The sequence below is a fragment of the Bos taurus genome, chromosome 12 (genome assembly GCF_002263795.3).
Source record: "Bos taurus isolate L1 Dominette 01449 registration number 42190680 breed Hereford chromosome 12, ARS-UCD2.0, whole genome shotgun sequence".
NCBI lineage: Eukaryota > Metazoa > Chordata > Mammalia > Artiodactyla > Bovidae > Bos > Bos taurus.
The window spans coordinates 11,036,312-11,097,259 of NC_037339.1; the positions used below are offsets into that span (position 1 = coordinate 11,036,312).

General features: G+C 45.3%; 1 protein-coding gene across 2 annotated transcripts; it reads left to right on the plus strand.

The window, feature by feature from the left end:
- Window positions 1–15,299: 15,299 nt before the first annotated feature.
- On the plus strand, window positions 15,300–58,604 carry CNMD (chondromodulin). Of its 2 annotated transcripts, none has more exons than XM_005213543.5 (7): window positions 15,300–15,491; window positions 15,936–16,076; window positions 21,682–21,822; window positions 33,793–33,906; window positions 38,735–38,888; window positions 44,476–44,645; window positions 49,971–58,604. In XM_005213543.5, the coding sequence occupies exons 1-7, from the start codon at window positions 15,339–15,341 to the stop codon at window positions 50,181–50,183; spliced, it is 1,086 nt and encodes a 361-aa protein (XP_005213600.1). In that variant the 5' UTR covers window positions 15,300–15,338; the 3' UTR covers window positions 50,184–58,604. The 2 variants fall into 2 exon arrangements, with proteins under 2 accessions (XP_005213600.1, NP_776694.1); NM_174269.2 differs by having other exon boundaries at window positions 15,383–15,491; window positions 49,968–50,567.
- Window positions 58,605–60,948: the final 2,344 nt, after the last annotated feature.

Consider the following 60,948-nt stretch of genomic DNA (forward strand, 5'->3'; position numbering starts at 1 on the left):
GTGGAACAGCGTCCTCTTGAAACCACACAAACAGCCTGACAGACGGCACACAAATGCCCCAAACAGAGCAAACGCCCACACATCCCACCCGCCGAATGATCATGTTTTCACTCCCCTTGCTTCCTGCTCATCCCCGCCGTGTGTAAACATGATTTTTCAGGCTGTAACGAGATATATGTGCAATTTGCTATTCCGCTTTGCGTGCTTAACATTATATCACGAGCATTTTCTGTTGCTACACAATCTGCCTGCTTCTGACTTGTAGAGACTGCATGATAATCCATCAAACTGACACAACATAATTTACGTAACTACTCACTCTTCGGCTGTTGCTAGGTTTTCTTTATTATTAATTACTCCACAATGATCATTTTCATTTTTATTGACTTTTATTGACTTTTCCTTCTTTCGGATTCTTTCCTTGAAGTCAAAAATCGGTTAGGCTCTTTAAAAAATAAAGTCAATGCGAATGGATTCTGGGTTGACTCTTGTGACATATGACAGGTGAAAATCCTTAGAATTCACATCGGGTGTGGTTGTTTAGCCATGTATTACTTAGTATGAAGGTGTCTAATCACTTGCGTCATAGATGAATAAAATTCTGCTCACAACGAGCTTACTCTCTAAAGGAAAGTAAAAGGGGAGTTTTTTTTGTTTTTTTTTTTAAGAGTAAAACAATTTTCAACTCTTCCCACCCCCAAAGAAAGGTTTTTAAAATTTCTGTTATCTTTCCTTTTTTACTTCTGTCGCATATATGTCTTAAAGCTTTCAAGCACAGTTTTTTAAGCAGGAGGATGGGGTCACTGGATCTGCTATTCAAGCAGATCACTTTGTCCCCAACATGAGTGGAGGCCTGCACAGGGTAAAAGAATAGCAGGGGTCCAGTTAGGAAGCCTAGCAATAGTCCTGGGGGGGCAGGGTGAGGCTTTGAGGTAGGTATGACAGGTGTGATGGGGTGTTCAGGAGGCCAAGGCAGGTGACGCTTAGAATGGTCAGGGCTTGGAGGTCAATCAGGTATGCAGGGTGGACAAGTGAACCAGTTGCCAGATTTTCGGAGGTTTTCAGAAGCATGCTCCTGCCTCAGCTTAGGTATAGGAAAGACATACACCAGCCAACTTGAAGTTGTTTAAGATACCCCCAAATCTGAGTTCACCGGCCAAAAATGCCGCCACAGGAGAATCACTCATTTGAGTTGATACCCTTCTCATCAGCCTTCAGTTACGAGGCGACCTGCTCTTGGGTGAAATGACACACTATGACATTATCCACAATGCGGGTCTGGGAAAGGTGCTGGGCTAAGCGCGTCTGAGAGTGGAGTCTTAGTCCTCACTGTGTGGTCACGGACAGTCACTGGCTCCTGCCAAGCCTCAGTTTATCTTTCTGTAAAATGGGGATAACAGTCACTGTGCTGCCTGTTTCACAAGTTGGTTTTGAACATCATGAGAGATCACACGTGTGAACTCTCTCTGTAAACTCTGATATCCAACACAGATGTGGGAGGGTGGAGGGCGGGAAGGGGAGGCAGGAAGCTGACTGTGTCACCAGCTGATGCTGAAGGGCAGAAGCAGAGCTTTCAGTGAGTGAGATATGGGACAGAAGATGCTGACGGGTGTCCCTGGAGGGTTGTCTGAAGAGTGTGTTGAGGCTGCCACGATGAAACACCACCATCAGGGTGGCTTAGATAACACACATTTATTTCTCATAGTTCTGGAGGCTGGAAAGTCCAAAAGCAAGTTGCTGGCAGATTCCATTCCTGAAGACCCTCTTCCTGCCTTGCAGATGACCTTCTCGCTGCGTCCTCACAAGGTGGAGAGTGAGCTCTATTGTCTCTTCCTCTTCTTGTAGAGTCACTAATCCCATTGTGGGGCCCACCCAATCCGGACCTAATTACTGGGTTATCCAAAAAGTTCGTTCAGGTTATTGTAAGATGTCATAGGAAAACCCAAACGAACTTTTAACCGACCCAGCTGCTTTCAAATTGTGGTGCTGGAGAAGACTCTTGAGAGTCCCTTGGATTGCAAGGAGATCAAACCAATCAATTCTAAAGGAAATCAATCCTGAATATCCACTGGAAGGACTGATGCTGAAGTTGAAACTCCAATACTTTGGCCACCTGATGCAAAGAACTGACTCATTTGAAAAGATCCTGATGCTGGGAAAGATTGAAGGTGGGAGGAGAAGGGGGCAAAAGAAGATGAGATGGTTGGATGGTATCATTGACTCAGTGGACATGAGTTCAAGCAGGCTGCAGTAGACAGTGAAGGAAACAGAAGCCTGGTGTGCTGCCATCCATGGGGTTGCAGAATCAGACACAACTAAGTGACTGAACAGCAACAACATACTTTCCAAAGGCCCTGCTTCCAAGTACCATCCCATGGGGACCAGAACTTCAACATATGAATTGGGCGAGGCGGAGCACACAACATTCAATTCATGGCAGAGCACTGGAGAAGGGAGCACTAAGAGAGACAGAGCTGAATGGGAGGCTGATGGGTCTCTGAGCATCTGGAACAAGGGGATGCCTGAGAACAGCATATAAGGCTGGAATCCTGGCTCTGTCACTTTCTAAAGCTGGGCAACTCAGACAGGTTGCTAACTTTGCCACACCTCAGCTGCCTCCTCTAAAATGAGCACTCAACCATTCAGCCACCAGATTTTATTGAGCAGCTACTGTATGCCAGGAACTATTGTAGGTATGAAGGATTAAAACGTAAACAGGAGAGGCCTGGGAAAGCATAAACCCCCAAGGGATGGTAACAGTGTCCCATGGGGTTACTCTGAAGGGTCCTAGGTGTAATCTGCACGGCATGGTGATTTTGCAGAATAAGTGCGCTAGAATTGTTAGCTGTTATTATCTCATCTGTTTCGCCATTTTTCCTTGGATAGGTCCTGTTAAGGTGCTGTTTTAATGTTAATAGAACAAGTGAATAGCAATCAGGGGCAGTGCCCAGAGGGGCATTCATGCGTCGCATCTGTTTGTATTTGCTGCTGTGGACTGGACTTCCAGGGTCACCCCTACGCCGCTCATCTCCCTGGACAGCCAGTATCCATGCAGTGTGACCATTCTCTGGGCTCCCTTCTCCAGCGAGTCCAGAAGGGCATTGCTTATTTAGGGAATGACATGTTCCCAGTTATTAATACATTCCAAATATTAAAATTTCAGTCGAAGCACTGGGAAAATCATGGCAGGCTCATAATTTAGGGAGGCCAGGTGGCTAATGAATGCTTGGTGCCCAGGAATATCTTAATTCCTCTGCCCCTCTCTCCCAATTAACAAAAGCGCTGATGATCTCAGGGCTGTTTCTGGCCATCTGGGATAAATCAGCCCGCTGGCAGCTGCCCAAATGATGTATTTTAAGGGCACGGGCCATGTGGCTCTCTATTGCAAAGCAATTGGGGTCACCGTGTTTGCATATGGATTAACTTGCTGTGCAGGGATCCTACCCTCTTACTGCACCTGCTGTGGGCTGACCCGCAATAGCCGTTCAGCAATGATAAAAAGGAGATAGACCTTACAATCCTTCAGGATGCCCCCATCTTCATTGCTCTCCATTCCTGTTTTTATTACTTTCCACAAAGAGACTTCAATTGGCTCTATCTATTTTCACAGTCCTCATTCTTAGAAGGAATTTCCCACAATTCATATGAAGACGTATCTGGATGAGTATGGCAGGAGGACCATAAAAACCCATATGGATGGGACTTGAAAGTCACCAAGTTACTTACCAAAATCACTAAGGTCTATTTTCCTTAGTGATGCCAAGGCAAGGTGTGTTAAAGTCATTTTAAAGAAACTATTAATTGGATGAGCCATTCTCTGGGGGGAAACCCAGGGCAAATCACAGTGAATGGGCTCAGGTGGTAATTGCTCTGTTGTGAAGAGTGTCTAGAAGTTCCTGAGTTTTCTGTCTCCATTGCCCTGAGCAATTATGTTCAACACGGAGATGACAGACTTATTCCCTATTCAACCATCATCAATAAGCATTTACCAATGACCTACCATGTTCGACACACAACACTGAACACTGGAAGGGTCCAGAGATGTACAAGACAGTCCCCAGCAACACGAGGTCACACAACTTAGATGCCAATTGCTCCCTGCTCCTTGTGATCCATGATCATAGGTCCTGAACTTTTTAGGCTGCTTTTAATACTTCATTTTCTATATCATTATCCCCATAAATCACTGAAGCAGTACAATAGTCAGTGTCCAAACTACATTTCTCAGACTACCTTGGTATCTCAGACTACCTTGCCTATAGCAAGGTAAAAAATTCTATAAAACCACGAGTTCTGGTTTTTAGCTAAATATAATGTTCACTGAACACACATGTAGCTCCTGCTGTAAGGTCGGTGACCATTCATAATTCTACAAAGGCAATTAGCGAGGAGCATGAACCTTCCCAGCAAGATTTTCTAAGGTATAACTGGCCCTTGAACAGCTTCTCCCTTCATTAATTAATTAACTATGCACCTATCCAATGAATGACAGTGAGTAAGACACAATCCTGACCTCTGAGAAGCTGACATGACTGTCTGGTGGGGAAAATAGACAAATAACGAGACAAAGAGGCAATGGGAGAAATGGCCAGAACCTTGGATGTGCTTGGAGGGATGTTGGACTTGACTCTGGGCACTGAGACCCACTGTGGGTCTTGAGCAGAGGTGGAGGAGATGTGAGTTGCACTTTAGAAAAGCTGATGTAGCTACAGGGCAAAGAGCTTGAAGGGGGCAAGGCTGGAGGGAGGCAGGCAGACACGGAGGACATTCCTACTCTATCCCAGGGCTTACTGCCACATAAAGCTCCACTGAGGGAGATTTCAGTTCTTGAGAGTGGAAAAGTGAGGCTGAGCCAACGAGCCAAGAAATAGCCGCCTAGAGAGGCAGAGCGACAGACAGCTCCGGTACCTACACACGGTGCTCAGCGTGTCTTCTGGACACGCTGGTATTCAGATGAGGAGAGGGAGGCGGCTTAGGGGTGAGTAGTCAAAAATAATTTGAAAATTAACCTATGTACATGGACCAGTGAAAATTCAAAAGACTCAAAATTGACTAAAGGGAAGTTCACCCTGCTTTGCTGATCCCGAAAGGCAGATAATAAACCCACACCTCGTATTTAGCATTGGAATGCAACTTCTTTTTTTTTTTTTTTCTGGAGTGTATCTGCCATCAATGCATTTTTTTAAAAATTTTGTCAATATAAAAATATTCCCCGCACTAACTCCAGACTGGCTGGACAGCAGGAAGAGGGAGAGGAAAAGCAGACAGAGCCCATGAGCCAGTCCTTGAGCACAGGGAAGGGACTGGAACAGTGTTCCCAGAATTCACCGCCCATGACAACTGTGACCCTCTCAGCCCCCCTCAGTGGACCTCAGTGTTGTCACTAGAAAATTCTAGAGAGGTGCCAGCTGCCTGAATAGAGTGACTGTGCTTTAGTGACACCATGGAATTCCTTTTTTCCCAGTTTTATTGAGAAATAATTTACACACATCAGTGTATGAGTTTAAGGCAAACAGCATGGTGGTTTGGCTTAAATATACTGTGAAGTGATTGTCACAATAGGTTCAGCCAACATCCATCTTCTTGTATGGATCCAATAAAAAGAAAAGAAAAAAAGGAAAAGCATTTTCTCCTTGTGATGAGAATTCTTAGGCTATATTTGTTTTTATTTGTTGTTCTTTAGTCTCTCAGTCGTGTCTGTTTTGCAACCCCATGGACTATATAACCCACCAGTCTCCTCTGTGCGTGGGATTTCCCAGGTGAGAATACTAAAGTGGGTTTCCCTTCCCTACTCCAGGGGAATCTCCCAACCCAGGGATCTAACCCATGTTTCCTGCAAGTCTCCTGCATTGCAGGCATATTCTTTACTGCTGAACTACCAAGGAAGCCCCTGTTAATATTGGGTTGACCAAAAAGTTCATTCAGGTTTTCCATGGGGTCACAAAGAGTTGGACACAACTTAGCGATTGAACAAGAACCACCACCACCATCATCTCTTGCTTGGACCACAAAAGAGCCTCCTAAAATATCTACGTCTTTTATTCTTGCTCCCCCTCCAGTTTAGACATTCTAGCCCACAGAGGTCAAAATGATGTTTCTATTACCTTTTACTTTTTTATTTCTATGACTCTATACGGAGAAGGAAATGGCAACCCACTCCAATGTTCTTGCCTGGAGAATCCCAGGGACGGGGGAGCCTGGTGGGCTGCTGTCTATGGGGTCGCACAGAGTTGGACACGACTGAAGCGACAGCAGCAGCAGCTATACGGAAAAACATAGACTTATAGAAGGTCACCAAGCCAGGGGCTTCAACAGTTCGTGAAGCGTGAACTTCCAGATGTTCAAGCTGGTTTTAGAAAAGGCAGAGGAACCAGAGATCAAATTGCCAACATCCTCTGGATCATCGAAAAAGCAAGAGAGTTCCAGAAAAACATCTGTTTCTGCTTTATTGGCAATGCCAAAGCCTTTGGCTGTGTGGATCACAATAAACTGTGGAAAATTCTTCAAGAGATGGGAATACCAGACCACCTGACCTGCCTCTTGAGAAATGTGTATGCAGGTCAGGAAGCAACAGTTAGAACTGGACATGGAACAACAGACTGGTTCCAAATCAGGAAAGGAGTACATCAAGGCTGTATATTGTCACCCTGCTTATTTAATTTATATGCAGAATACATCATGAGAAACGCTGGGCTGGAAAAAGCACAGGCTGGAATCAAGACTGCCGGGAGAAATATCAATAACCTCAGATATTCAGACGACACCACCCTTATGGCAGAAAATGAAGAACTAAAGAGCCTCTTGATGAAAGTGAAAGAGGAGAGTGGAAAAGTTGGCTTAAAACTCAGCATTCAGAAAACAAAGATCATGGCATCTGGTCCCATCACTTCATGGCAAATAGATGGGGAAACAGTGACAGACTTTATTTTGGGGGGCTCCAAAATCACTGCAGATGGTGAGTGCAGCCATGAAATTAAAAGACACTCCTTGGAAGGAAAGTTATGACCAATCTAGACAGCATATTAAAAAGCAGAGACATTACTTTGCCAGTAGTCATGTATGGATGTGAGAGTTGGATTATAAAGAAAGCTGAGCACTGAAGAATTGATGCTTTTGAACTGTGGTGTTGGAGAAGACTCTTGAGAGTCCCTTGAACTGCAAGGAGAGCCAACCAGTCCACCCTAAAGGAGATCAGTCCTGAGTGTTCATTGGAAGGACTGATGTTGAAGTTGAAACTCCAATACTTTGGCCACCTGATGTGAAGAGTTGACTCATTGGAAAAGACCCTGATGCTGGGAAAGATTGAAAGCAGGAGGAGAAGGGGATGACAGATGATGAAATGGTTGTATGGCATCACCGACTCAATGAACATGGGTTTCAGTAAACTCAAAATGGACAGGGAGGCCTGGCATGCTGCAGTCCATGGTGTCGCAAAGAGTCGGACACGACTGAGCGACTGAACTGAACTGAACCAATAGAAGGTCACAAATTGAGAAGTTTTTTGACTTTGCTTTCATCTTAAAGATGGGAAAAAAGAGCACCAAAGAAATGAAAAACCTTACTGGAAGTCACACAGCAAGTATATGGCAAGTCTAGGAAAGAAAAGAGGCTTTTGAATTTCAAGTGGAGCCCTGTGCCATAGTCAGCTAAAGTATTTCCCTATATATACCCCAAGGCCTAGGCTACTGGGAAAAGGTGTCTGAAAACATACAAAATGATACTAACAGAAAATATTCAGGTAAAAATATGTATCATCCGTTTGTGTGGGTTGTAATAAAAATGATGCTTTTAAAATGCAAACCTGATTATGCCATTCTGCTGTTTCAAACCCCTTGGGACCTCCCAATACCGAGGAGAAAAAATCCAAACCTTGACACGGTCTTGTCTGAGATGACTGGCTCTCTGCACCCTCGCCTCCTACCATTCTTTCTCTCACTCTCCAAAGTCCAGCCTCTCTTCTTTCAAATGCCAAACTGTTCAGTGCTGGCAGGCCTGCTAACTGTCTCTCCACACATCCCACACCCCGCCCCGTCCCCTCCTGGGGACTGGCTGCTCTTCCTTCAGTCCTCACCCTAAGCGCACCTCCCCGAGGACTGCCCCCCACTTGGGGTACCTATGCTTTTTCCTTTCATTGTTTTATTTTTATTGGAGTATAGATTTATTCTCTATATTTATCTATCCGTATTAACAATCATGAATTCAGACTGATGTTTCTAATTACAATTCATTGCTACGTGGTTTATTTTAGCCTTCCCTTTTTTTTGTCTATAGACTTACTCTATATAGTCAAAATGCTGTTTTACAAAGGTTAGTTTTTTTTTTCTTTTTGCTCTTCTCATTGGGTGAGTTCCTTTATATTATCTTCCAGCTCACTTTTGTAATTCTGTATGAATTTTAAGGGCTTCCCAAGTAGCTTGGTGATAAAGAATCAGCCTGCCAAGCAGGAGACCCAGGGTTTGATCCCTGGGTCGAGAAGATCCCCTGGAGAAGTAAATGGCAACCCACTCCAGTACTCTTGCCTGGGAAATCCTAAGGACAAAGGAGCCTGGCGGGCTATAGTCCCTAGGGTTACTAAAGAGCCAGACACGACTTAGCAACTAAACAACAGCAATGAATTTTCAGATTGTTTTATATCTGTGAAACATTTTATAGATATTAAATTGGAATTTTTATAGGGATTGCATTAAACCTGTAGAAGGAGTACAGTTGATTTAAAATGTTGTGTTACTTTCTGCTGTACAGCGGAGCGTATCAGTTATATATATATATATATATACACACACTCACATATACATACACACACACACTCTTTTTTAGATTCTTTCCCATACAGGTCACTACAGAGTACTGAGAAGAGTTCCCTGTGCTATATAGTAAGTCCTTGCTGCTGCTACTGCTAAGTCGCTTCAGTCGTGTCCGACTCTGTGCGACCCCATAGACGGCAGCCCACCAGGCTCCCCCGTCCCTGGGATTCTCCAGGCAAGAACACTGGAGTGGGTTGCCATTTCCTTCTCCAATGCATGAAAGTGAAAAGTGAAAGGGAAGTCGCTCAGTCGTGTCCGACTCTTAGCGACCCCATGGACTGCAGCCCACCAGGCCCCTCCGTCCATGGGATTTTCCAGGCAAGAGTACTGGAGTGGGGTGCCATTGCCTTCTCCAAGTAAGTCCTTATTAGTTATCACTTATATACATAGTAGTGTGTTTATGTCAATTCCAATGTCCCAGTTTAATCCCTTACGTTTCCCCCCAGTACCCATAAGTTTGTTTTCTACATCTGTGACTGTATTTCTGTTTTGTAAATAAGTTCATTTGCGTCCTTCTTTAGGCTCTGTACATAAGCGATGTCGCATGGTATCTTGTCTTCTCTGACTGACTCACTAAGTGTGACAATCTCTGAGTCCGCCCCTGTTGCTGCAAATGACGTTGTTTCATTCTTTTTTGTGGCTGAGTGATATCCCTTGTATATATGTGCCACATCTTTATCCATTCCTCTGTCAATGGATACTTAGGTTACTTCCATGTCCTGGCTCTTGTGAATAGTGTTGCAACGAATCCTCTTTACTGTTGATCAGCAATGTGGGGACACCATTATTTTGTGATTGCTTGCTCTAAGATTGTCTTTTCCACCCCACCATAAACAGGGTGGCATCTGCTTTGCTCAGTGCCAAGTCCCCAGACCTGGTAGAGTGCCTGGCACGAGGGCAGAGTTGGGTCCTGACACCCAGGAATGAGCCCAGGGATTAGAGGCAGGAGGTGGGTGGGCAGAGGGGAGTGAGCCTGTGAAATGGGGACCCCACCATCCCCTTCACCCCAGACCTTCTGCTAGGCTGCTGCTTCTACTGTCTCTTCATCACTCTGGACCGTCATCGTATAAACGTGTAACCTAACAACTGTTGGAAACATGCCACTTTGGGAGAATGTGCTCAGAGAATGCAAGCGGTCTCCTTGCCCACTCTTCCCCCCGTCTTTTGAGCTCCGAGCAGCTACGTTCGGGGCTGCCCCTGGAACAAGCATCATCTGTTGTGTGAAGGAGGCGGAGTCCTGCACCCCACCCCACTTCCCACCCTCTCCTTCAGCTTTCAAATGTCTCTCCAACCTGGGAGGGCTGGGAGGATGTCCTTGACCCTCCAGTTCCCTTGGTCTAGCCTCCTTACTTTCTTCTCCCCCTTAAATCCAAAGTTCTTAAAAGACCCTTAAATCCAAAGTTCTTAAAAGAATTGTCTCCATTTGCAACATTCACTTCCTGCCTATTCACTGTTATTGTTTTATTCACTCATTTTTTTGACAAATTTAGATTTTATTTTATTTTTATTTATTATTTTAATTAATTTATTTATTTTAATTGGAGGCTAATTACTTTACAATATTGTGGTGGTTTTTGTCATATGTTGACATGAATCTGCCCCGGGTGTACATGTGTTCCCTATCCTGAACCCCCTCCCACTTCCCTTCCCATCCCATCCCTCAGGGTCATCCCAGTGTACCAGCCCCGAGCACCCTGTCTCATGCATCGAACCTGGACTGGTGATCTGTTTCACATATGGTAATATACATGTTTCAGTGCTATTCTCCCAAATCATCCCACCCTCGCCTTCTCCCACAGAGTCCAAAAGCCTGTTCTTTACATCTGTGTTTCTTTTGCTGTCTCACATATAGGGTCATCATTACCATCTTTCTAAATTCCATATATATGCATTAGTATACTGTATTGGTGGTTTTTTTCTGACTTACTTCACTGTGTATAATAGGGTCCAGTTTCATCCACCTCATTAGAACTGATTCAAATGTATTCTTTTTAGTGGCTGAGTAATACTCCATTGCATATATGTACCACAGCTTTCTTATCTATTCGTCTGCTGATGGACATCTAGGTTGCTTCCATGTCCTGGCTATTATCAACAGTGCTGCGATGAACATTGGGGTACATGTGTCTCTTTCAATTCTGGTTTCCTCGGTGCATATGCCCAGCAGTGGGATTGCTGGGTCATAAGGCAGTTCTATTTCCAGTTTTTTAAGGAATCTCCACACTGTTCTCCATAGTGGCTGTACTAGTTTGCATTCCCACCAACAGTGTAAGAGGGTTCCCTTTTCTCTGCACCCTCTCCAGCATTTATTGTTTGCAAACTTTTGGATTGCAGCCATTCTGACTGGCGTATGCACCCATCTTTTGACCTGTCAGTCTGTGTTCACAGCACAGAACCCAGAGTGCTCCAAAAGGCATGGAGTGGAGCGTCTTTCTCCAGTGGGTGTCCCCACGCCCGTGTCTCCCCCCAGAGGCAACCCCTGCCGTCGGCCTCTGTGAGTCTTTCCAGAGGGCATACGCACTCACATATTCTTTTTATTTGTTTTGGCGCACTGGGTTGTCATTGCTGCGTGCGGGCTTCCTCTGGTTGCAGGGAGCGGGGGCTACGCTCCAGCTGTGGTGCTCAGGAGTCTCACTGCAGTGGCTTCTCTGGTTGTGGAGTGTGAACTGTAGAGGGCAGGCTTCCAGAGTTGTGGCACACCCACTCAGTTGCCCTGCAGCGTGTGGGATCTTCTCACGGCAGGGATCAAACCCATGGCCCCAGCATTGGCAGGTGAATTCTTAACCACTGGACCACCATGCAAGTCCTGCATACATATGTTCTTGTTTATTTATTTATTCATTGGCCATACCATGACGCTTGTGGGATTTCAGTTTACCAACTAGGGATTGAACCAGGGCCCTTGGCAGTGAAAGTGCAGGGTCCTAGCCACTGAGTCAGTTCAGTTACCCCATGGACTGCAGCACGCCAGGCCTCCCTGTCCATCAGCAACTCCCAGAGTTTACTCAAACTCATGACCATTGAGTCTATGATGCCATCCAACCATCTCATCCTCTGTCGTTTCCTTCTCCTCCTGCCTTCAATCCTTTCCAGCATCAGAGTTTTTCCAGTGAGTCAGTTCTTTGCATCAGGTGGCCAAAGTATTGGAGCCTCAGCTTCAGCATCAGTCCTTCCAATGAACATTCAGGACTCATTTCCTTCAGGATGGACTGGTTGGATCTCCTTGCAGTCCAAGGGACTCTCAAGAGTCTTCTCCAGCACCACAGTTCAAAAGCATCAATTCTTCAGCACTCTTCCAACTCTCACATCCACACATGATTACTAGAAAAACCATAACTTTAACTGGACAGACTTTGTCAGCAAAGTAATGTCTCTGCTTTTTAATATGCCACTGAACCACCAGAGAACTCCCCTGTTTGTATTTTTTATACAAATTTGGCCACTTTGGCAACCAGATGCAAAGAACCAACTCCTCGGAAAAGACCATGACGCTGGGAAAGATTGAGGGCAGAAGGAGAAGGGGACGACAGAGAATGAGATGGTTGGATGGCACCACCAACTCAATGGACATGAGTTTGAGTAAGCTCCGGGAGTTGCTGATGGACAGGGATGCTTGGCGTGCTGCAGTCCATGGGGTCACAAAGAGTTGGACACGACTGAGCAACTGAACAACAAATACAAGTGGAGGCATTTAGATACGTTTTCTACCCATTGCCTTTTTCACTAAAAATATCTAAGGTGTGTGTTCTTACATCAGTATATTCAAAGCTGCTTCATCCTTTCAAATTGTTGCCAAGATCCGTCTATGAGGATGTGCAGTGAATTCTCTGCTGCGGACACTGAAACCGTTTCTAGGCCTTTGTTCTAACAGACACGCTGCAAGGAGCAGCCTTGCATAGAGAGGATTTTTCCAGCCTTGTGAGCCCATCTGCAGGGTAAATCCACAGAAATGAAATTACACTTTGCATTTTGGAATCCAGTTTTCTCCATAAAATTTGCACCAATTCAACCACCCACAGCAACGTGGGCCTCATTTCCCCTCATGCTCTCCAATAGACTGTTCTAACAAGGGTGTTTATTTTCACCAGCCAGATAGGTGAAAAGGAATACTTGAAATTTGCATTTCTTTTTATAAGTGCTGTCAAGCATTTTTCTTATGTTGAAGAGTCATTTGAATTTCCCCTTCTGTAGAGCCTCTGTTCCCATCCTTTGCACACTTTTTCCATCCTGGTATTTTAATGATTCCTAGGAACTCTCCTGGTCTGCGGTATGAGCTGCAAATACTTTTAGTCACAATGATGCTTTGCAGCATGTGTTCTGTGCCCAATAAATGGAGCAAACGGAACTGCAGTCTTATTGGCTCCTGCGCCCTTCTCACTGAGGAGTCCAAAGGCCTTTCTGTGTATTCTTTCCTTCTCCCATGACGTCAGCATCTGATACTGCGGATCCGTCCTTCCTGAACTCGCCTTTTCTTCCTGCATCACTACTTCATCTTGGGTCTCCTCCCACTTCTCTGGTTGTGACTTCTCTTATTCCTTCCGAAACGCCCATTACAAGTGCCCTGGGGAGAGGAGGTCTTGAACTCAGCAGCAGTGCCCCCGGGGGCTGAGCCTCTGCAGGCTGCAAGGGGGTTTTCCAGCACCTTCCACCTCATGGAAGATGCAGCCAGTGGCGCCTTGTCTGAATCCAAGGCAGGCTCAGTGTGGTCCCCAGGCTCTTCTTTACCAGCCCCCTATGATGCTTTCAAAGTGGTGCTGGAGAAGACTCTTGAGAGTCCCTCGGACAGCAAGGAGATCCAACCAGTCCATCCTAAAGGAAATCAGTCCTGAGTATTCACTGGAAGAACTGATGCTGAAGCTGAAGCATCCAGTACTTTGGCCACCTCATGCGAAGAGCTGACTCATTTGAAAAGACCCTGATGCTGGGAAAGATTGAAGGCGAAAGGAACAGGGGACGACAGAGACTAAGATGGTTGGATGGCATCATCAACTCGATGGACATGAGTTTGAGCAAGCTCCAGCCATGGTGAAGGACAGGGAAGCCCGGCAGGCTAGAGTCCATGGGGTTGCAAAGAGTTGGACACTATTGAGCGACTGAATATCAAGTTCAACAAGTCTGAAATTAGTCTTATATCGGCTCTCTCACAACTGCTCCTCCCAACGGCCTCCTCTCCCCTGGGCTCCCAACACTCTCCCAGTTCTCCTAGGCTTGAAGCCTCACCTCCCCAGCCCAGCAGCAGCACAGACACTCGGACTCGCCCCGAAAGTCATTTCCACCCCTCAGCCCTGCCCAGCCCCCTCCCTCTGCTGGGAGACTCGGGCCCTCCCCTGCAGCACCCCCTTACTCCTCAGTAGTGGACTCTGTGCACAGCTAGAACCAGACACGGATTCATGAAGCCTGGATTCACATGAGGTCATGTAGTCCTGGTGGGCTTCCCAGAGGGACCTAGTGGTAAAGAACCCGCCTGCCAATGCAAGAGACCTAAGAGATGTGGATTGCATCCCTAAGTTGGGAAGACCCCCAGGAGGGGGAAAAGGCAACCCACTTCAGTGTGCTTGCCTGGAGAATCCCATGGACAGAGAAGCCTGGCGGGCTACAGTCCATGGGGTCGCAAAGAGCCGGACACGACCGAAGAGACTTAACACACACACATAGTCCTAGTACTGGCAGACGGCATTTCCAAAAGCGAAAAAACTTCTCCTGTTCTGCTTTTAAAATACACATTAATACTATATCTATATCTCTCTATATAGTATAAAATGTATACTATATATAGTATAAAATGTATACTCTGTGTGTGTGTATATATATATATATATATATATATATATATATATATATATATATACTTGACTATTTCTTTAGACATAACAGTGTTTTTGGTGTCTGTTTGTTGCCATTGTTGTTTTTGTCTCTTTGTTTAACTTATTTAGTTAATCAACCAGAACCTATTCTTATTCTTTCCCAGCTTGGCTTCCAGTTTCCCTGCTGAGCCTCCTGCTAAGGCTCCCAGAGAAACCTGGGACGAGAGCCCATCGCTAACACCCGGGCTCGCGCGCCTGTCCGGGGTCCACCCAGCAGTGCCAGCCGGGCGTCAACCCCGCAGACTTTGACCGGGGTCCCCAGTCCACCCGACGCAATCTGTGTCCGGTTCCGCCGGCGCCCCCAGCACACACACAAGTTCGCTGCAGGAAACGGGCCTCCAGCCAGCCGCCCAGCAGAGCCTCAGACACCCTGAGAGCTCCCCGGACGGCGGAAAGAGTCCTGGCGATCCGGCATGTCGTGGGGTCGCGGGGCTCAGCATCCTTGGTCCCCTCCCCCTCCTCCATCCTGACACACTCAGACTCACGAGGGGCTTGGGGGAGGGGGTGCGGAGAGCGCGGGAAGAGGGGGCTGTGGAAAGCTGGGCGCGTTCACCGCTGCTCCGGGGCGGGCGAGGGAAGGCAGGGCAGAGGTGAGGCGCCAGGAGGGGTGGGGAGCTCTGGGCTGGACCAGGCGGAGGGCACGGTGTGCGCGCGCGTGCCCCGCGTTGAAATGCCCGGCACGTCGGGGCCGCAGGCCAGAGCCCAGGGCGCCAGCCAAGCCTCCTGGTGTCCTGCTCCGGCGGCCGCGGTCATGACGGAGAACTCGGACAAAGTGCCCATCGCCCTGGTGGGGCCCGACGACGTCGAGTTTTGCAGCCCCCCGGTGAGTACCGCTCGGGGCCCCCAGACCTGCGGGGGCCCGAACGCCCCCGTCCCGGGTCTACGAGTTGCGTGTCACCGAATTTGGGAGGTGGGGGCAAATTCGGGCGCCCAGATGGGGGCTTGGGGTGGCGCCCCACGCGGGTGCGGGTGCAGAGGCCGGGGCATCCCCAGATGCGCTCGAAGAGGAAGGTGGACAGGGAGCGAGGAGAGGGCGTCGTGGAGGGGAGGCCGCTGAGATAGCAGACCCGCGGGGCGACGACCTTGAACCGCGAAGCCTTTGCTCAGCGCTCATCCAGGCCTGAGGCCCAGGGACCCGCGGCTAGGGGCGCGCGGAGAAACGGGGCGCCCGGAGGAGCCCGGGGCCGCTGTTCCCCATTCCCACCGGCGCCCCGATGCCGCGGTCGCTGCGCGCGGACTTGACGCGTCCTCTCCCGGCCGCCCGCAGGCGTACGCCGCCGTGACCGTGAAGCCCTCCAGCCCCGCGCGGCTGCTCAAGGTCGGAGCCGTGGTCCTCATTTCGGGGGCGGTGCTGCTGCTCCTGGGGGCCATCGGGGCCTTCTACTTCTGGAAGGGGAGCGACAATCACGTAAGTCCGGAGGCGCACGGGGTGGCCGGGGCCCCTGGATCACTCGCGTGCCCCCTCCTCGGGGGCCCCAGCGGATCCTGTGCCCTCGGGGGCCTCCCGGGCACCTCGTCCCTTCTTCCACCCAACTCCAGGACGTGGCTTCTCACTGACGGGCAACTTCGTAGAAAAGCCAGTCTGGGCTTCAAAAGTGGTGTAGCCGGGGGATGCAGTGGAGGGTTTCAGGGAAGCCCTTCTCCGGGAAGGCGCATCGCAGCCTGGCGCCTCCACTAAGCAGCTGAGGGACCACCGGTAAGGCACGGCCCTTCTGGCCTCGCCTTACTCACCCTTAGGAAGAAATGAAACTATGGTCTCTCCCAGCTGAGAAAGGCTGTGAATTGAAGAACCTGGGACAAAGGTAGCGGAGGAACATTCAGACCTAATAAGGGGATGAACCTGACCTCCCACTAGCGCCTTCTCTTTTTCTCTCTCCCTCCCACCTTTTCTCTTTTCTCTCTCCTCTCTTTCTCTGTCCTCTCACTCCTCATCCTTTAATTTGCCCTTCTCTCTTGCTGTAAGGGAAGAAAAATAAAATCTAACTTCCTTAAAGATAGCTAATATCTTTAAAAATCATTTCTGGCCTGATCACATGTGACTTAATGGTAAATGTTTTACTGACCCCCGTCCTACTTTCTATGAGCGCAACTATTTATGTTAAAGCTCCGTTGGCTCTCAAGGAATATAAAAAGTGCTTCTGACCAGAATGGGCAAGATTCCAGGGTGTTCATTAAATACTCTGAATTTTGTTCACCTATCTAAAGGAAGGGGAACATTTTATCTTGATGACCATTGCCAGGCCTGGTGTAAGCTGATTTCAACTAATGGAAAAGAATTCCCTCTCCAGGGTGCACACAAAGGGCTGTTTCTTAATCACTCCCCTCAGAGAATCCGTGACTGCTGTTTTCCCCTTTCTCTCCCACCATGAAATTCAAAGCATGAACGAATTCCAGTACTTAGAGAAAATGGTGCTGAAAGCAATTCAACCATTTTACACATCACATCTTCTGCAGTCACTGCATAATTTGTATTTTTAACTCAAATGCCTAATGTAGATAAGCATGCCATTTAGCACCAAGTCTGTTTTAGAGACTATATCAAATTTACAAGCATCGATTTGTAGGATCAGAATTGCACGGTATTTTATGTGTATTTGAAAAGTGCCTTAATGAATTTGTGTATTTTAGATATAGAAGCCGGGCCAGATGCTCATATTCGAAAGCAGCATATCTGAACATTTCTATATCTCCATCTCCATTAATAGCAGGGTTTAGACTGTCCTCCCTTGGGAAATGTAAATGCTATCTTTTAGACGACAAAACGTCCATGGTATGGGTCCTTTGGGGACAAAAATAGCTTTGCTTTTTTTTTTTTTTTTGGTAGAGATTTGGGTCATGATATATATTTAAATGGGTACCATTTGGCATTTAATTATTCAAGGCAAACAGGGTTAACTAACAAGCTTCTAGAAAGAGAGATTGAAAGATCATCCAAACTGAGTGGGGCCTCCTTTTATCGTAACTTTTACTTCACTGCAAGATGGTGGGTTGTCTGGTTCGAGAGAGTGGTATTAAATTCTAAAAATACAGAGGAAGAGTGAATCACATTTTATTGCCAACAATACAAGTTACCACTGTCTCTCTGCGGGTAGGACAATGAAGAAAATCGTAGTAGGGTTTGTGTGTTTATTTTTTCAACTCCCAAAATATTCCATGCTGATCCATATTACTTAAGTCTGAGAAACAAATCACAAAATACTAAACAGAGTAAATTTGGTACCATCTATGCATAGCATATGCACAGGTCTGCTTCCCTGAATTCAAATCTAAACGGCCCAAACAAAACATAATCAGAGAAGGTCAGCCTCTGTCAAACAGACAGAGACATCCACAGCCAATGCACTGCCCACTCTTTGGAGATTACCCATGCCTCTGTTCCTCTGTACTGGTTTATGGAGGAGAAGCAGCAGTAATTCACCTCCTGTGCCTTTCATATGGATAAATCCCCTTAGGACAGGTTTACTGGAAATCAGCTGGAGGACTCTGAAGCATTGAAGTGTTAATAATGAGGGGACAAGTGACGGGGCTCAAATATTGAGGTCATGTTTCATCCACATTATTGTCAATGGAACAAGGCATTGAAATATGGGAAATTCCCACCAATATGAGACAACTGACAACCCAAGCGCCTGGGATGAGGGGATGAGATCATTGCTTGGGGCCTTTATTCTCAGCCTGATTTTTTGAGATGTTGGTCCCAAACATGATGTAATTATCTCATGAACCCAGGCTTTATTAGAAACTCATTAGCAAATCTCCTTGGCTGTAAAAGGCACCATATTGAGCAGAATTTTGGCACATAATAAACTTTCTTTGTGCTTGAATAGAAATAGCCTTAGGTGCTAGCTAACAGCTCCATCAGTTAGAGCAGATATTGTGATTGCTGCTTCACCAACCCAGCCTTCTCCTGAGCTTGGGGCTCAGTACTTTTTACCAGTCTCCAAGCCCAGGCACTTCAGGAGGAAGTGAAAACAAACAAACCCCCTCTCTTGCTCTGGGGCAAGCAGGGGCTGCAGCTCCATTAAAAGGATGCAATACCCAGGCTGGGTTAGGTAGGGTGTTTTGTTGAGGGGGAAGGTGGAGAAGGGTGATGATGAAGAAAGTCAAGTTAGGCGCACAAGCCACTGTTCCAGTGCTATGATCTTGTCTCCTTAAGATTTTCTAAGAATTTGGAAATAGTTCATTTCTTAAATCCAGGATCACTTTAGTAGTAAAAAGTTTATATGCAAGGCTTTAAAAAAAAAAAAAAAAGAGCCTCTTGTCTCATGAGTAAAGGACGGACACTTGTGCCAGCAGAAACTCACACACGCGTTGTCCGCCATGCACGCCTTAACAGCCAAAAGTAACTCAGATGAACAGTGGCTGTTCAGAGAGCGCAGGGGCTAAACAGAGCCCGCTTTCTGAGCCTCACCTGCAGGGAGCCCTGGCTCAGCCAAAGAAAACAGGTTTCCCCAAACAGGCTGATGGTGAGCACCACCGAGGTGCAAAGTGAAAAGAGATTGGTGGGCTCTGCTCCCATGCCCCTAAATCAGAACCCCTGGAAGTGGCTCTCATGATCAGCTGAGCTGGGGAGACAGCGTCCTGCAGGAAGCGAAGTTCATCAGAAGGAGGGGAGGACCTGTGCTCAGAGGTGGTGAATGCCGGGATTTTCTGTTCCACTAATGGAGAGCTGTTGCCTACAAGGGTACCAGCTACAGTTTCTACATCTCTGCTGATAAAACAGCGCTTTGTGGGTCTTGCAATAATGAGTTTTCTACAAGTAATGATCCAATAACAACAGATACTTTCCCCAGGGTTTGTCCATGGGGACAGTTAGCTATTTCTCATAATAAGGGAGAAAAATCTGACTTGAATTGAATTTGAGCTCTTTGCAGTTCTGACCTACGGACCTAACACTAAGTAGCTAATGGCCCTCATCAGTTCCTACTCCTTCCACTTTGAAGAGTGTATATGTTATACAACACATAAGAGATACATTATGTATCATATCTGGGCCTCCTTGGTGGCTCAGTCAGTAAATAATCTGACTGCAATGCAGGAGACCTGGGTTCAATCCCTGGGTGGGGAAGATCCCCTGGAGAAGGACATGGCAACCCACTCCAGTATTCTTGCCTGGAAAATCCCATGGACAGAGGAGCCTGGCGGGTTCATGAGGTTGAGAGAGTCAGACACAACTTAGCCACTAAACCATATATCATACATAAGATATAGTGTGTTAGTCAATGAGTGATGTCCAACTCTTTGTGACCCCGTGGACTGTAGCCCACAAGGTTACTCTGTCCATGGGATTCTCCAGGCAAGAGTACTGGAGTGGGTTGCCATGTCCTTCTCCAGGAAGATATAGATATATACATATGTATGCTTCTAAGTCAGAAAATGGAAGAAAAGAAAAGAAAAACCCACCTCCTACCCCACAGTGCAGAGAAGGTTCTTGCAGAGCAGCAGCATGCTGGTCAGGAGCAGCATGTAAATCACTTTTTAAACCAGTGTCCTAACCAGATGTCTAAACTAAGAGAGCCCTACTGGGGACTTCCCTGGCAGTCCAGTGGCTAAGACTCCATGGTCCCAACACAGGAGGCCCAGGTTCAAGCCTGGTCAGGGAACTAGATCCCACACGCCTCAATGAACATCGAGGATCCTGAGTCTCAAAACTTATTCGGCACAACCAAAGAAATAAATAAATATTTTTTTAAGAGAGAGAGAGCCCTTTGGATCCTGTAATTTAGTGGTACACTGTAAAAAGGGTTTTTTGAATGGCGGATTTTAAACAAGATTTTACTCAGAAATGCAACACATGAAACAGATCAGAAGCAAAGCTGCTCTGGTCAAATTGCAGATGAACCGTGGGTGGGTGGGGGGGACTCGGATAAAGGAACCTCACAGTCCCAGCTCCTCTGGGCCACCTCTGTGACACCCCAGAGCTCTGATGACATAAAACCTCCTCTGAGGTTCCCACTTCATCATTTGGCATTCAAGGCAACTCCCAAGATGCAGAGCTAAATGGTGTAGCCAGCTGTTTTTCTGATTCCTGGCCCAATGCTCCTGCATAATGCCAAAACTCTCCCCCTTCCATCACACATCTTGTAACAACACCTTCAGTTCAGTTCAGTTCAGTCACTCAGTCGTGTCTGACTCTTTGCGACCCCATGAATTGCAGCACGCCAGGCCTCCCTGTCCATCACCATCTCCCAGAGTTCACTCAAACTCACATCCATCGAGTCGGTGATGCCATCCAGCCATCGCATCCTCTGTCGTCCCCTTCTCCTCCTGCCCCCAATCCCTCCCAGCATCAGAGTCTTTTCCAGTGAGTCAACTCTTCGCATGAGGTGGCCAAAGTACTGGAGTCACCTTATGTCTGTCCCATAGCGTCATTAATAGGGGTCCCTCTTATTTTGAGTGGAAACAGACAAGCATGTTGGCCTTGCTCTCTGTAATGTGGCTGTATCTCAGGCATACCCTAGTCCTGTCTGCAGTCCTTACTGTATACCACCCTCCATGCCAAGTCTCGACTGAAGGATTTTTTTTAAATACCTTCAAATTGAGGTGCCACTGCAGATTTGGTTAACAGCCCAGTGAACCCTCTGCCTCTTCAATGTCCATTTATCCATCAACAGATCTCAACTCTGGCTGCAGAGTAGAATCGACCTTTAGAAAAAGAAAGCTCTGTGCTCAAGCCGCATCCCCACAGGTTGTGATTTGATCCATCCTGTGGAGGCAACCCAGGTGTGGTAGCTGAAGATTCTCCTTAGATGTGTCTATGTGCCACCAGGATTGCAAACCACTCAGCTCTTCAGATTAGTATCAGAGACAATCAAAGCCTTTACTTTCAAAATATTATTTAAGAAATCATTGTATTAAGTAATTGGTGGATGAATGAAGTCCTCCCAGATAAATGTCTTACTATTAAGGATGATTCAGTGTATCTCTGAGACACAGGAATGCTAATTTATATAAAGATAAGCCCTGAATTGCTCTAAGAGGGAAGCATCACTAATTCTGGTCTTCACTTCCAGATTTACAATGTCCATTATACCATGAGTATCAATGGGAAGTTGCAAGATGGGTCAATGGAAATAGACGCTGGGAACAACCTGGAGACCTTTAAAATGGGGAGTGGAGCTGAAGAAGCGGTTGAAGTTAATGATTTCCAGAATGTAAGTATATTTCATGCATTTAGGAAGTCTAACTAGGCAAGCCTGGGAGACGCCTCATTCACGGAGAAGGCGGGCCCCTCACATACACCCAAATGGGAACTGCTCTTTATGGCAGTCATGGTGCCACTAACCTCCCTGAACCATGTTGCCTGTTCTCTCTGAGAAAGGATCACTCTCTGTCCTTGACATTTTCAAAATGAAAAACCAACACCTTAGCACTGAAAAAAACAAGTTCTTGGAGCTATCAGAAGTCTTGGCAGAAAGACTTGCAAGAGCTATTTTTCTCTAAGCAGCCTTCTTAACATAGTAAATAAAATGCCCAAGGTCTCCCAGAATGTGGCAAGATCTAAAACTGGCAGTTATCGAGAGGAGGGAAACTTTAATGACCTAATAATCTAATCAACAGCAGGTGGGATCTATTTACACACATGTCTCAGTGCTCCAGATTTCCCGTTTAATCCAGAAAATGAGCATGGAGAAATTCGCCTAGTGTATCATCTGCTGTCTGAACAGAGCCCATTACAGATGAAACATTCGAGTCTCCTTTGCAAAGGACACACATGTTTGTTTTCAAAAATTCAATTTACAGGCAATTGGAGACATCAAGCCATGCATGGATGCTTCAGTGGACATCTGTGAACCCAAGTGTCACTCCAGGCCTCCTCTCTGGCTGGCCACCATAAATATCTCATTCTCTTTCTTGATCTAGGAAGAGAAAGAGGCATCACTGTTTGTGCTCTCCTATAGATGCAGTAGGTGAGACTTCCTCATGAAAAAAGGCTCTTAAAAATAATGTCTCTTCTGATAGTTTATTGGCCTACAAACATCTCACCGACCTGTCTTCCTCTGATTGATGAGAAAAACTAGAGATGCTTTTCATTTGAATGAAAGAACTCCCCTTGTTGATACCCAAACACACTTCACAAGCCCTTTTGAATATCAAACAGATGCTAACCTTAGAGCTCGGCTGATATTAGCCATTATTTGGTGATGACAAGGGCTGGCTGTGTTTGGCATGGGCTCTGCCCTGGGGACGGGCTCTGCAGTCCTGTGTGTGCCCAGCTCCATTTCGTTTGGTCATAGCTTTGCAAACGGTTCAGGTCGAGTCCCAGAGATAATTTCTCTAGACCTATTAAAGGCTTTTACTGCAAGACCCAGGACAAGGTAAAAGGCATTTTTTTCTTCGCGCTGCTCAATATAAAATCATAAAATGTGACTCCCACACATGCATCTTTCATTCAATCCAGAACAAAATTGAATACACAGGATATGCCGCAATATCAAGATATGCAAAGGTAGCTATGCAGATAAATAAGAAAGATCCCTCTCTCTCAACATGTGTATGTATCAGAAATGTCCTTTTAAAATATTTAATCCCAAACCTATATTTCTGTTTTATAAACCTTTGGTTCTAATAATGGTATTGATTGCATTTTGTTCTTAGAGGCCAACGGGGCCACAAATATTTTATAAACTGATCAATTCTCTTTGATAGCTTCCACATTTCTCTAAGTCAGAACTGGTGAGTAGAACATTTTTTTGATGGATAGAACCTGTTATGGGTTTAAATAAGCCTGGACTTCTGAAAACACATGAATCAGCCACCGTGGTACCTGAACTATTACTTTCTCCTGTATTACAAACCGTCAGTCAAACTCAGGAAGCGTTTATGGAAGCTGACTATCTATGTGCAAGGGATTGTGTGAAGCATAGAGTATGCAGAGACGACTGACACTTGTTCCCTCTCCCAAGGACATCAGGAGGTGGGCATCCACAGAGAAGTGGCATTAGGTCAGGCTGGGAAGCACGCTGCCACGGAGCTATGAACAGAGCTGTGGGGTCCTCGTGGGGGAGGCCATTGCTGCCAGCGAGGAGATGGAGCAGGTTTTGCAGAGGTGGCAATGAAGCCAAATCCAGCCTCTGAGCTCCGACACTGAATTAATATTCAGAGACAGAGTTCTGAGTGAAGTAGAAAAGGATAGCTTTCTCACTTTGCCAGGCAAAGGGAGCCACAGTGGACTAACGCCCTCAAAACTGTGTGTCCCAACCTGGAAGGGGTAGTGAAAAGTTTCATGGTAATGGTTCAAAGAGGGTGGGATTGGCTATGGGCATTCTTTTGATTGGTTGGTGGTAGTGGGTGGAGAAGGCAATGGCACCCCACTCCAGTACTCTTGCCTGGAAAATCCCATGGATGGAGGAGCCTGGTAGGCTGCAGTCCAGGGGGTCGTGAAGAGTCAGACACAACCGAGCGACTTCACTTTCATTTTTCACTTTCATGCATTGGAGAAGGAAATGGCAACCCACTCCAGTGTTCTTGCCTGGAGAATCCCAGGGACGGGGGAGCCTGGTGGGCTGCCGTCTGTGGGGTCACACAGAGTCGGACACGACTGAAGCGATTTAGCAGCAGCAGCAGGGTAAGTGGGAGTCAGCATCATCAACCTTCTGGTTCCACCTGATGGGGTCTCCGTACTTGTGGGCAGCCCATGGGGAAGGGGTTTCAGTATATGCAAAACAACTCACAGATATTGTTATGTGTATCCCTTGATGGGGAGCTAGGACCCTTCCCCAAGGCTGCACCACTGTTTCTCTGGACTGTCCTCCCTGGCATCTGCATCCTCTCCCTTGCCTAATTAACAGCTGTTTGAACCTACCCATTGGAACTCAGTGAAGGTCATGGAGGTTGAATGAAGCCTATTTCCTGTAATCAGAGAAATGGGGGACAGGGAAAGCTTTTGTGTGTAGGAGCCCTGCAGGGTCCTGCTCGCTATCAGCAACAGTTGAACCAGGCCTGGAAGAATGGTTAGGATTTCAACCACAGAGAGGCAGAGGCAGGGCCTTCCAGGCCCAGGGAAGGATACACCATACCCGTGCTCAGGTCTGCTCCCAAGGTCTAAGCAGGGAGCTTAAAAAGTGAGGAGCGGGGAGATGGAGATGCAGGCCGGCCCAGAGCAGGAAAGTCTCTGAACTGTAGGTGAACAGCCTCCCCTGCGAACCCCACCAAGATAGTATGGAGCCAATGGTGGGAAAGAGCCCCCGAGAGGGAATTTGCACTGAATGAAGGGCTCCAGGCTCTATACCATTGGAGAAAACAGTTGTTCAGGCGAAGGTAAGGCAGACTCCATTCAAGGGAGGCTAGCACTGTGGGGTTTTGTAGTCAAGGAGAGAGAGCGGGCTCAACTCTGAATACAGTAAGGAAAACTGGAGTGTGATGGCCACGGAGCAGGGTTGGGTGCTGGTGGATGGGAGATTACTAAAGGTACAGTCGTTCTTCGCTAAACTGACCTAACGGGATTTTTGCTGCAGGCAGGTCAGGGGGATCAGATATCCAGTTTGACCAGACTAAGGCTGACTCAGCAGGATTCTTGCTAAAATTGGAATAAACCGGCCAAGACAGAGCCCAGGGTGGGGGCCTAGAGGACTCAGAGGTGCCTGACTGGAGTTAGGTCAAGAGAATCTCTGACAAAACCCTGAGAAACACAGAAGATACTTCTGTTCATAATGTATCAAAGTTATACCTTCAAAAGTATCAATGCTGTTGGTTTAAGTCAACCCTCTCAACCCTAATGACCCACAGATATAACAGAAATCCTGGTTAGAAATAAGATAGTTCTCCAAGAAAACACCAGAGCAGGAGAAAATAGAGGCAGAGAGAATGGCCTCCAATTTTGGAAGATACAACATTTTCATAAATATTAAATAAATACGTCTAAAACTAAAAAAAATAAGATAGAATGGTGGATATAAATAGATTTTCACTATACAATTCTTTTGACCTTGTGTATATTTGAAGTTTTTTAATTTAAAAAGCTGGAGGGAGGGACTTCGCTGGTGGTCTGGTGACTGGGACCTCATGCTCCCAAAGCGAGCGAGGGGTCTGGGTTTGATCGCCAGTTGGGGAACTCGCACGCCTCATCCAACACCTGCTGCAGCCAAATAAATTAATTTATTAGCTTAAAAAAAAAAGACTGGAGGGGAAAAAATGGACAGCACAGCTCATCTGATAGGTAAGTAGGTTATTGGTTTCAAGAATCTATTTGGCACCTAACTATAACACAAAGAAAAAATAAAGTGAAAGTAATTTATAATACAGTTAGAACTTGAGCCTGATGTACCTTGAAAACATCATAGTCAAATGCTTGGGTCACTGTCTGTGCCACAGCCTGAAATGCAGACTGACCTAAGTGTGTGCTGAGAAATTAAATATCAGGTACTTTTCTCTAAACGGTATAGAGCTTCTCCATCTTTCGCTGCAAAGAACATAATCAATCTGAAATCGGTGTTGACCATCTGCTGATGTCCATGTGTAGAGTCTTCTCTTGTGTTGTTGGAAGAGGGTGTTTGCTATGATCAGTGCATTTTCTCGGCAAAACTCTATTAGTCTTTGCCCTGCTTAATTCCGTATTCCAAGGCCAAATTTGCCTGTTACTCCAGATGTTTCTTGATTTCCTACCTTTGCACCGATCACTGAGGAAGGCTTTCTTATCTCTTCTTGCTATTCTTTGGAACTTTGCATTCAGATGCTTATATCTTTCCTTTTCTCCTTTGCTTTTTGCTTCTCTTCTTTTCACAGCTATTTGTAAGCCCTCCCCAGACAGCCATTTTGCTTTTTTGCGTTTCTTTTCCATGGGGATGGTCTTGATCCCTGTCTCCTGTACAATGTCACGAACCTTATTCCATAGTTCATCAGGCACTCTATCTATCAGATCTAGGCCCTTAAATCTATTTCTTACTTCCACTATATAATCATAAGGGATTTGATTTAGGTCATACCTGAATGGCCTAGTGGTTTTCCCTATTTAAGGAGAAAAGGAAAGATATAAACATCTGAATGCAGAGTTCCAAAGAATAGCAAGAAGAGATAAGAAAGCCTTCCTCAGCGATCAGTGCAAAGAAATAGAGGAAAACAACAGAATGGGAAAGACTAGAGATCTCTTCAAGAAAATCAGATATACTAAGGGAACATTTCATGCAAAGATGGGCTCGATAAAGGACAGAAATGGTATGGACCTAACAGAAGCAGAAGATATTAAGAAGAGATGGCAAGAATACACAGAAGAACTGTACAAAAAAGATCTTCACGACCCAGATAATCACAATGGTGTGATCACTGACCTAGAGCCAGACATCCTGGAGTATGAAGTCAAGTGGGCCTTAGAAAGCATCACTACGAACAAAGCTAGTGGAGGTGACGGAATTCCAGTTGAGCTATTTCAAATCCTGAAAGATGATGCTGTGAAAGTGCTGCACTCAATATGCCAGCAAATTTGGAAAACTCAGCAGTGACCACAGGACTGGAAAAGGTCAGTTTTCATTCCAATCCCAAAGAAAGGCAATGCCAAAGAATGCTCAAACTACCACACAATTGCACTCATCTCATTCATGCTACTAAAGTAATGCTCAAAATTCTCCAAGCCAGGCTTCAGCAATACATGAACCGTGAACTTCCAGATGTTCAAGCTGGTTTTAGAAAAGACAGAGGAACCAGAGATCAAATTGCCAACATCCGCTGGATCATGGAAAAAGCAAGAGAGTTCCAGAAAAACAGCTTTATTGACTATGCCAAAGCCTTTGACTGTGTGGATCACAATAAACTGTGGAAAATTCTGAACGAGATGGGCATACCAGACCACCTGACCTGCCTCTTGAGAAATCTGTATGCAGGTCAGGAAGTAACAGTTAGAACTGGACATGGAACAACAGACTGTTTCCAAATAGGAAAAGGAGTACGTCAAGGCTGTATATCGTCACCCTGCTTATTTAACTTATATGCAGAGTACATCATGAGAAACGCTGGACTGGAAGAAACACAAGCTGGAATCAAGATTGCTGGGAGAAATATCAATAACCTCAGATATGCAGATGACACCACCCTTATGGCAGAAAGTGAAGAGGAACTCAAAAGCCTCTTGATGAAAGTGAAAGAGGAGATTGAAAAAGTTGGCTTAAAGCTCAACATTCAGAAAACGAAGATCATGGCATCTGGTCCCATCACTTCATGGGAAATAGATGGGGAAATGGTGGAAACTGTGTCAGACTTTCTTTTTGGGGGCTCCAAAATCACTACAGATGGTGACTGCAGCCATGAAATTAAAAGACGCTTACTCCTTGGAAGGAAAGTTATGACCAACCTAGATAGGATATTCAAAAGCAGAGACAGTACTTTTCCAACAAAGGTCCGTCTAGTCAAGGCTATGGTTTTTCCTGTGGTCATGTATGGATGTGAGAGTTGGATTGTGAAGAAGGCTGAGCGCGGAAGAATTGATGCTTTTGAACTGTGGTGTTGAAGACTCTTGAGAGTCCCTTGGACTGCAAGGAGATCCAACCAGTCCATTCTGAAGGAGACCAGCCCTGGGATTTCTTTGGAAGGAATGATGCTAAAGCTGAAACTCTAGTACTTTGGCCACCTCATGTGAAGAGTTGACTCATTGGAAAAGACCCTGATGCTGGGAGGGATTGGGGGCAGGAGGAGAAGGGGACAACAGAGGATGAGATGGCTGGATGGCATCACCAACTTGATGGACATGAGTTTGAGTAAACTCATGTGATGGACAGAGAGGCCTGGTGTGCTGTGATTCATAGGGTTGCAAAGAGTCAGACATGACTGAGGGACTGAACTGAACTTCTCTAAACAGCTTCCCTAGTGGCTCAGTGGTAAAGAATCTCCCTGCCAATGCAGGAGACGCGAGTTCGATCCCTAGGTCGGAAAGACCCCTGGATAAGGAAATGGGAACCCGCTCCAGTATTCTTACCTGGGAAATCCCATGGACAATGGAGCCTGGCAGACTATACAGTCCGTGGGGTCACAAAAGAGTCAGACATGACTTAGTGACTAAACAACAAAATCTTCTCAAATAGTAAACAAAAGTAACATTTTCTCTCTATTTTCATAATAATTCCATTCCTAGGAAATCCTTTGTACGTTAAGACTGTGACAAAAATCACGTTACATTTACATATAAAACAGTGTTAGGTTCCAGGCTCAGGTGCTTACAATCCAGTTTTTCAGCCAAGATTCTGGGCACTTGGTTCTTCAGAGTTCCCCCAGGCTGGTCGGACTCAGCACCCCTGGGTCATGCCCAACAAAGGGCCAGAAAGCTCCTAGTTTTGTGACAATAACAAAACTCCCTCAAAAGTTTCTAAATCACCCTTCTGGGGGAAGGTCCCCTTGCCCTCCTTGGGAGTTTCTGGTTTAAGCCACAGAAATAAATGAGACCCCTAGAAAGAAAAAACTGTGTGGCTAAAATGAGATTGGCTGACTTTGGATAAAAGGATGTTAGATCATTGGGATCCTCACTCACTACATTTGTTAGCAAACAGCTTCATTATCACCAGCTTCTAAGGTCTTGTTTGTTTGCAAAAACAGGAGATTTGCCTGCCTTTCTTGTGCCGTTCCCTTCCCTCTGTTTATAAAATCTTTTAGCGTTTCTGGCTGCTTGATATGGATTTGTAGCTAGATATGGTGGTTAATACGTGTGAATTCCTTCCCACAGGACCCATCCCCATGGGGTTTCAGTTTTCTTTGCAGCCTGTAGACCGACTGTCAGAACTAACTCAATACTAGACACATTCAGTGCTGTGAATCCTTCCATAGTCAGTTCTCTTCCTGGGGATATGGTAATGGCTAGATGGTGCTTCCTCCCCAGCATCTCATCTCAGAAGCTACAACGGTTTGAAGTCAAGAGAAGATATAACATGGGTGGTGGGGGGTGGGTGGCTGGCCAAAATCTTGGCTTTCTCCTCTCACCAAAGCCAAATAAAAAATATGGAGATGGAGTTTGGAGGAAATAGAAAGGTGACTGTAATTCCCAGCTGGTGGAGAGGGGAACACAGTAGGTTCACACCTCAAGAACTGTGCCCACCCTCCCCCCAAGAGGAGTCTGCGGGCTTAAATAAGATAAGGACTCTCATTTAGGAGCCGGTGACGAGGAGCAAAGGTGTTAGTATCTTGATTCCTTCCTCTTTCATTGTTTCAAAGACAGTCATAGGCTGACTTCGTTAACCCAGCATTTGAGTCTGGTAGTTAGGTGGCGGTGTGGCCTTCTTTCTGATATGTAGAAAGCTGAAGCTAAAACTCCAGTACTTTGGCCACCTGATGCGAAGAACTAACTCATTGAAAAAGACCCTGATGCTGGTAAAGACTGAAGGCAAAAGGAGTAGGGGATGAGAGAGAATGAGATGGTTGGATGGCATCAGCGACTCAACGGACATGAATTTGAGCAAACTCCAGGAGATAGGAGAGGACAGAGGAGCCTGGAGTGCTCCAGTCCATGGGATTGCAAAGAGTTGCTCAGACACGACTGAGCAACTGAGCAACAAGCAACAATACGGGGAAGGGTGTTGTAAGGGTAAACACCAGATACAGGATGTATTTAGCACAGAGTCAAAGGAAGGTGGGTGTGAAGTGGACTTCCTGCAGAGTTAGGGCGCAGAAAGGTGAACTGTGCTGCAGACATGCAGAGTTCAGTTCAGTTCAGTGCAGTCGCTCAGTCGTGTCTGACTCTTTGCAACCCCGTGAGTTGCAGCACGCCAAGCCTCCCTGTCCATCACCAACTCCCGGAGTTCACTCAAACTCACCTCCATCGAGTCAGTGATGCCATCCAGCCATCTCATCCTCTGTCGTCCCCTTCTCCTCCTGCCCCCAATCCCTCCCAGCATCAGAGTCTTTTCCAATGAGTCAGCTCTTCACATGAGGTGGCCAAAGTACTGGAATTTCAGCTTTAGCATCAGTCCTTCCAATGAACACCCAGGACTGATCTACTTTAGGATGGACTGGTTGGATCTCCTTGCAGTCCAAGGGACTCTCAAGAGTCTTCTCCAACACCACAGTTCAAAAGCATCAATTCTTCGGCGCTCAGCTTTCTTTACAGTCCAACTCACGCAGAGTTAGGAGCAGTTAATGTAAAAAACTAGGAATGTTCAGGCCTGCTCATTGTTTTCTTTATCTTCTTTGTTCTCAAGAAAGGGAAAGAAAAAATTCATTCCTCTTTTTTTTTTTCTTTTCACTGCAACAGAGGCAGTAATCCCCCTCCCCAAACTCTCGTTTTTCAAACCATGTGCCATAGATTGACATGTAGAATAAGAACAACTGGCCTTCGGGAGACAGCATGGTAGAGCACAGTGGTTCCCCAAGTGTGTTCCTTAGGCCACCAGCAGCAGCAGCACCTGAGAGCTGGTTGGAAATGCACGGCTTAGCCCTCACTCCAGACCCCCGGCTTCAGAAACTCTGGCGGGGGAACCAACACAGCATTTTGTTTCGTGCGTCCTCCAGATGATTCGGTTGCAAGGAAAAGTTTGTGAGTCACTAGTACAGAGGGAACTTGGGTCCAGAGGCTGTGCCTTAGTACCCTGAGGCTGCTACAACAAATCACCATGGGCTAGGTGACTTCTACACAACGGAGTGTGTGTCTCATAGTTCTGGAGCCTGGAAAGTCCAAGGCTAAGGTGCCAGCAGGTTGCTTGTCTAGTGATGGTCTTGCTCTCTACTCATGGAAGCCTGTCTTCTCACTGTCCTACTCACGAGGCAGAAGGGGAAGGAGCTCTCTGGGGAAAGGATGCTAATCCTATTCATGAGGGCTCGGCCCTCATGACCTCATGCGTTCTAAGTTGCTTTGGTCATGTCCAGCTCTTTGCAACCCTATGGACTGTAGCCTGCCAGGTTCCTCTACCCATGGGATTTTCCAGCAATAATCCTGGAGTGGGTTACCATTTCCTTCTCCAGGGGATCTTCCCAATCCAGGGATCAAACCTGAGTCTCTTATATCTCCTGCCTTGGCAGGTGGGTTCTTTACCACTAGTCATGAGGGAAGCCTCATGACCTCACCCTTCCCAAAGACCCACTTCTAGGTACCACCACATGGGGCATTAGGTTTCAATATACGAATTTAGGTGGGGGTGGGAGAGACGCAAACATTCAGTGCAGAGCATGCTATTTCAGTTACTTTAAATCTTTGTGGATTCGATCCATGGGTCAGGAAGACCCCTGGAGAAGGAAATGGCAACCCACTCCAGTATTCTTGAAAATCCCATGGACAGAGAGGCCTGGCAGGCTACAGTCCAGGAGGTCCCAAAGAGTCAGACACGACTAAGTGACTGAGTGCACACACACACACTCTGAACAAGTCTCTTTCTCCTGAAACTGGGGGTCCTCAACCCCAGCTGACATCATGAATACACGGGGAGCTTTTAAGCATGCCAGTGTCTGGGCACAGCCACAAGCCCGTTAAATGGGAATCTCTTAGGAGAGGCCCAGGCATCTGTGTTTTTAAAATCTCTCCATGTGATTTTGGTGCTGCATCGAGACCTGCAGTTAAGCCCGGAGCTCTTCCCCTGTCGAGGGTTGGGGATGGGGGCTCATACCTCCTCCTCCCTCTGGGTGAGAGGTGACGCTGGGAGGAATGAGATGTGTTATGCATGCATGTGGTCGATCAGGCCGCAAGAGAACTGACGAGGAGCTTCCAGAGGAAGGAGCCATTCCTTCTCCTGTCTGTCGCCCACCCACGTCTGCAGGACGCCTGGCTCTGAGATTCCATTCGGTGTAACTTTCCATGAAGATCCTCCAGCGTGACTGACGTGTGACTTCATTCTTCCTTTAAGAGGGCTGAACGCTGGGACTTCTCTGGTGGGCCTGTGGTTAAGACTCTGAGCTTCCACCGCACAGGGAATAGGTTCAACCTCTGATCAGGGACAGATCAGTGCCACATGGCGAGGCCAAAAGAAAAAAATATTTAAAAAAAAAAGGAGGGCTGAATCCTGCCCCTAGATTTCTAAAGGCTTTTCTTCCTCCCACTCCCTGGTATTGATATATTAGAACAAGTTCTGTGTCTTCCTGACATTTGTCTCAACCCAATAGAAGACTGACCAGTTGAGAATTTCAGATTCGTTTGGTGCCTACATTGTTATGACATATAATTTGTAGATCTTAATACTGGTTTTGGCCACTCACTAGTCATGGAAGTAACAAGAAATGAAAGGAAACACTCATGGGTTAGAACATACGTTATGCCTGACGCACTCCGTGGGCAGAATCGGTGCCGAGCTGTCAGCTAAGACCGGAGCCTTGCGGCTGAGATTTCCCTGGAGGCCAGTCCCCAGGCAGACGGGGAGACATTGTTTATATCTCACAGGACAAAAACAAAACATCCAAGTCCTTGGATAAGCTCTGGGAGCAAACTTCAGCTCCCAGTGTGATAGAAAGCTACTGTTTCCTCTGGGTTCAACAACCTAAGAAGAATCTGAATTCACAGAATTCGTTAATTGGACCAGCATCTTCTGAGAACTTCTGTGGGAGCACCAAACGAAAACAAAAAAGAGATTCAGGTTGATCTCAGGTTTAGAGTTGAGTACGGAGGTGACATTCGCAAGACGCAAGGGCACTGAGAACTGAGTGCCAAACGGGGGGTGGAGATGGGAGGGCTTTCGGAAAGTCAGAGGAAAGGGAGCCCCCTTAGCCCGGGCTGGACTAAGAAACCTGTAGGGAGAAGATGGCATTTCATCTGAGCTCGTGGGATGGGTGGAGCAATGAACGCACTGTCTCTCAGCGCAAAGTCAGACCTTGACAGAAGCCTCCCCGACTCACTGTCTAAAGGACCATTCCTAGGACGTTCCTGGCAGTCCGGTGGTTAAGACTCCATGCTTCTGCTGCAGGGGGGGCATAGGTCCGATCCCTGGTTGGGGAACTAAGATCCTACACGCCTCACAGCATGGCCAAAAATAAAAAATAAAGCACCATCTCCTGTCACTCCTATTTCCACACTCTGCTTTATTTTTCTCCATAGCACTTAATGCCACCTGACTTTATTTTTTATTTTTGGTAAATAACACTGAAAGGTAAGCTCTATGAGGGCAGAGATGCCATCTGTTTTGTTCATCCCTGTACCTGGCACCTGGAATAATACGTAGCTCGCAGTAGACACTCAATACACTGAATAAATGAATGGATGAATAGAGGATGGATAAACTTTTGTTTCCTAGGGCATCACAGGAATCCGTTTTGCTGGAGGGGAGAAGTGCTACATCAAAGCGCAGGTGAAGGCTCGCATCCCGGAGGTGGGCACCATGACCAAGCAGAGCATCTCCTCTGAACTGGTGGGTACCAGCGGGCTCCACACAGCAGGAACGTTGGGCACACACAGAAGGCACACCCCTCCTGTCTCTAGTTCCTGGACAGGTCTGTGACCAGAACATACGCTCTCTTTCCTCCCTGACAAAGAACTTAATTACTTTGGTCCTACTTGTTGGTTCCAGGTGATCGTTCTTACATGATGTCGTGTAATTGAAGGTTCTGGAAAACCAGATTTTAAAGTACATAAAGGGCAACAGTCATCACATGGCCCTTATTTGCTGATGCTAGGGACTTCCCAGGTGGCACTAGTGGTAAAGAACCCACCTGCTGATGCAGGAGATGTAGGAGACTCGGGTTCAGCCCCTGGGTGGAGAAGATCCCCTGAAGAAGGAAATGGCAACCTACTCCACTGTTCTTGCCTGGAGAATCCTATGGACAGAGGAGCCTGGCGGGCTACACAAGGTTGCAATCCATAGGGTTGCAAAGGGTCGGACACAACTGAAGTGACTTAGTACGCACGCAGGGAACTGATCAGTGATTCGGACAACTTAAAGGACTTCAGGTGTTAGGATCATTAAGGGGCTCAGGAGCCTGAAGCCTCACTCCAGCCCCAGTTCGACTTAGCCAGGGGAGAAGTCCTCCTGAAATCCCCAGAGCTGATCACTCAGCCTCTGCTGGAAGCATTGACCAGGCTCTCCTTCCCTGCGTGTCAGGCAACTTCTTGGGAGGAAGTTCTAATTGCTTTGCCAACACTGAGCTGAATGGCTCCCCCTACGATTTCTTCCCACCGGTTCAAGTTCAGTCCAATGAGGCTATTCAACATATATAGAATTCCTTTCCTATGTATCAGACTTGTGAGGTTCTTTAAACATATTTCACCCATTTATTATTAATAGCTTGCCTTTGAGCTTGGTTTTATAAAAGCTTGTATTAAGAATTGCACACAGCATTCTAAAGAAATATTTAACAGTAATACCTTACACTGATTTGGTGCTTTAGGGCTTACGAAGTAGCCGCATTCACTGTCATCTTCCATTTGAGTTGTGGCAGGTTAGGGTGGAAGAAAAATGGACTTTGGAAAATGTGGGTTCAAGTCCCAGCCCTGACACTTGGTGTGAATGTGGCGTCAAGTTTTTAAGCCTCAGTCTTGTCGTCTGCAAACTAGGGGTGTGCACTCTGTCCCCACGGCCCTGAACGCGCTAGATAATGACTAAACGGATGCTGCTTTGAGTCTTAATTTTATTATGCTCACCTCTGATCCTTCAGGATCCCCAAGAGGGAGGTGAGCCAGGCATCAGCTCCCGAAAGGCATATGAAGAAAACTAAGAGTAAGCAGAGGTGCCTGGAAACCGCTCGATTGTTTGCTCTCCTAGGAGCAAGCCCAGGGGTCTCAACACACTGTGAGTTTTTCAGGTTGGCCAGCATGTCCTCAGTGTCTCCTCCACTCCCAACCTCCCCAGCCATTCATCCCTCCCATCACTCTCCTCTGATCATGAGCTCGTTTGTGGCCCCTGAACTGCACCCTTCGGAACACAAGTATAGACTCGCGAATACAGAGTCTAGAAATGAGACCAAGACCACCTGTGCTCTGACCTTGAACATCTCTTATTGCATTACCTTTTCAATGGTCTTATCACTCAGCTTCTGTTATGAAACCTTTAATGAACTGTAATCCTCAACGTTTCCCTCATGAGTAGACGTAAAGAGCCAACTTCCCAACCAGATCTTAACTGACCAAGATCTTATCGAAAGTTTGCAGCAGTACAGGGACTTCCCTGATGGTCCATTAGTTAAGACTCCACACTTCCAGTGCAGGGGGCGTGGGTTCAGTTCCTGGTCAGGGTAGCCAAGATCCTGCATGTCCTGAGGTACAGCATAAAAAAAAGTTTGCAGTACATTTTCAGATTTTTTTTTTTTTTAAAAAAAGGCCTTGTTTGTTTGTTTGTTTTTTCTGATTTTTAAAAACAACACTTTGTCATTATAGAAATTCAGGAATACATGAAAGGAGAGAGTAGAAAGTCACCCAGAGTTACAAAATCCATGGATAACTAATATTAGTGTTTTGGTAAATTTTCTTCATGTACAATGTGTGTGATATGCTTTTTATAATTGAAGTTATACTGCTATTCAGTTCAGTTCAGTTCAGTCGCTCAGTCGTGTCCGACTCCTTGCGACCCCATGAATCGCAGCATGCCAGGCCTCCCTGTCCATCACCAACTCCTGGAGTTCATTCAAACTCACGTCCATCAAGTCGGTGATGCCATCCAGCCATCTCATCCTCTGTTGTCCCCTTTTCCTCCTGCCCCCAATCCCTCTCAGCATCAGAGTCTTTTCCAATGAGTCAACTCTTTGCATGAGGTGGCCAAAGTACTGGAGTTTCAGCTTTAGCATCATTCCTTCCAAAGAACACCTAGGGCTGATTTCCTTTAGAATGGACTGGTTGGATCTCCTTGCAGTCCAAGGGACTCTCAAGAGTCTTCTCCAACACCACAGTTAACTTTAGGTCTTCCAAAATGTAGGTGATAATGGATTATTGTATGTTATCATATGATTATAATTTCTAATTGATATTAAAGCTTGCCTGGTGTTCCAGTAGCTAAGACTCCAAACTACCAATACAGGGGCTATGGTTTGGTCCCTGGGCAGGGAACTAGATCCCACATACCCCAACTAAGACCCAGTGCAACCAAATAAATATTTTTTTAAAATTTATATGAATGAAAATTTAAAATTATAATCATATGATTATAATTTTAAAAGGCTTTTGCTCTTGAGTATCAGTATCTTCAAGTTTCCATTCTCTTAAAAATAATAATTTAAAATAATTTTTTCTGAATACAGATAAAATTCACCTTGGTGAATGGCTTTGCACTTAAATCTTTGCCTCTGATTCTTTACTGAGGCCACAGAGGTGAATTCTGTTTCTCGTGTTTTAGTTGTTTCTATGGGGCGTGGTGGATTCTCTGGTGGACAAAACCAAATTCAGACAACATGTTTGTATGAATTAGGAATGTGTTGGTTCCCTAGGTGTTGCAGCGGTAAAGAATCTGCCTGCAATGCAGGAGATGTGCGTTGGATCCCTGAGTCGGGAGGATCCCCTGGAGAAGGGTGTGGCAACCCACTCCAGTATTCTTGCCTGGAAAAAACAGAGGAGCCTGGTGGTCTGTGGTCCATGGGGTGGCAAAGAGTTGGACACGACTGAGCTTGAATACACACACACAGCTGAGCATGACACTTAGAGTGACTTTAACAAATAAGGATTTTTTTTTTCTCCTTGGAAGTAGGTGACCCCAGGCATTGACTCCATGGCCAGCATCTCTTATTTTTGCAGCCTTTTACTTCCAGCTCTAAACATCAACCACGCAGTCAAGGAAGGAAGGCAGGAAGATGCTGAACAGTGCCAACCATGCTTTCTCTGGACTCAGGAAAAGCAGACAGCGTCACATTCCCTCCACACACTTTAGCATGGATTGCATTGTATAGAACTGGTCACACGGGCACCCTTAGCTGCCAGGGAGTCTGAGAAAGCAGGTGTCTCTCCTGGGGCCGCAAACAAAAGCAGGATTGTGTTGCAAGAGAAGGGAAGGAGATGGGGTAGCAGCTGAAAGAATGTGCAGGCCCTTTTATTTAAAGCTCCTAGCTTGTAGGTTTCACGCATATGCATTCTCCCTATCACCCCACTCTGTCCCCATGCACTTCAGATTATGATGGGGTAGATTTATGCACCACTAGCTCTCATGCATTTTTCATCAGTTTTGTATAACTTTTAAAAGCTACTATACCCAAAGAGCATTCATTTCCTGGATGGAGCCATTTAATTTCAGGTGAATAACTGGATTACCTGCGTGTTCACTGCCTCCAATAACTTTAAGTTGTTTTAATGCTGCCAGAAGCCTGAGGGAGAAAGCATAAATGAAGTGTTGCTTTTAGCTAAAGAATCAGGAGAAAACATTTTAATTTCTCCAACCTATTGCAAACTAATAAATACATGAAAGGCGCAACCTGGCACAATAAATTTGTCTCCCAGGTTATCAAACCATTCTCAGCATCTCGCTGCAGAAGAAAATCCAGGGTTTAGCTTTGAAATCTCGGTGGTGCGCTTGATGCGAAGAACATCTGAGATATGTTTTGTTATAGCTGGGAAATGCAGAAATGGTTTATGTTAAATACTTTGAACTGAAAACATTAAAGAACCAATCACTGGCTTTTTCCATTGTGGTTTGGAAGCGGCAGAACAAGGCCCAGAGGACGTTGACTTCACACGAAGGACGCCTCTCTCCTCTATCGGATTCTAGAGTCCGTTCAATCGCTTTTCCTCCAAAACATCTTTGATCAAAAATATCAGATTAACTGAAATCTCAAAGTTGGCATCAAGTAATTTTCACTTCTACTTAAGACGCTCAGATTCACACCTTCGAATCATCCAAAGGCCGGATGGCATGAGGGGTGTGGAATGTTGTGAAAAGAGCTACAAAGAGATGAGGACTTCAGAGTCTGTGTGTGTGTGCATGCCTTTGGATTCTCATGAAGTTGTCTTCTAAATTTTATTGAAGTATAGTTGATTTACAAAGTTGCATTAATTTCTGCTGTACAGCAAAGTGGCTCAGTTATACATATATCTGTTCTTTCTCCTACTCTTTTCCACTGTGGTTTATCACCGGATAGAGAATATAACTCCCTGGGCTCTACAGTGGGACCTTGTTGTCTATCCATCCTGTATATACTAGTTTGCATCTGCTAATCCTAAACTCATTTTTATAGGGCAAAATAATCTTTTACCAACACACGAATCTTCACACACAGCGTGTTCCTCCGCCCTCTTTGATCCACGCATTTCCTTTTCATCTACAGGAAGGCAAGATCATGCCAGTTAAATACGAAGAAAATTCTCTCATCTGGGTGGCTGGAGATCAGCCCGTGAAGGACAACAGCTTCTTGAGTTCCAAAGTTTTAGAACTCTGCGGCGACCTTCCTATTTTCTGGCTTAAACCAACCTACCCAAAAGGTAACGTTTTAAATTCTCTGGAAGCTGCTTGGACCGCTCCCAGCCGGCGTGGGTTTCCTGTGAGCCCCTGCACAGGCGTGAGCACATGACAAGGAAGCTAAGCCAGGTGCACGGCGCAGGTCTCAGTAATCGGTACAAGAGACCAAAGGGGAGGGCAGGGTGGCTGTGAATGTCACAGGGCAGGGCCGGAGCAGCGGGCAACAGGATGCAGGTGGGCCCGGGACCCCTCGGCCACTGCTTCTGCTCTGCCCGCCTCTCCGTTATTGCACTTTGCAATTTTACATTTTTTTATCCCTAAAGCAGAGAATCAGGGGACTAATAATCTATCCTACTGCCAAATCTTTTTCTTTTTTTGGTAAAAGATTTAATTATTTTTTGATTGTGGTGAGTCGTCATTGCTAAACGCGGGCTACTCTTCATGGCGGTGCACGGGCTTCTCACTGTAGTGGCCTCTCTTGTTGAGGAGCACAGACTAGCCACACACGCTTCCTGAGTTGCGGCACGTGGGTTTAGTTGCCCCGTGGCCTGTGGGATCCTCCTGGACCAGGGATCGAACCCATGTCCCCAGCCTTGGCAGGTAGATTCTTAACCACCAGGGAAGCCCCTGCCAGATCTTAATTATGCTCAAACCTTGCATCATGGGATAGCCACAAGCAGCTGTGGACACAGGCTGAGATTCCTCAAGTCCAAGGCTCGTACACCCACTTCCAAGTCCAAGAAAAATAAAGAAAGGGCTCCTGGCTTCAGAGCAGGTCGGAGTTCCCAGGTGGAAACACCTGGGGCCGTTTCCAGGGCAGGTGAGCCCTGCAGCCAGGCTCCTTCCCGGGGTTCCATATGTCCCCAACGCTTGTCGTTGTTTAGTCTCTCAATCGTGACGGACCCTCTGTGACCCCAGAAACTGCAGCCCACCAGGCTCCTCTGTCCATAGCATTCTCCAGGCAAGAAGACTGGAGCGGGTTGCCCTGTCCTCCTCCAGGGGATCTTCCCAACCCAGGTCTCCTGCATTGCAGGCAGATTCTTTACCGACTGAGCCACCAGGAATATCTACTGTCTTGATTCCCACCACAGTCACCCCACTGACCTCCCAGACGCCAACTTTGCAGCTCCAGTTTATTGGTGGGGAAAAGGCCCCCATCTTAGCACAGCTTAGTGGGCTACATTCTCAGAAAGTTACACTGAACACCGAGAGAGAACAGCATGGAAATACAGAGAATTTGGGGATTAGAACCACCAGACCTAGGAGACGGGGACAGACAATGACTGTTTCATGCGTGCAGCCTTCAGTTTTGCAAGATAAAAAAAGTTTGGGACATAGATGGTGATGATGGTTGCGGAGCAGTGTGAATGTACTTAATGCCTGACTGTATACTTTAAAATGGTTAGGATGGTGAGTTTTATATATATTTTACCACAATTGAAAAACACACACCAGGCCTAGAAAGTCCCTGCTTCTCATTCTGCCATGGCTAACTCATTCCTCCAGTTCACAAGTCCTATTCAGTTCCAAAGCCTGGATAAAGTGGTTACATTTTAGCCCAGGCAAAGCAAACAGGATGCAGTTTGTAAGCCACTGGCAGCAGCTGTCTGGAAGAGCAGGTTCAGAATTCTGAGGCCACGTGCAGGCTCAGTGAGAGAGAATCCTCTGCGCAGTGTCTGCCGCACCCTAGGGCACTGGGAAGGAGGGCTGCCAAACGGACCACTGCTTTTGCTGTCCTGGGTCTAGCCCGGGACAGAACAGGGGAGCCTGGTGGGCTGCAGTCCATAGGCTTGCACAGAGTCAGACACGATGGAAGCAGCTTAGCACAGCACGTCCTGGGTCTTGCTCTAGTGAGTGCTCACACCTTCATTCTCTGGCCACTTACAACTTCTGGCTTTTTATTCCTCACCTGTCTTCACATGGAATGGGCCTCCCATCACCCAGGAACTCCTTCTCCAATACCTTGTCACATTTTCCAATCAAGGACAAAAGTCTCGGAGCTTCCCTGGTGGTCCAGTGGTTAAGACTTGCCTTCCAATGCAGGGGGTGCAGGTTCAACCGCTGGTTGGGGAACTAAGATCCCACATGCCTTTTGGCCAAAAACCAAAACATAAAACAGAAGCAATATTGTAACAAATTCAATAAAGAGTGTAAAAATGGCCCATATAAAAAGTCTTTTTTTTTTTTTTTTTAAAAAAAAGGACAAAGTTTCCAACTCTGCCACCATGTAGAGCTCTCTCTAATCACTTTCTGTTTGAGGACATGCCTCTTACCCAGAGACTTCATTCATTCATTCAACATCTATTATGTGCCATTTACTTGTTCTAGGCACCTGGAATGCACTGATGAACCCATGCCCCCCAGGAATTTTGCATTGTAGCTAGGGGAAACACTGCATATACACCGAAATAAGAAAATTATTTGGTACAATCCATGGTGCTACGGGGGGCTTCCCAGGTGGCATTAGTGGTAAAGAACCTGCCTGCCAATGCAGGAGATGAGAGAGATGTGCGTTCAATCCCTGGATCAGGAAGATCCCCTGGAGGAAATGGCAACCCACTCCAGTGTTCTTGCCTGGAGAATCCTGTGGACAGAGGGGCCTGGTGGGCTACAGTCCGTGGGGTCACAAAGTGTTGGACACGACTGAAGTGACTTAACCCACACAGGTGCTATGGAAAAAGGACAGAGCGGGACAGGGTGTCTGGGGGCAGAGTTGGGAGGACGATGCTATTGGCGCTGCAGGATGATTGATAAAATGAGAACCTTCACCCTCTGAGAAAGAGCTGTGACTTGTTCCCTCACAGTCTAACAGCGTGATCCCTTCTGAAATATTCAGTAATGTATCATTAAGAATTAATCACACATTGTAGGTATTCAATCATCACCCCATCCATCCAAGAATTACACACATTATACACAACAGCAGAAAAGCAGAAATCACCTAAATGCCCCCAGATTTGAAAAGAATTAAATTAAATGTTGGTCGGCGTAGTCACAGGACGGAATAGCATAGACATTAAAAGTGAGGGATTTTCTTTCCAGTCTCTCATAAATGCGGTGTATTTTACAATAAAGACAGCAAAATAAAACCCTTTCCAAGGATGCCGGGATCCCCGCCACCTAATTCTAATACAGCCTCCCAGCGCCACGTCCGGCAGCCCCTGCCCTCAGAGCTGGATGCTGGCAGGTCGTCAGCGTCACGGAGCTGAACCGTCAGAGCCCTGGGAGTGACTGGACCAGGTCAGAGGGAAGCGGCGGGGAGCCGAGGTCTGCTGCCCGTGGGCTGTGTGCCACGCTTTCCCTTTTGTCCTTATTTCATCTTTGCCAACAACTACCCAGGCTTCCCAGGTGGCGCTAGCGGTAAAGAACACACCTGCCAAGGCAGGAGATGTAAAAAATGTGGGTTTGATTCCTGGGTTGGGAAGATCCCCTGGAGAAGGGAATGGCAGCCCACTCCAGTATTCTTGCCTAGAGAACCGGTGGACAGAGGGGCCTGGTGGGCCACAGTCCATGGGGTTGCAAGAGTCGGACACAACTGCAGCAACTTAACACACACTGTATTCTAACAACTGTCCAGGTAACTAGTCATACTCCCTGTTTATAAATGAAGAGACTAAGGTCAGAGATTGAATCGCTCTCCTGAGGTCATTGATTAAAAGAAGTGCAACTGATTTTTTTAAAATGTTTAATTAGGAAAAAGAAAAAGAAATGGAGTCTGAGATTTGAATCTAGGTCCCCCAAAATGCCTCTCCAGCCCTGCCTAAGAAACCAAGAGGCTACCCATGGAAGCTATCCACAGCTGGGCACACAACCACACCCTCACAGATAACATGGCATCATACCATCATCCCCTAACATTCGAGGGCTTATTCCATGCCAAACACTATGCTAAAACCCTGAGACAAAGTTTTCATGACCTCTATCACTACCCTGTGAGCTAGATACTAATATTATCCCCATTTTAGAGTATAAGAAACTGAGGCTCAGAGAGACACCAAAGCCACCCCTGTGGTCCTCTCTCCATTCTTGTTACTCAGCAGCCATGGGACCCACGAGGCAGAGTGGAGAGCAAAGGCACTGACCTGGAAGCCAGAGACACTCATCTCTGCCACCTGTTCTGTGATCTCAGCTGAGTTACTTGGTCTTTTCAAGCCTAACAATTGCATCTGCTAATCAGATGCCTTTGTGTATAAAAGTATTTGCTTATTCTTTCCCAGAATTTGTAAAAGAATCAACCAAGGACTTCCCTGGTGGTCCAGTGGTTAAGAATTCGCCTGCCAATACAGGGGACACGAGTTCAGTCCCTGATCTGGGACGATCCCACATGCTGTGGACAACCACTGAGCCCGTGAGGTACAAGAGAAGCCGCTATAACGAAGAGTAGCCCCCACTTGCTGCAACTAGAGAAAGCCCAAGAGCAGCCATGAAGACCTAGCACAGCCAAAAATAAATAATTTTTTCAAAAAAGAATCAACCAAGATAATAATAAATCTCCTGAAAAGACTGTAATGCTTTATACGTATATTGTAAATCCAGGAGGAATGCATAGGGCTGCAAGTAACAGAACAGCTAACCAACAGTGACTTCAACACATACATACAGGTTGACTTTTTTCGTACAGCTAGAACTGTGGAGGTAGGAAGGTAGGTTTTTGGCACTGCCATCAACTCTCTTTCTAGCTTACTGCCTGCTACGTGACACAGATATCACGTCTACATTCAAGGAAAGCAAACCAGATGGAGGAAGCTGTGTCCGTCCCTTTCAGCAAGAAAACAGAAACTTTCCTGGAAGCTGCAGTAGCATATTTTGCGTAGGTCTCATCTGGCCACTCCTAATTGCAAGGGAGGCTAGAGGGGAAAGGCTTCCCTGGAGGCTCAGAGGTTAAAGCGTCTGCCTCCAATCCAGGAGACCCGGGTTTGATCCCTGGGTCAGGAAGATCCCCTGGAGAAGGAAATGGTAACCCACTCCAGTATTCTTGCCTGGAGAATCCCATGGACGGAGACGCCTGGTAGGCTACAGTCCACGGGGTTGCAAAGAGTCAGACATGACTGAGCGACTTCACTTTCACTAGGGGGGGGAAAGTGCTACTTTACTTTCTCAGCCCCTAAGGAGAAGCAGGGGATTCCCCGGTGGCTCAGTGGTAAAGAATCCGCCTGCCAATGCAGGAGACTCGGGTTCAATTCCCTGGTCCAAGAAGATCTCCTGGAGAAGGAAATGGCAATCCACTAGTATTCTTCCCCAGAGAATCCCAGGGACAGAGGCGCCTGGGGGCCCATAGTCCATGGGGTCACAAAGAGTAGGACATGACTGAGCCACTGACCAACAGGTACAGGCAGGCTGAGGAAGGGAATTGCAAGATTTTGTCAGTTGTCTTACACCATCTGCCTCAGCATTATAAACCAAAGTCTGGTTACCTGATGTTAAACCCAAGCCTGAAACATGCTTTAGTCTTAAGAAAATGTGTATATTTAAATAGGATAGGATCTACTCGTGTGTTTGTTTTTATATCTTTTTCTTATGTTTTTCACCCTATAAACACAGAATTTCCTTAACAAAAAAAAGGGAATAACTCACAGCAGTTTTATTGTTGTTGTTTTCGTATTGTTGTAGAAATCCAGAGAGAAAGAAGAGAACTGGTAAGAAAAATCGTGACCACAACGACCACAAGAAGACTACGCAGCGGCCCTCAGGGCACCCCAGCCCCTGGAAGACCAAACAACGGAACCAGACCCAGCGTCCAAGAGGACGCAGAGCCCTTCAACCCAGACAACCCTTACCACGTGAGTGCTGGCGTCTGCCCCACAGCTCGCCGGGGCGCGTGAAACCCAGCACCGAAGCTGCAATGGCGCCGCTTGAGAGCTCAAGGCACTTAGTAGTCAATGGAGACTTTTATTCCATTATTTCAAATACATCTTCATTTGCTTATTGCAGAGTTTATAAGTGAGGGTAACATCACTTCTGTAGCGTAAAATCCTGACGGGTTGTACTCCTTACTCAAGGTTGTTTTCTGCTCGTTTGAGTCACAGGCAAATTCATGAAGACCTATTCACATCAGGAATTCGATTATTTAAAAATATTTCCAAGCATATGCCCTGCAGGCAGTACAGATTGAAAGCACTCTCTTTCCCCGTGTCCACGATATTCATTCAGTCGTCAGACTTTTGCAGAGAACCTGCTATTCTCCAGGCCCTGGGCACACAGGAGTAACTCCTGCCCTCGGGGGCACTCAGTCCTTTCGGGAGACAGACTCACATAGGGGATCGAACACTTCAGATGAAAACCTTGAGAACTGGTGTTTGTAAGGATGGCACCAACATGCTAAAATCTTCTCAAATCTTCAACAAAGTGTAGTTTATCAAGACGATACTTTGTAGGGAGTGAAATCAGAAAAATAAGTACTTATGTGTAACTAGTGTTTTAACTAGTTAAATAATAAACTAGTACTTTAACTAGTTAGAAAAAAATACGTGTTTTTAAATGTATACAATGAAAAGCGAATTTACCTTCTACCACAGACACCCTCCTCTGAGCAGTCTATTAACAATGGCTGTTTGCCCACTTCCTCTGCATAAGTGTACACACACACAATTTTTAACACAAAAGAACATACATAACTTCCTTACTTTGCTGTCTCTCCAGTTACAATACAGTATTTTAGGAATTCTACTCTATCTCTTACATGGATCCACCTCATTCATTTTAATGGTGACCTTGTATTCTATTGTGTGGATAAATGTATAGAAATTGAGACAGTTCTGCTTTGGTGGGCATGTAAATATTCCTCCAATACCATTAATAAGATATACCTGGTACCTCCTGCATAGGGTATGAGAAAGAAGATGTAAGGTAATGCAGATGAAGCTGTTAGCACAGTGCTTGGCACATAGTAAGTACTACCTTGCTCCATGTTAGCTATCAGTCTTATCCATACTTCTTGTACATGAAGGGAATATATCTTTCCGTGGTGGTGTGCTGTGCTTAGTCGCTCAGTCGTGTCCGAGTCTTTTCGACTCCATGGACTGTAGCCCACTAGGCTCATTTGTCCATGGGATTCTCCAGGCAAGAATACTGGAGTGGGTTGCCATGCCCTCCTCCAGGGGATCTTCCTAACCCAGGCATCAAACCCAGGTCTCCTGAATTGCAGGCAGATTCTTTACCAGCTGAGCCACCAGAAAAGCCCTTCCTGGTGGCTCTGGGCTGTAGGCATTTAAAAAACTCAAGTGCAGAGAGAGGCTTTCTCTGAACTCCCCTTATCTGCCTAAGACAAATCCTCCAGAAGGAATTGTATTGTCATAAATCCCCTGCCGGGGAGTTTCATTAACCAGGGAAGATGGACTCATCACAGGAGGAGAGTGAAGTCAGCACCACACTCAAGACAAATTTCATCACAAACTATCATACCTCCAATGTGTTCTTCTAAGGGTCCACTCGTCTCTCCTAAAGTCACTGACCCCGCCAGAAGAGATCTACATCCCCCCCTTTCCCATTCAGATATTTAATCCTGAATTTTAAGCTGCCCGGGAGTTACTCATTTTTCCTGGGTATCTCACATTCAGGCAGTAAAGGAATCTGCCTGCAATGCAGGAGACCAGGGTTCGATCCCTGGATTGGGAAGATCCCCCGGAGGAAGGAAAGGCTACCCACTCCAGAATTCTTGCCTGGGGAAGCCCATGGACAGAGAGGCCGGGCAGGCTACGGTGCATGGAGTCACAGAGTCAGGCACGACTGAGTGACTAACACTTTCTCACTTTTTAGCATAAGTACTGACACATGTGGGTTTACTGGGTCACAGTAGACGAGAATTTTACATTTTAATGGAGGACACTAAATTGCCTTCCAGGGAATTATAGCAGCTGCAAGTCTTCAAATGGTAATGCAAGGCCTCATTTATTATCAAACTTTGTAAAGTCTTGGGTGTAAAACTGCATCTCCTGTCTTGGCCAGTCTTTAATTCTCTGAAAGGCTGAGCATCTTTTCATACACGAAGTCATTTGCGCATTTTCTTTCCTGTATAGCCTCCTCAGTCCTTTATTGTTTCATGTGTTGCAAGATATCTTCTAGTTTGTCATTTTAGACTAATATTTATATTTTAAAAAGACGTAGAGCAAAAAGTATTTTGAAGTAACCCAAGGCTTACTAGAAAATTCAGGACGCCATGGTACTTCATTCGCTAAAGCTCAAAGAACAATAAAGGAATAAAATGTGGAGACAGAAGTTATTCTCCAGGCAGCTGGCCTCCCTGCACCGGGGTCTAGGGGGGGCTTCAGCCCCTTTACAGGAGGTGGGTAGGATGTGACTGCGCCCTGCTTCCGGACTTCAGGGACCTGTGTTCCTGAAAAACTTCCACACAGCAGTTTCTTCCTTTCTTAAGTGTTGAGCTTGTAAGCAGGAACATCTTCCCTACGACTTCCATCCTTCCCTTATCCCTTTAAGGAAGTATCTCAGAAATATCTCAATAACTAGAGATTTCTGCCAACTTTTTAATCGTAACAAACTTTTGTTGGCCCCTCAGGTGAGGAGATGCCTCAGCCACAGGCTTGTTGGCTCCTCCTGCCCTGTGCGTGCGCGCGTGCTCAGTCGTGTCCGACTCTGCAACCCCATGGACTGGAGCCCACCAGGCTCCTCTGTCCATGGGATTTTTTAGGCAAGAATACTGGAGTGGGTTGCTGTGTCCTTCAGGAGATCTTCCCAACCCAGGGATTGAACCTGCATCTCCTGTGTCTCCTGCATTGGCAGGTGGATTCTTTACCACTGAGCCACCCGAGAAGCCCCTCAAATCGGAGTTTTTTATTTTGCTGTCCCAGATAAAACTTTTTCAAGATATAAAGCAGGAGGAGGAAATGGAAAGTCTGAAGAATTAAAAAAAAAAAACAAAAACCTGGTGTTAGGGAGTAAGACAAATACTTGGATGACAAAATGTGAACCTAAGTTTATTGGATGGTATTGAGGAATTGTTAGTTTTGTGAGGTGTCCTAGTGGCAGTGTGGTGCAGGAAAATATCTTATTTTGGAGAAACATTCTAACATATTTATGGGTGAAATGTCACAATGCTCTCAAGTCTCTTTAAATTTACTTTAGAATTTTAAATACTTAAAAAAAATCAAATTTGACAAAAGGTTGCTGCTGCTGCTAAGTCGCTTCAGTCGTATCCGACTCTGTGCGACCCCAGAGACAGCAGCCCACCAGGCTCCCCCGTCCCTGGGATTCTCCAGGCAAGAACACTGGAGTGGGTTGCCATTTCCTTCTCCAATACATCAAAGTGAAAAGTGAAAGTGAAGTCGCTCAGTCACATCCGACTCTTAGCGACCCCATGGACTGCAGCCCACCAGGCTCCTCCATCCATGGGATTCTCCAGGCAAGAGTACTGGAGTGGGTTGCCATTGCCTTCTCCATGACAAAAGGTTAGCAACTCTCAAATCTAAATGATGTTCAAGTACACAATTTTCTCCATTTTTTTCAGTTAGGTCTGAAATTTCTTACAGTTGAATGCCCCCCACCCCTAAAATAGTTGAATAAAAAAAGTACACCAGAAAAGGTGATAGGGTTGCTTAAGTTCACTTGGCTCATTGAAGTCTAACCTATGTTGGTGCTGCGTCTCCGCCAAGTTGTTCCTCCAGGAAAGAGCTTTAAATTGAATAAAGTATTTACACTACTGATAAAGACTTCCCCGCCCCACCCCCCCCACTGTAATGCAATGCCATAATAAAGAGAATATAGAATCTATACCCCTAGAAATTCATGAAAAGGAAACCCAGACACACAATTTGGCAGGTGCCAAATTTCTTCCAGTTCTGTGATCTTTCCAGCAGTGAAAATAGAGTTCTGTAGGTGACCTTCAGTTCAGTTCAGTTGCTCAGTCGTGTCTGACTCTGTGACCCCATGAATTGCAGCACACCAGGCCTCCCTGTCCATCGCCAACTCCCGGAGTTCACTCAGACTCACGTCCATCGAGTCAGTGATGCCATCCAGCCATCTCATCCTCTGTCGTCCCCCTCTCCTCCTGCCCCCAACCCCTCCCAGCATCAGAGTCTTTGACCTTGGGACTTCCCAAGTGGCTCAGTTGTAAAAGAATCTGCCTGCTAATGCAGGAGACGTAAGTTCGATCCCTGGATTGAGAAGATTCCCTGGAGAAGGAAATGGGAACCCACTCCAGTATTCCTGCCTGGAGAATTCCATGGACAGAGAAACCAGGCGGGGTACATACAGTCCATGGGGTCACAGAAGTTGGACACCACTGAGCAAGTGAGTAACAAGGTGACTTTAACTTCAGTACAAGTTGGTAGTTAACTATCATTGTGGCTCATACAAACTAGCACGTAAAGTTTGCAGTCTTCAATCTTTACACAGTAAATGGTGCCCTTTCCTGGGGGCTACAGACCCTTATATTGACACGAAGGCAGAAGCCAGACGACTTGGTAAGCGTTCTCAGCCACTGCGAGTGAAAAAGCAATCTGTTGTTAGCCTGGACCAGTGAATCCCACATACGCTCCCCAGAGCCCTGGAAACCATTATTACAAGATGCCAGGGGGCCTCAGCAGTGGCAGAAATGCTACTTTTGAATCAGGCTTCCTTCCTATTTTCCTACTTAAGACAAGTTGAGCCACTACTGAGTGGTAACCATGGCTCACTGAAGGCATAAGGAAACCATGCGTGCTAAGTTGCTTCAGGCACGTCTGACTCTTTGTGCCCCCATAGACTGCAGTCCGCCAGGCTCCTCTGTCCATGGGATTCTCCAGGCAAGAAGACTGGAGTGGGTTGCCGTGCCCTCCTCCAGGTCTTCCTGACTCAGGGATGGAACCCCTGTCTCTTTTGTCTCCTGCATTAGCAGGTGCGTTCTTTACCACTAGTACCACCTGGGAATGGAGAAACTTTACCATTAAAAAAAAAAGAATCTTCCTGTAAGTGACCGATCAGGCAGGGTGGAAGTTCCTTCATGTTTAGAAGGGTTTCTGAATGATAAGGTTTTAAAGATTGAAAGCGCCTTATGGAAAACAGTGATTGCTGGTACCACTGAGACATTTAAGACCTTATTTTAAAATAACGTGCGTGCTATAAATGTCGCCTCACGAAGGAAACACAAGTAATTCTCTTTTATTTCACAGCAGCAGGAAGGAGAAAGCATGACATTCGACCCCAGACTGGATCATGAAGGAATCTGCTGTATAGAATGCAGGAGGAGCTACACCCACTGCCAGAAGATCTGTGAGCCTCTGGGGGGCTACCACCCATGGCCCTATAACTACCAGGGCTGCCGTTCCGCCTGCAGAGTCATCATGCCCTGTAGCTGGTGGGTGGCCCGCATCCTGGGCATGGTGTGAAAGCGTTCAGGGAGCAGGCGCTGTGAAGAAGTCAAACTCCAGAGACAACCAAAGCCTGGGGCATCCTGAAGCTAAAGGGACCATGACGGATTTTCTGTTCCATCTGAGCAATGTTATTCGAGACACTGAACAGAATACTTTTCAATGCTTTATGTAAGAACTTTATTCAGAATTGCAGAAGTACTGAGAGGGTAGTTTTAAGTCTAAAATATCATAATAATCCTTTTATTACTTGCTATTGTTTTGCTTTTCTTTGCCAGGAAGGTCTGCTTTTAAGCCTTCCTTACCAAGCTATTTTGAAATAACCACGAAAAATTACTTACAATATATCAAAGATCTCAACTGTACACTTGAGTTACTTTTAAATCAATTCACAGACTAAAACGATTGTCTTCTGTTGTTATTTGCTCAGAATTCCTGTTTTTCTTAATCTTGATTGTTCTTTCCTAGTCTTGCAAATGTGCCCCCAGAGTTCCCAGATAAAAAGGAGACAAAAAAGGGAGAATGAGATATCTAATGAAATCTCCCTGAGAGTGAACATCACCCTGAAGGCAGCAGCTCTCGGGAGACCCTGGGAATAGGAGGCTGGCCTGTTGAGAGCGGCGCCCAGGAAGAGCGCTCTAGGATGAGGAAGAAAGCTCAGTGCAAGGCCAAGCAGACTTGTGGGGAGCGCTTCCACCGACATTCTGAAAGCCAGGTCTTCACAGCCCTTTCAAGCTGCTGTCAGTTAAGTGGTCTTCGGGCTTGAAGCAGCATAATGATTTCCACCTTTGTAGTACAAGTTGGGCTGCTGACATAGTTCAGTTACCAGTTGAGTTACTCTCCTAATAACACGGCGGGCAGCGCTGTCTGACAGACACGGCTGAGGAGGAATGGCTTATTTATAATGACAGAAAGAATCTCAGGACCAAGGACTGTCTTTAAAAATTGAGAGGTTAGATCAGGAAGATGAACAGGTATTTCATATTTTTGACATTTTAGTTTTGACTCTCATAGTTTTAAGAGATTAAAAACCTTCCTAAAGAAAGTAAGTTTTCCAAAACAACACAAAGATTCAGAGAGATGAAAGGTTGTGATACCACAACGGTCCCATAGTCTAAAGACATCTTACTACTATACATCTAGTTCTGAAACTTGGTTATCAGACGAACACCCATATACCTACATTAAATGGGATGAACAGCAAGTTAGGTCTTTGGAGAAAAAAGGGATGAAGGACAGACACACTGACATGTATGGTCACACTGTTCAGGCAGCACCAACTTCCTGCAGCTACAAATTTTACATTTTCAAAATGGTTGCCCCTCTACTAAGCAAGTCAGTGCCAATGGTTATGCACACCACCTCCCACCTCCATCACCCAGCAGCCTCTATGTACTTGCCTCTGCAAATCAAAGAGGAAAAAAGACGGGAGTCAGTGATCCCACCCCAGAAGTGCTTGCGGTCTCATGAGGCAGATGACTGGGCTTCAGTACACCAAAGGCCTGGATAGACTTGGGAGCACTGGGCTTCTGGGGAAGAGAAGGCCTTCAGTGGGTCTTTGAGGATGAGCAGGAGTCGGCCAGGTGGTGACAGTAAGGGCATTCCAGGCAGAGGGAGCAGTTCCGGTAGAGGCGTGAGGCTGTGCGGTTAAGCAGGGAAACGAAGCATTCAGGCTGAGGCAGGCGTGTCAGGATGGAAACAGAGGCAGAAGCTCCAAATGATATTGCATGTCAACTTTGAGTTTACTGGGGGAAGAAGGAACAGGAGGAAATGGCAGCCCACCCCAGTACTCTTGCCCAGAAAATCCCATGGACAGAAAAGCCTGGAGGGCTACAGTCCAGAGTCACCAAGAGTCGGACACGACTTAGCTACTGAACACACACACACAGAAGGCAAAGGAAACCAACGGAAGGTTTTGGGCAAGGAGGGGGCTGGTCGTTTCCACTTTACATGGAGCCCCTTGGAAGCTTTCCATGTGGGCACTGAAGGGTGCCAGCCTTAGCGAGGAGGACAGTGAATCACGAGGGAAGGAAGGCTGCCTCTTGAAAAGATGCTCCCTCTTCAAAGCACCACAAGTAAATGAAATATAGGTGGATAACTTAGATAATGGGATTATGCTGTTATGAAAGTCACTCGGCACCTAAGGAAGTCAACATAGCAGGGGGAAAAAATGGATGTTTTAAGGATGAAAAAGAAAAAGTGTAGTTGCTTGGTTGTGTCCATCTTGGTGACCCCATGGACTGTGTAGCCCACCAGGATCCTCTGTCCATGGAATTCTCCAGGCAAGAATACTGGAGTGGGTTGCCATGCCCTCCTCCAGGGGATCTTCCTAACCCAGGCATCAAGCCCAGGTCTCCTGCATTGCAGGCAGATTCTTTACCATCTGAGCCAAAGCTTTGACCTTTTTAAGGACAGAGGGGAAAGTCAAAATTGGATTAAATGCAGGAATGACAAAGAGACTCAAATTTTTCAATGAGAAAAACGAAAGGTCTACTTTGAAAGAGAAGAATCGAGTGTACAAAGAAGAATATTTGGTTAAGGGAGAGGGGACACTGCAGAATACAAACTTTTCACAAACTGCTCCTAATCCCTAAGGGACCTCTGACCTGGTCAGTCCAAAAGCTGCAAATGCTGCCCAGTTTGCAGTGCTGAACCTCGACCTGTCCTTTAGCTAATCCTCAGTGGTGAGGCAGACCAATCCTTAGGACACCACAGGTTCATTTTCAAGGTCCTCGAGTCCCATCTTGACTCAGTAGTCTTAAACGTGATCGGTGCTGCTATGTCAGCAGAGAAAATGAAAAACAGTACTGCTGGGTTTCAGGAAGTGATCCACGTCACATGACATACCTCACTGAACAAACTTCCTCTACAATGTTAAGAATTTGCTTAACCTCATCCTTAAACCCCCTTCCCACCATCACCTCAAATAACTGTTGACACTAAAAAAGCAAATATATTCAGAATAATCACTTAACCCACTTAACAGGTGTTCTTATACCAGATTTTATTACAGTCCGAAATACAAGCTACATTTTTACAAAGTAGAAATTCCTTGTGTGAGTGGAATAATTTTTACTTCTGCATAAGCTGAATATGCTGATTTGTTTTATGTACATTTATTTTATAGAAATGTCACATTTCCTCTTAAGTTAACTGACTTATTGAGGGGAAGGAGGGCGTCAACAAAAATCTACATGCAGATAGCCCCAGTAGCATATGCAGAGAGAAAGGTGCAAATTTAAGTCAACTACGCAAACTTCAGCAAAAATGTTTTACAAGCAGAGTGAGTTTTGCTGTTTATAAAAGAAAGCTGAATTCCTTTTAAGGGCTTTTGTACATATATGCATGCTCATATTTTATATGCATATACAGGTTTCACTCTGAAAAAGCCCAGTATGTTAGAATCAATTTACAGAACCAGTTTAAGTTAGTATCGATTGACTCAACTACAGATTTTATTTAAAATGCTTACATTCAAAAGTAATCAATTTACATACAATTTTTAGGTACTTCCTATGTAAAGGTAGGTACATCTATACATGCATTTGCGCATGTATTGATGTAGCCTAACCTGGCAATAGCTAATGCTATTTTCTAAGGTGTTTTGGTTGACTGAACCTTTACCATGTCTTAATAGTTTTTAAATCAAATATACAAGAGTCAGTCTTTATTAGGATCTATGTTATCACCATAGGTTGATAAAAAGACCAGTAACAAAGCTATAAAGAAGTCCCTAGGTTAACCACCAAGTTATTAAACACCATTTGTTTTAAGAAGCATGCCCCACTGTAAGCTCCCTCTGTGAGTTTACTAGTAACGTTACACATGTCACATTTCTCTTCTTTCTGTGCCTGCTCCTGTGCAAAAATTCTCTTCCTATCAAATTTCTGCAACTGAATCAATCTCCTTTTTCTCATCTGTAACACGGCTGCAAAAATCTTAACAGCAATGAGATAGTCTGGAAGAAATACTCTGTACACTTTTTCTTAAAACTAGCATTATATTTGCACATTTACTTGCAGTTTCTTAAAAACATGAATTCCTTAGCTTCCTGTTCTTCAGCTTCCCAAGGTGTGGATTATTTACCAAAAATTTTCTTTTCAACCGCCTATTTATTTCCTTAACATAGACCATTATCCATCTTTTTTATGATGGATTTACTTTATACTGACACAGTCAAAGACCTGGAATAAATTTACCCAGCATAAACTTCCTCTCAGCAGGAAATTATGCTTTTAAAGGCAAGTGGTTTCTTTTTAATTAAAACCATACTCCTGCCTAGAAGGTGCTAAGGAAACTACAGCTACGAAGTGAGAAAGATCTCCACTCGAGAAAGCTCTCCCCTAACACACATCCTACTTGACTTAATCAACCAGCATTACAATGTTTAATTCATTTAGCACCTATGTGTAATCATACAACATCTGAGAATATTCCAGTTGCTAAAGAAGTTGCCTTATTTAAATCAATACTATGATATTCCATATATACTCCATGGATACTGACTACTCTAGTATTTGCTGCTCAATAATATCTCAGCAACAATAAATAGCACATTGTCCAAATGGTCTCAATTTGCTTCACTTGACTGAAAAAGATTTTCATCATGTGCAACACCACATGGTTATATGGATTCAATGACTTGTAATGACCGTAAGGTTCTGTTGACAGAGGAACAAAAACCATCACTAAGCACCTCTCCTCTGCCTCACATCTACATTAGAGGGAAACAGATTCTTCAAAAGGACAAGATCCCGAGTAGCTTTTCACCTGTCTCTATAATTTTTTGGAAATAAGACATAAGAGATGAAGAGCACTAATAACTTCACTTTTTAATCTTTTAGTCTATGAAATCACTTTCTTAAGGGTAAGGTCCCAGGTCACATACTTTGAAGTCACCAGGTCACAATAAACAGATTTACTGGGCCCTACAAACCTACTGATTCAAATCTCGGGAGGAAAGCAGTGAGAGCCTACATTGTAAGGAACAAGCTTCGCAGGCAGAGGTTGTTCACCCTCAAGCCTACACAGAATACCTTCCCAAAGCTGTAATTTTTAGTTGCCTGGCATTTGGGACAATTGTCAGAAGATCAGCTCAAGACTGGGGTAAACAGCTTAAGTTTTATGTAAGTTAAATTCTATCTGTCTAAGTGAAAGAACGCTTATGAACAAAGTATATACAAGTGTGTCTGGGAAAAAATTCCTTTGTAAAACTAAGGATTTAGACTAGTCAGTATTTAAGATTCATTCTGGCTCTAAAATTCTGATTTTTGTTTTGTCTCATGTTGACAAGGAATGGAATGCAAATACATGTTTAAGGGAGTATAGGTCCCAAAACTACTTCTAGTCTTGCCAGATGGCCCATAAAAACATGCCTGCTGATCTTTGACAATTCTATTCAACATCTAATCCTGTACCACACTTACTAAGTTTCTGTTCATCATCAGCTGTTCTAATTAACCCAATTTCACCTCAGTATCTAGTCTTCTATACTTAGATTCCAGAACAGGAAACAGCTTTGCTAAACAAAGATTAAACTGAAATGTAATATCACCTGTAATGTGAAAAGAACAGAAATAAATATTTCAATAAAATACTGACCCTAAGGATTTCACATATAACCATTAAGTCATAAACTGTAAGTCAAATTCATTCACATCATCAGGTGTTCAAAGTAAACTCCACTGCAATCACTGTTAGATTTATAAACTACATTTGACTGCATGTACATTTAATAAAATGTGAAGACATAAACTGTGACAGCACCGAGAACAACAGGGTTCCACATTAAGCTGGGGCGAGCCCTGGCATTAGCTACCATCACCTCACCAGGACCACCAGCAAGGCCCTAGGTGACGGAGGCCCCCACCACCTCCAGCCACCCCGTCTCCCCTCACTCGCTCCGCCCCAGCACCGCCGCATCCCCAGCAGCCTCTGCTCCTTCTGCTGGCAGTGCTGGTTCTCAAGCATCTTCCCGGCTCCCTCCACTTCCTTCAAGTCTGTATTTAGGCATCACCTGCTCACTGAGTTCTCAACTGGGCTCCTACATCAAGTGTCAACCACCAATTGTCCTCTTTGCATATGCCGTTTTCTCCCTCAGCATCTAGTTAACACCATTAACATGCACTCTGCCTATTTCCCCCACGAGCTAGGCTCCATAAATGCAGAGAATTCATCCACCAGTGCAGCCCCCTGCTTTGGAAACAGTGTCTGGTACATACCTGGCCTTCAGTGTTGATGAGAATGGGTATGATGCCATGAATATGAATTTTTCACATATCTATATTACTCTATATATTATTCCATTACCTATATTAAAGTGAAAACCCACTCCAAGAAAAAAGTATGGCTTTTGACAGAAAGACCACAAAGGTATTAGTATTATTTACAAAAATAAAGTATGCAACTCTCACCAAAGAGGTTCATATAGTATTCAGTATCTCAGCATTTCTCTGGGGGTTTTCCAGAAAAAAAAACGTACTAGTAAGCAGCTCAAATGTTCACCTCCAGAAGTTGGTATGCTTATAAATGAAACTGCTTGATTCACTCTTGGCTTCTAGACCTGTGCATATCTCCGCACAAATTCCTAGATTCGTAAAACTCTGGCCTCTTCTACTCTACCTAAGTTTCTTGGGCTCAAAATCTCTTCTCAAAGAATAACTAACCTAATAAAAAAGTAAATGTCAGTCCGTTCTTTTAGGAAATCCACATATTTTGGTTTTAAAACACTGAGGGGAAAATAAAAGGAAACTAAAAATTTGAATTAATCACAACACACCTGAATATCACATGGTTTTTGATTAGTTACATAACTGCTGTTCCCTCTAGTGATGAAGATAACCGAAGAATAAATCAGATTTTCTCATGACCGGAGGTTAGTCATCTGTTTTAAAAATCACTATTTTATATGCAGATGAATAAATAATATCAAGGTCACATATTAAAAACAAAGTACAATTTTTTAAAACTGTTTAGTGTAAAATAACAGTTCCAACACTTGCATATCTACTACATGAAAGGCATTATGTGCTCTGCATCAAAGATTCAAAAGTAAGTGAATAAAGACGTAGGACACGCAGGGTAGAACAGATACCACACAACTAACCCTAAAACCAGTGACACTCTGGAGGTGCCTTACAAAGGCGTCCGCGAGACCCCTCCACATCACAGCTGGAGTGGCAGTGAATGAGGGGGTGTGGAACGGGGGACTTCACAAGAGTATTCTAACTGAGGACACTTCAAGAACGAAGAGAAGAAAACAAGGACATTTCTCTCTGCAGCGTGCAACATCAAGACCATTTACCAAATTGTGAAGGGTTCCTCTCTATGCACCAGGGAAGTACTGCAGATACAAAGCTGGAAGCCAGCCCGCGCCACCCTCCCCAAAGCAGCCCAGTGACATGAGTGAAGAAATGAGTCAACTGCAGTGACTTGATAAAAGACAGATCAAGCTCGCAAACATGCTCACATGCTACGGTGGTTTTGGTTTTCCCTATCAATGGCTCTAACAGGTGCCTCAACCAAAAGCAAGCAGCCTGATCCAACTGCTGCAAAGCCAGTGGCGGACAGAGCGGCACAAGATCACACAGCCTTCCTGGAGGCAGCACAGGAGCCCAGTTTTGACACAACGAAGGCAACAGGCTTTCCAGGTTGGGTGCAAGGGGTGAAAACACATGGGATATTTGAGAGACAGCAGACAAAAGACAAGCTAAAAACAAGAAGAACATGCAGTAGTCTTTATGTGGCAAAGTCTAAAATATTCACTACATGGCCCTTTACATAAAAAAGTATGCAAACCCCTAGTCTATTCCTGTGTGCCTGGATCTCAGGTGCACCATGAAGCAGTGAGAGATACACCTGAAGAAATTTATATACTGATGGCTGAGGCTCAATTACAAAAGCCCTTGAACAGCACAGGTAACAAATCTGTTATCTTCTTTTTAGGAATTCCAATACTCAACAGCACTGAGGGGGAAAAAAAAAATCAAGGACTTTATACTTCTGGCATTTGCTGGCCACATTCTTTTGAGTCAGGACAACTAAGCCCTCACAGCCCTGACAGGTAATCCGCATCGAGGGCAAAAAAAGTTCAGAAGGGTTAAGTCACTGTCCTCAAAACACCATTATGAACATCAAAATAGGGATTTTAAGATTTCAGATTCATGTTTTAGTATCCTTTCTGCTATAAGTTACCTCTGTGGTAGTCAAAATGAAAGAAACTGATCACTTTGCAACTAATAAACAGCAAAATAGTTAAGTAGTATTTCCAAGGAAATACATTCAATTTCTTAGCATATTTCATAGGCACTACATTAAACCAGCTAAATTAGCAAAGTGTTCATCTATGTAAAATGGGTCACAGAAAAGGTCAATGCTAGAGTACAAATGACTGACAAGAAGTGGCAGTTGAGAGAGAAGCCCCCTGAACTTGAGTCTGTAGTTGCGCATGCAGTGTATATACAAGGTACTGCACAGACATCCTGCTCCCCACTGACCGTCTGAGGGGCAGGGAGCAGGGGAGAGAGGGAACAGACCAATGAACTAACTCTTGCAAAAAGCAACTGTCAGCCTCTGTACACGGATGGAAATAACAGGACAGAATGTGGTGGGCTCCAAGTGCTGAGATCTTGCAACTTGCTTTTATAAGCCCTAATAGTTTTCTTCTGTCTTGAGACTTAAATTAAAATGGAATTAAAATCAAAGAACTTCTGAAAGGAAGTCCCTTAACAGTCTACACACAGTCTGTATATTCTGGCCACACTTCATGATTCTTTTTAAAGTAATGCTGACAACACGTGCATATTTAAGCTCTGCTTAAGTAAATTAAAATAACTACTGATTCAAAATAAAAGTTTCTCAATCAGCTTTTATGCTCTTGCTAAAAAATTTTTAAATTACACATTATTTTTAACTAGCTGATATACCTTCTTCAGACAGAATCCTGAATCTTGAAGGACTGAACTTAGAAAGGCTTTCTATAGTATTTAAACCTCTCAGCCTAAAAGCATGTTGGTGTTATCCACAACATTAAGCAACCGCTCTCTGCACTTTACATATGTAAGTACATATAACCCGATTCAAATACTTTGGGGCCAGATGTGTTTGTGAATTCAGAAGTTTTAGAATGTCATATAGATATATTATGTATTCTATAATAACCTCAGCAGGATCTGCAGTAGCATTAGCATTCTGTGAACAAATGAATATTTCTGCAGCAAAATGTATGACTATTCATATTTTAAGTTTAGATTTTATTTTTAACCACTGACTCACACACACACAAGTTTAGTTTTTAGAACCATCTGGATTAGGATAAATAGTTGTAGAATTAATGCCTTCCACCCATCAAAGCCCACGAGGTGGGTATTAGCCCAGTTTCATCAACAGGAAGACTGGGGCACAGAGACATTAAGCACTGGCCCGCTGTCACACAGCTGGTAAGCAGTGTAGCCAGGACTGATCTCAAGTAGGCGGTCTTCAGAGTCCACGCGTTTAACCACTATGCAGCACTGCCACTTACTGCACTTAACGGAGCATTGAGCACACAGCACGTGTAATCGTTTACTGTTGTTTAGAGCGCTCATAGCTTGTACTGTGGAGCAGTATAGTTGCAAATGCCCATCTATAAGCACTGAAGACTATTTTATTCCTATTTTCCTCCTTGAAGTCATGGAGGAACTTCTGAATGACACAAGGCTCTCAAAAAAGTTTTAAAAAGGCAAACTTACTGAAGAGGAATTTGAGAAGGGGCTGTTGACAAGTGACAAAAGATCAACAAACACAGCAGATTTGGGGATCTCAGATTTGGAAGCTGACTGCTGATTCCCGCCCCTCAGGTGAAACACACGGGAGTGGGGAAGGCGGGGAGCTGGCCCCCACTCAGCAGACAGCTCAAGCTTCCTTCTACTGAACATCACAACTTCAGCAGCCGTCGGGGAGCTGCTGTTGCAGAAACGGCAGATGAGGGGTTTCACACTCATGAGCATTTTACTAAAAACCTACCAGCCTTGAAGTCTTAACAGAAGAAAACCTAAATTTACTTAACCATAAATAACAGGTGTCAATATTTACTTTGATGGGTTACTTATTTGGTGGCTATTTTATACTTATTAAAGTTAATATAAAAGAATTATTTTGGGGCCAACAATACTGTTTTTGAAACATCTTTTTTATAACTGAACCTTGTAAGAGAAAATAAAGTCAATGAGATATGTATGAGAAGTCTCAATGCATACGTAAGAGTTAAAAAAATCAAATTAAAAGCACAGCAAAGGTAACATTTGGAAGATTTCAGACAAGCCAAAATTGAGAACTTATGTAAAATGCTAACATGATTGGAACAAATAGACTAAATCTGAATCATTTCAATTTTACTGAAAAAATCAGGGATTCACTGATTCTAAAACGTGTAACTAGGTAGGAGAAAAACCTTAAGACAATTTTAGCATTTGAACAAGGAAAACTAGCGTGAGCTCCCAAGTTTAACGAACAAGAGTATGTCAGGAATAATGTGCTCGTCTTCTTTCAACTGTACAGCTGTAAGCGTATCTTGTTTCTCTGTAATTATCTGCATCTGAGAAAATAAAAATCTTTCACACAAGTCAGGACCACTTGCTTGTAATTACCTCCTCAAAGGGCAAGAGATCTAGACTCCTAGTAACTTTTCCTACTCAAGAAACTGATGACAATACTCTGATCTTTAAGAAATGTACTTCCCAGCCCATGTATAAGAATTTAAAACTTCAACTTGCACATTCTCTGCTTCACTGTCAGACACTTGATT

What these genes read in the sequence shown, in the direction of transcription:
- CNMD (XM_005213543.5), top strand. Translation starts at nt 15,339, where the DNA reads ATGCCCGGCACGTCGGGGCCGCAGGCCAGAGCCCAGGGCGCCAGCCAA. An exon ending in AGAGCATCTCCTCTGAACTG is followed by an intron (nt 33,907 to 38,734) that starts GTGGGTACCAGC and finishes TTTCATCTACAG; the next exon opens with GAAGGCAAGATCATGCCAGT. An exon ending in ACCCAGACAACCCTTACCAC is followed by an intron (nt 44,646 to 49,970) that starts GTGAGTGCTGGC and finishes ATTTCACAGCAG; the next exon opens with CAGGAAGGAGAAAGCATGAC.